Source organism: Pagrus major, chromosome 12 (assembly GCF_040436345.1).
Source record: "Pagrus major chromosome 12, Pma_NU_1.0".
NCBI lineage: Eukaryota > Metazoa > Chordata > Actinopteri > Spariformes > Sparidae > Pagrus > Pagrus major.
Genome location: NC_133226.1, coordinates 27,531,926 through 27,592,873, shown reverse-complemented (window position 1 = coordinate 27,592,873; position 60,948 = coordinate 27,531,926). Strand labels below are relative to the sequence as shown.

Here is a 60,948-nt window from a genome sequence, read left to right as displayed (position 1 = left end):
TACTTTGCAAATTACTGCTGCATCAGAGCCAAAGAAGCACATTTTTAAAGTATTCATTTTATTGGTAATCAGATAAAAAGAGCCACAGTATACAGTATATACATACACGTAAATACATGTATCATTTACTTCAACTTGTGATATTAAGTACATTAAATATCAGATACTGAAAGACTTGAGTAATGACTTTGACTTTGAGTACTTTTTACCAGTGATTGAATGTAACTAAGTACATTTACACCTACTTTTTAAATGTACAAGTACTGTACTTAAGTACAATTCTGAGGTACTTGTACTTTACTTGAGTATCTCCATGTTTGGAGGAAGATATTGTACTTTTTACTCCATTACATTTATGTGTTAACTGTAGTTACTGTACAACATGTTTTCATTTATTGATTTTATAGTGAATCAGATAAAAATACCAGTCTGATGATCAGCTGGCACAAAGTTTACAGTTTATACTTCATCTATATTTAACTTGTACTTTTGATACTTCAGTACATGTGTGTGATGTGGCGCCCCCTGCAGTTTCTGAGTGAAACAGCACTGTGATAAACACAAATCCCACCTGTAACAGTTTGTCAGAGCAGCTACGTCACTATATGAGTCCTGTATGAACACGTTACTTACAATAATGACTGAATATGATTGTTGTTGTTTATATTAACATAGTTTATCTAAGTTTTAAACAAACACTTGGGTGGGTGACCAACAGCAACAATCTCCTGAAGCTGCAGAGACACATTTGTGTAACAGCAGTTAATCAGAGGATCCGGACCGGTTCGATCACTGTGTTAAATGTGTGGGCCGGTACCGCCCCCTCCCTCTGCATGTCTTCTGTTCTCCTATTGGTTGAAGCTGCCTTTTGTCTTCTCTGCTCTTCCTGTATAAAACGCTGCTGGTTCATCTGCTCTGGGTTCAGTCACCGGCTCGGTTCCGCTCTGTGCCTGTCGGTCCATCAGTCCACCGGCAGACTCTGGTCCAACACGTGACGTCACCACAGCAAACTGTTCAACAGCACTTGAGTGATTTCTGCAGCTGCTCGGTGCCGTGACCCGGATGGCAACAGACCCGCAGAGACTCCTGTTTCATGCCAGTGACCTGAGGACCAGACTGCAGAGACGTTTCGACATTTGTTCGTACTGAATCGCCTTTTGTCCCAGTGGGCTTGCCGTACTGCGTCCTGCCGTCGCCACGTTCTCTGCGTGCTTACGTCATATATTTGAAAACGTGCAGATGTCTGTGCGCGGCTGTGCGGGACAGAAGGATCGAGGAGCAGAAAACAAAGAGAGAAACTTTTAGACTAACGACGTTAAACTCCACGGAGAGAGAAACAAACATGGCGGATTCATTTTCTGTCGTTTGCTTCGAGTCTGGAACAAAGAGACCGTGACGCTGCCTTCAGGTACCATCCGGAAATAACGGACAAACGGCTTTTATTCTCTTCTGACCTGCCTGAAACATTAATCTGTGAAGGACTATTGATTGATTCATACAGATACGTGTGTGCAAAGGTTCAGAGTAGACTGAACATTTAGGAAATGAGTTAAATGTGTCAAGACTCCAATTCAAAGCTCTGATTCACTGCACAAACACACCCTGTTCAGATCAGAGCTCAGACTAGTTTCAGTCATCAGGAAGTGAAGCTCAGACAGTCGTTGTCACTGAGAGGTGAAATGGAGCAGAAAAGAGTTCAGCTGGACCGAGAGACTTTCTCTTGTCCGATCTGTTTGGATCTACTGAAGGATCCGGTGACTACTCCCTGTGGACACAGCTACTGCAAGAACTGTATTGAAGGTCACTGGGACACAGAGGATGTGAGGAGGATCCACAGCTGCCCTCAGTGCAGGAAGAGCTTCACACCGAGGCCTCAGCTGCTGAAAAACACCATGTTAGCAGCTTTAGTGGAGGAGCTGAAGAAGACTGGACTCCAAGCTGCTCCTGCTGATCACTGCTATGCTGGAGCTGAAGATGTGGCCTGTGATGTCTGCACTGGGAGGAAACTGAAAGCCCTCAAGTCCTGTCTAAAGTGTGTGGCCTCTTACTGTGAGAAACACCTCCAGCCTCATTATGAATCACCTCCATTTAAAAAACACAAGCTGGTGGAGCCGTCAGAGAAGCTCCAGGAGAACATCTGCTCTCGTCATGATGAGGTGATGAAGATGTTCTGCCGTACTGATCAGCAGTGTATCTGTTATCTCTGCTCTGTGGAGGAACATAAAGGCCACGACACAGTGTCAGCTGCAGCAGAGAGGACTGAGAGGCAGAGAGAGCTCGAGGGGAGTCGACAAAACATCCAGCAGAGAATCCAGGACAGAGAGGAAGATGTGAAGGTGCTTCAACAGGAGGTGGAGGCCATCAATGGCTCTGCTGATAAAGCAGTGGAGCACAGTGAGAAGATCTTCACCGAGCTGATCCGTCTCATGCAGAAAAGACGCTCTGATGTGAAGCAGCAGGTCAGATCCCAGCAGGAAACTGAAGTGAGTCGAGTCAAAGAGCTTCAGGAGAAGCTGGAGCAGGAGATCACTGAGCTGAAGAGGAAAGACGCTGAGCTGGAGAAGCTCTCACACACAGAGGATCACAGCCAGTTTCTACACAACTACCCCTCACTGTCAGCACTCAGTGAGTCTACACACTCATCCAGCATCAATATCCGTCCTCTGAAGAACTTTGAGGATGTGACAGCAGCTGTGTCAGAGGTCAGAGACAAACTACAGGACGTCCTGAGACAGAAACAGACAAATGTCTCACTGACAGTGACTCAAGTGGATGTTTTACTGCCACAACCGGAGCCCAAGACCAGAGCTGACTTCTTAAGATATTCATGTGACATCACACTGGATCCAAACACAGCAAACCCATTTCTGTTATTATCTGAGGGGAACAGAAAAGCAACATTCATGGTTCTACTACAGTCTTATTCTGATCACCCAGACAGATTCACTGACTGGCAGCAGGTCCTGAGTAGAGAGAGTCTGACTGGACGTTGTTATTGGGAGGTGGAGAGGAGAGGAGGAGGAGTTGGTGCAGCAGTCGCATACAAGAACATCAGCAGAGCAGGAGGCTCATTTGAATGTGGATTTGGATTCAATGACAAATCTTGGATGTTAGATTGTTACACAAACAAATTTTATCACAACAAAATAAAAACTCCTGTCTCAGGTCCTTGGTCCTCCAGAGTTGGAGTGTACCTGGATCACAGTGCAGGTATTCTGTCCTTCTACAGCGTCTCTGAAACCATGACTCTCCTCCACAGAGTCCAGACCACATTCACTCAGCCTCTCTATGCTGGACTTTGTGTTGATAACTCTGCTGAGTTTTGTAAACTCAAATAGACAGAAGTCATTTCAGGGTCAGTGGGTTAAATTCTGTGTTTCATGTCTTCACACTTGTTGTGTTTCCATCATTGTTGCTGAGAGCTGATTGTTGTGGCGTTTCTTCACTGCACACAGATCAGCTGTCAATCAAACATGATGGGCGGTACTTTGACGTCTTCCTGTTGTTCTGTAAATGTTGGACTTTCTTCAGGCGGCGCTCCTTCCTGTGTCTGTTCAGCCACGGAGGCTCTCGCTGCTCATGATGACTTCAGTTTACATGATCATAATCAATAAGGAGATGCTTCATTATTTGCTTGTACACAGCTGAGATTCTGCTCCAACAAACTGATTGTGTGGATGAAGTGAATCTGTTCATGAAATCATTGAACAAGAGTGGTTTAACAGACTTTACTGATGGACGTGTGAACAAACTGGAGCTTTAAATCATCAATAAACAAACATGAACAAAGTCTTTTCTTCTGGTCTTCATTCAGGGTTTCATACAGAGCTGACGGAGAACATGTCAAACTAATATGAGCACAGGAGCCGTTCCTACACATTTACTACACATTTGCATTAACACTTCCACTCCACTACATTTTGGAGGAAGATATTGTACTTTTTACTATTACATTTATTTGTTAACTGTAGTTCCTGTACAAAATGTTTTAATTTATTTATTTCATAGTGAATCAGATAAAAATAACAGTCTGGTGATCAGTCGGCACATAGTTTACAGTTTATACTTCCATCCATATTTAACTTGTACTTTTGATACTTAAATACTGTTCTGCCCTCTGAAAAAAGTTGTGATTTGCCCTTGAATTCATTTTATTAAAAAAGGGAGTTCATAATTCATGTAATGTTAAAAAAATACCATTTACAGCTAAAAAGGATATAATATTACATCGCTTTGCATTATTTCAAGATGTACTCTTATTTTGAAGGCTTGTAAGAGACGCGCTATGCATTATGGGATAGAGACGAGTTGTAAACAAACGCAGCTCTGATGAACAAGATGGCGGTTTTCCTTCTTAAACTTCTTCTAGACGCCTCCGAAAGCAACGGCTGTAAGTTTTGGCTGTTTGGCACCTGAAAGCACAAGTTTAAGTGTCTTAGATGTGTTTTCTGTACAGAGTAAAAGTTAGTTTTCTGCATCTGTTTTGATAGTAGCTAACTAACTTTGCTAGCATTAATGCTAATCTAGAAGCGTTTTAGCGTATTGTTTGACTGTTAGCATGCTAATAGCGTTTCAAGCCTTTTGTTACCATATTAGCATATCAATGACGTTTACCTTTCTATTTGCATATGACATTAGCGCCTGTTGTGGCTAACATTAGCACTTATCGCTACTGTGTTTTAGTCACTCAGTAACAGTTTTCATGCTAATAAGACATTTTTTCTCTCTCTTTTGTTCTGTAACAGTTTTACTCAACTCTTTCACCTGTCAGTATGGAAACTGTAAATAAAGGAGCAAGGCGCTCGTGAAAACCGAGTTTGTCTGGCTGTTTATCTGCGTTAACGTACTGGATGTTTGTAACACGTAGTGGGAACAGTACAAGTACGTGTGTGATGTGGCGCCCCCTGCAGTTTCTGAGTGAAACACCACTGTGATAAACACAAATCCCACCTGTAACAGTTTGTCAGAGCAGCTACGTCACTATATGAGTCCTGTATGAACACGTTACTTACAATAATGATTTAATATGATTGTTGTTTATATTAATATAGTTTATCTAAGTTTGAAAACAAACACAACAACAATCTTTTTTCATAATCTGCGCAGGAAGTCATCGTCTTTTCCCCAGCAGCCATTTTGACATGAAATCTCAGGTGAACAGGTGCGGTTCTGTTTGGGTTCAGGACCTAATAAACGTTTTTTTCCTTTGGCCCCCCGAGGTCCAAAGTTCAGAACAAAAGTGACGCTCACACTGATTTCATTCAATTAGCAGAAGTTTATTGCTACACGTTTTTTATCTTCTTTTGTAAGACAACATCAGGCACTTCTGGAGTGTTACAGACAACATAGTGTGCATTGAACGCTGCTCTTTACTGTCATCACAGTGGATAATGTTACTGAAACAGGCACTCGTTGATGGTTAATGCTAGGAAGCTAGTTTGAAGCGATACCGGTCTTCCACACGGAGTAAAAATGGTCCTAAAAAGAGTAAGTAAGTAAGTAGTAAGTAAAAGGAAAGGAGTCTCACCTGGCTCTGACCCAGGGCTTGGTGTGCTTCTCGGAGCCAGCGGGCAGGAAACCCCTCTCAGGCGCCAGCTCCTCAGCCAGCGCCCGGGTGTGATAGGGCTCAAACCCTCAGCAGCCGCCGATGTAACGGATGCCGGCGCTGTAAGCTTCCCGGGCGTATTTCTGCATGTCCCATCTGGTCAGGATCCTCGGCTCCAGACCTGTCGGACACCACATGAGGGGATTAATGTGTTGGACTGAGGAATTAAATCACAAGTTCCTCCAAAAATGAGAATTCATTCATTATCTCCTCAACTCTGGTTGACGTTTCATAGTCTACAAAACATTTCTGGAAGCTCTTAAAAAAAACCCAACTAAAATAAAATGTCTCCAAACAGCTCGTCTGCTGTGATCCAAGTCTCCAGAAGCCCCGCCCCTAACCCTGAAAGAATTAGAGCTTACCCCGTCTATAGTTATATATTTATGCACAAGCTCGACCATGTGTTGATCGTGTCAATAACATCCTTTTCTAATCATTTTCCAGAGACTTGGATCACAGCAGATGTGTAGTAAATGTGTAGTAAAGGCTCCTGTTCACAGTGGCAGTGCAGTCTCATCAGCCCTGTCAATCATCTGAGGGGGGAAATCAGGTGTTAACCTCCTCTCTGAAGTGTGTCCTCTCATCTCCTGGAGGCATTTCTTCATCACAAGTCAGACAACGTAGATATGTTGGGTTTTATTGTGTTTCTCCATCATCTCAGGCTGTATTGAATCAATATGAATATATGTAATATAACATGAATTGTATCAACCACAGACCTTATTTCAGGCATTAAACTTGAAACTGGTTTAAAAAAACTATCACAGACTTTGAGATGAGGGAACCAGATGTGCAGAAACGCTCACTGGTTTCTGGGTTTTAGGACTCATTACTTCACCACTCTATTCATATCAATTCAAACGTTATCACTGACTCAGGGTCCAGACAAAAGACACGACACATCAGAGAACAAATCACAGACAAAATGAATCGTTTATTTAAAGTATTTTGTTCATTTTTGTTCATCCCCTGTTGTAACAAGTACCTCAACGTCAAACTTAAGTAAAGATACTGAGTTAAATATTACTTCAGTAAAAGTCAAAGTCTCCCATAAAAATAGAACTTCTGAAAGTCTGAAAGTATCTGATATTAAATGTATTTAAGTATCAAAAATATAAGTAAAATAAATTATACATCTATTTACATGACTGTAAATAATGTCAACTCCAAATGACTCAGACTCAGATATCAACATTAATCTCCATCAAATCCATTTAAAAAGCACCACTTTGGCTCTGGTTGAACATGTAATCTGCAAAGTAACTAGTAACTAAAGTTGGTAAAGGCTCCATATTTGACTCCAGAATGTAGGAGTGGAAGTATAACAGAGCAGAGAATGGAAATACTCCAGTAAAATACAAGTACTGCACCCAAACTTCAGCAAATGAACTCTCATATTAGTTTGACATGTTCTCCGTCAGCTCTGTATGAAACCCTGAATGAAGACCAGAAGAAAAGACTTTGTTCATGTTTGTTTATTGATGATTTAAAGCTTCAGTTTGTTCACACGTCCATCAGTAAAGTCTGTTAAACCACTCTTGTTCAATGATTTCATGAACAGATTGACTTCATCCACACAATCAGTTTGTTGGAGCAGAATCTCAGCTGTGTACAAGCAAATAATGAAGCATCTCCTTATTGATTATGATCATGTAAACTGAAGTCATCATGAGCAGCGAGAGCCTCCGTGGCTGAACAGACACAGGAAGGAGCGCCGCCTGAAGAAAGTCCAACATTTACAGAACAACAAGAAGACGTCAAAGTACCGCCCATCATGTTTGATTGACAGGTGATCTGTGTGCAGTGAAGAAACGCCACAACAATCAGCTCTCAGCAACAATGATGGAAACACAACAAGTGTGAAGAAATGAAACACAGAATTTAACCCACTGACCCTGAAATGACTTCTGTCTATTTGACTTTACAAAACTCTGCAGAATCTCCAGGAAACAAATAGTTAAACTGAAGTCCAGCATAGAGAGGCTGAGTGAATGTGGTCTGGACTCTGTGGAGGAGAGTGATGGTTTCAGAGACGCTGTAGAAGGACAGAATACCTGCTCTGTGATCCAGGTACACTCCAACTCTGGAGGACACAGGACCTGAGACGGGAGTCTTGACATTGTTGTAATAAAAGTAATAACTGTTTGTGTCACAATATAACATCCAAGATTTGTCATTGTGTCCAAATCCACATTCATCTGACCTCCCTGCTCTGCTGATATTCTTGTATGCGACTGCTGCACCAGCTCCTCCTCTCCTCTCCACCTCCCAGTAACAACGTCCAGTCAGACTCTCTCTACTCAGGACCTGCCACCTGTTAGTGAATCTGTCTGGGTGACTAGAAAAAGACTGTTGTTGACTCACTCTTTTTGCTTTTCTGTTCCCATCAGATAATAACAGACGTCTGTTTGCTGTGTTTGGATCCAGTGTGATGTCACATGAATATCTTAAGAAGTCAGCTCTGGTCATGTTCTCTGGTTGTGACAGTAAAACATCCACTTGAGTCACTGTCAGTGAGATGTTTGTCCATGTCTCTCTCAGGACGTCCTTTAGTTTGTCTCTGACCTCTGACACAGCTGCTGTCACATCCTCAAAGTACTTCAGAGGACGGATATTGATGCTGGATGAGTGTGTAGACTCACTGAGTGCTGACAGTGAGGGGTAGTTGTGTAGAAACTGGTTGTGATCCTCTGTGTGTGAGAGCTTCTTCAGCTCAGCGTCTTTCCTCTTCAGCTCAGTGATCTCCTGCTCCAGCTTCTCCTGAAGCTCTTTGACTCGACTCACTTCAGTTTCCTGCTGGGATCTGACCTGCTGCTTCACATCACAGCGTCTTTTCTCCATGAGACGGATCAGCTGGGTGAAGATCTTCTCACTGTGCTTCACTGTTTTATCAGCAGAGCCATTGATGGCCTCCACCTCCTGTTGAAGCACCTTCACATCTTCCTCTCTGTCCTGGATTCTCTGCTGGATGTTTTGTCGACTCACCTCGAGCTCTCTCTGCCTCTCAGTCCTCTCTGCTGCAGCTGACACTGTGTCGTGGCCTTTATGTTCGTCCACAGAGCAGAGATAACAGATACACTGCTGATCAGTACGGCAGAACATCTTCATCACCTCATCATGACGGGAGCAGATGTTCTCCTGGAGCTTCTTGGACGGCTCCACCAGCTTGTGTTTTTTAAATGTAGGTGATTCAAAATGAAGCTGGAGGTGTTTCTCACAGTAAGAGGCCACACACTGCAGACAGGACTTGAGGGCTTTCAGTTTCCTCCCAGTGCAGACATCACAGGCCACATCTTCAGGTCCAGCATAGCAGTGATCAGCAGGAGCAGCTTGGAGTCCAGTCTTCTTCAGCTCCTCAACTAAAGCTGCTAACATGGTGTTTTTCAGCAGCTGAGGCCTCGGTATGAAGCTCTTCCTGCACTGAGGGCAGCTGTGGATCCTCCTCACATCCTCTGTGTCCCAGTGATCTTTAATACAGTTCTTGCAGTAGCTGTGTCCACAGGGAGTAGTCACTGGATCCTTCAGTAGATCCAAACAGATCGGACAAGAGAAAGTCTCTCGGTCCAGCTGAACTGCTTTGTGCGCCATTTCACCTCTCAGTGACAACGACTGTCTGAGCTTCACTTCCTGATGACTGAAGGTAGAATGATGGAACAAAACAAGCAGAGAGAAGAGGATGTGGTTATCAACTGTGTTTCCTCTCTTACAACGAAGCCTCAGTTAAAACCTGCTCCACATTTGAAAACATCAAAGTTTTTAGTTGTAAAATGTTTCTCGGCTCCTCAGGCTTTGCTGATATTTCTCTAACTCTTCCTCTGATTCTGGTCACTTTTCTTTTCCTGGTTAAAAACAGCTGACTGACAGCAGCGAGTTATCAAACTAAACCCTCATAAAGATTCAAGCTGCTGTATAATAGTTGTCTCACACAGTTAATGATCTACTCTGAAGCATTCATGACAAAACAGTTGAGCTTCAGAATCTCATCCTGAGTCAAAGCAGCATTTCAAGCTTCAGACGTGTTGAAACAAAACTCATCAGACAAGTTATTAGTGAACTGTGAATCTAGAAGGACGAGAATGAACCAGATCAGCTGCTTCTGCTGATCATCTGTGGATCCATATGAATCAATGAATCTGTAGGATTGACACACTTGATTATTAGTCTCAGTTTTTCCCAAGTGTAAACTTCTGTTTTGAAGCCTGGAGTTTGTCATCTTGTTTTGTTGGAACCAGAAGTGACCATTTTTGGACGAGTGTACTGAAAGGCTTTTACTCAAGTATGACTTTGAGTACTTTTTACCAGTGGTTGAATGAAACTAAGTACATTTTCACCTTCATTTTCAGTTTTCAAGTACTGTACTTAATCACAATTCTGACGTACTTGTACTTTACTTGAGTATCTCCATGTTCTGCTCCTTCATACTTCCACTCCACTACATGCTGGAGGAAGATATTGTACTTTTTACTCCATTACATTTATGTGTTAACTGTGGTTACTGTACAACATGTTTTCATGTATTTATTTTATAGTGAATCAGATAAAAATAACAGTCTGATGATCAGTCGGCACATAGTTTACAGTTCATACTTCCATCTATATTTAACTTGTACTTTTGATACTTAAGTACTGTTCTGCCCTCTGAAAAAAGTTGTGGTTTGCCCTTTAATTCATTTCATTAAAAAAGGGAGTTCATAATTCATGTTATGTTAAAAAAATACTATTTACAGCTAAAAAGGTGATAATATTACATTGCTTTGCATTATTGGTTGTGAATGCAGGAGGCATTCACAACATCTGTTCTTCTGTTTTATTATTATATCTTCCGGGTCAGAAAGTTTGGCCCTCAACTCCTTCAACATTTTTCAATGTATTCACTCCATTCAAACACCAAATATTCATCTCAATTGGGAATCGACCGCGTCTATTTTTCTCATTCATATCGTTCATTATTTCAGAGATATTCAACGTTTTTCGGCCATTTTTTCCATTCAAGATGACGGAATGTTCAAAAAATCCCACATTTCACACTTTTTCAAGCATTTTCAAAGCTCATCTAGTCATTCACACTTCCAGATAGAAACTCCATTCAAACTCTGAAATATTCCACAATTTGTCTACATTCAAGCCTGTATTCATCTTTCTCACAGCATTCATACTTTTTGCACAGTCGCAGTTCAAACATCGGTAACTTTTCAGCCACTTTCAGATTTTTGCATTGGTGTGTATGTGGTGGAATGTTGACAGCCAGAGTGCAGGAGCCAACTGACAGAGTGGGGAGCAGCTCAAAAAAATTCACAAAACCTCGTCTTCAACTCGCGCTTGCTTCCACAATTGTCACTCCAGCAGGAAAATAATGACATCAGCTTGTAGGAAAACTCGTGCTGGTCGCTAGAGTGGTTCTCTGGAGGCAATCGGACAAAAACTTTTGGCTCGGTGGGCGTTTAACTGACAGGAACACCGACCAACTGCCGCATTAACTCCCATGAAACTGAGAGGAAAAAGTTTTGGAGGCAGGCGAACACATCCACTTTTCTGAACTGCTCCAGAAGACACATTTTTGACCACACACACACAAAAATTTCACTAAATGTTTACAAGACTCTCATAGTTTCGACCATATCATTATTTGAGTGATAGCAGTTACTGTTTTGGAGGGAGAAGCACGGTAATGTGAGGTGAACCTCAGCTAAAATCACTATTAAATCAACTCTCACAGTCCGTTACCGTGACCACCCTGGTTACCATCACTGTGGCAACTGAGATCAATTGGGCCAACACAGAGAGACAGATTTATCAATGAGTCAGTTTAATACACACAGTGATATACAGACTATATTTCCAAACATTTTAACTATATTTAACTATTATCTTTTCATTCATTCAAGCCAGAATCTCCATCTAAATATTTAAATGTTCCCAATCACTGATACATTGACATTTATTTCACTTTTCAGTCCCATTCAGAGTATTTCATTCATTCTCACTGTAACATCTCTTCATACTCCTGTTTGGCTCACAGCTTATATTCTATTTTTAATCCTTCATTCTCACCCAACTATTAGGAAGCTTCGCTGTCTTCAGACGAGACTTAATAAATTCAAGTCACCAATTCAGTTTGGCCTCAGCTTTTCAACAAACCCTAAATTATTTCACAGTTTTTAGATATTCTGGACATTATTCAATGGTGGTTGCGTCACCAGGTGTTCATGCATTAAAGTCTGTTTTGGTTCAAATCTATCAAACGTGTACATTTATTTGTGTGTGTACAATGTGTCAAATCTAAATTGAATTATCAACAGTATAAAATAAACATTAACCCATTGGTGAATAACAACTATATTTACCATACCATCACCAGCGTCACGTATTTCAACTGAAAGTTGAAATTTGGAGGTTTTATAGTCTCTTGAAGTTTAACACATCTGGCGTTGGATGTTCAAATGAGTAAAAACCGAGTATAAACCCGAGACTCACACTTGAATGTCGTGTCTGCGCCACTTGATGTCGCCATTTTCTCTTTCTTTCCCGCTTCTGTTTCGGGACTGAGCGGCGCGCAAAGGATCTTGGGATATGGGAGACCGCGAAGGACAGTAGCGGTGCGTCCTCCAGAAAGAGGGAAATGAAGGCTGCATTTGAAGGAGCCTTTGAATTTGGACAGCCTTTGCGCAGCGTTGTGACATAATTGGCCTTCAAATGCGCCCTTCGAAGGCTGCAGACACAGACTTTTCTACATTTGTTTGTACTGAATCGCCTTTTGTCCCAGTGGGCTTGCCGTACTGCGTCCTGCCGTCGCCACGTTCTCTGCGTGCTTGCGTCATATATTTGAAAACGTGCAGATGTTTGTGTTTGTGCGCGGCTGTGCGGGACAGAAGGATCGAGGAGCAGAAAACAAAGAGAGAAACTTTTAGACTAACGACGTCAAACTCCACGGAGAGAGAAACAAACATGGCGGATTCATTTTCTGTCGTTTGCTTCGAGTCTGGAACAAAGAGACTGTGACGCTGCCTTCAGGTACCATCCGGAAATAACGGACAAACGGCTTTTATTCTCTTCTGACCTGCCTGAAACATTAATCTGTGAAGGACTATTGATTGATTCATACAGATACGTGTGTGTGCAAAGGTTCAGAGTAGAGGGAACATTTAGGAAATGAGTTAAATGTGTCAAGACTCCAATTCAAAGCTCTGATTCACTGCACAAACACACCCTGTTCAGATCAGAGCTCAGACTAGTTTCAGTCATCAGGAAGTGAAGCTCAGACGGTCGTTGTCACTGAGAGGTGAAATGGCGCAGAAAGGAGTTCAGCTGGACCGAGAGACTTTCTCTTGTCCGATCTGTTTGGATCTACTGAAGGATCCGGTGACTACTCCCTGTGGACACAGCTACTGCAAGAACTGTATTGAAAATCACTGGGACACAGAGGATGTGAGGAGGATCCACAGCTGCCCTCAGTGCAGGAAGAGCTTCACACCGAGGCCTCAGCTGCTGAAAAACACCATGTTAGCAGCTTTAGTGGAGGAGCTGAAGAAGACTGGACTCCAAGCTGCTCCTGCTGATCACTGCTATGCTGGACCTGAAGATGTGGCCTGTGATGTCTGCACTGGGAGGAAACTGAGAGCCCTCAAGTCCTGTCTGCAGTGTGTGGCCTCTTACTGTGAGAAACACCTCCAGCCTCATTATGAATCACCTCCATTTAAAAAACACAAGCTGATGGAGCCGTCAGAGAAGCTCCAGGAGAACATCTGCTCCCGTCATGATGAGGTGATGAAGATGTTCTGCCGTACTGATCAGCAGTGTATCTGTTATCTCTGCTCTGTGGAGGAACATAAAGGCCACGAAACAGTGTCAGCTGCAGCAGAGAGGACTGAGAGGCAGAGAGAGCTCGAGGGGAGTCGACAAAACATCCAGCAGAGAATCCAGGACAGAGAGGAAGATGTGAAGGTGCTTCAACAGGAGGTGGAGGCCATCAATGGCTCTGCTGATGAAGCAGCGGAGCACAGTGAGAAGATCTTCACCGAGCTGATCCGTCTCATGAAGAAAAGACGCTGTGATGTGAAGCAGCAGGTCAGATCCCAGCAGGAAACTGAAGTGAGTCGAGTCAAAGAGCTTCAGGAGAAGCTGGAGCAGGAGATCACTGAGCTGAAGAGGAAAGACGCTGAGCTGAAGAAGCTCTCACACACAGAGGATCACAGCCAGTTTCTACACAACTACCCCTCACTGTCAGCACTCAGTGGGTCTACACACTCAACCAGCATCAATATCCGTCCTCTGAAGTACTTTGAGGATGTGACAGCAGCTGTGTCAGAGGTCAGAGACAAACTACAGGACGTCCTGAGAGAGACATGGACAAACATCTCACTGACAGAGACTCAAGTGGATGTTTTACTGCCACAACCGGAGCCCAAGACCAGAGCTGACTTCTTAAGATATTCATGTGACATCACACTGGATCCAAACACAGCACACACACGTCTGTTATTATCTGAGAGGAACAGAAAAGCAACATTCATGAATCAACAACAGTCTTATTCTGATCACCCAGACAGATTCACTAACTGGTGTCAGGTCCTGAGTAGAGAGAGTCTGACTGGACGTTGTTACTGGGAGGTGGAGAGGAGAGAAGCAGTTGGTGTAGCAGTCGCATACAAGAACATCAGCAGAGCAGGGAGCTCATATGAATGTGCATTTGGATACAATGACAAATCTTGGATGTTAGATTGTGACACAGACAGTTATAACTTTTTTCACAACTATATCATAACTCCCGTCTCAGGTCCTGTGTCCTCCAGAGTTGGAGTGTACCTGGATCACAGTGCAGGTATTCTGTCCTTCTACAGCGTCTCTGAAACCATCACTCTCCTCCACAGAGTCCAGACCACATTCACTCAGCCTCTCTATGCTGGACTTTGTGTTGATAACTCTGCTGAGTTTTGTAAACTCAAATAGACAGAAGTCATTTCAGGGTCAGTGGGTTAAATTCTGTGTTTCATGTCTTCACACTTGTTGTGTTTCCATCATTGTTGCTGAGAGCTGATTGTTGTGGCGTTTCTTCACTGCACACAGATCAGCTGTCAATCAAACATGATGGGCGGTACTTTGACGTCTTCCTGTTGTTCTGTAAATGTTGGACTTTGTTCAGGCGGCGCTCCTTCCTGTGTCTGTTCAGCCACGGAGGCTCTCGCTGCTCATGATGACTTCAGTTTACATGATCATAATCAATAAGGAGATGCTTCATTATTTGCTTGTACACAGCTGAGATTCTGCTCCAACAAACTGATTGTGTGGATGAAGTGAATCTGTTCATGAAATCATTGAACAAGAGTGGTTTAACAGACTTTACTGATGGACGTGTGAACAAACTGGAGCTTTAAATCATCAATAAACAAACATGAACAAAGTCTTTTCTTCTGGTCTTCATTCAGGGTTTCATACAGAGCTGACGGAGCCGTTCCTACACATTTATTACACATTTGCATTGACACTTCCACTCCACTACATTTTGGAGGAAGATATTGCACTTTTTACTCCATTACATTTGTGTTAACTGTAGTTACTGTACAACATGTCTTAATTCATTTATTTTATTGTGACTCAGATAAAAATAACAGTCTGATGATCAGCTGGCACATGTACATGTGTGTGATGTGGCGCCCCCTGCAGTTTCTGAGTGAAACACCACTGTGATAAACATTCCCACCTGTAACAGTTTGTCAGAGCAGCTACGTCACTATATGAGTCCTGTATGAACACGTTACTTACAATAATGATTTAATATGATTGTTGTTTATATTAATATAGTTTATCTAAGTTTGAAAACAAACACAACAACAATCTTTTTTCATAATCTGCGCAGGAAGTCATCGTCTTTTCCCCAGCAGCCATTTTGACATGAAATCTCAGGTGAACAGGTGCGGTTCTGTTTGGGTTCAGGACCTAACAAACGTTTTTTTCCTTTGGCCCCCCGAGGTCCAAAGTTCAGAACAAAAGTGACGCTCACACCGATTTCATTCAATTAGCAGAAGTTTATTGCTACACGTTTTTTTTCCTTTTGTAAGACAACATCAGGCACTTCTGGAGTGTTACAGACAACATCTGTGTGCATTGAACGCTGCTCTTTACTGTCATCACAGTGGATAATGTTACTGAAACAGGCACTCGTTGATGGTTAATGCTAGGAAGCTAGTTTGAAGCGATACCGGTCTTCCACACGGAGTAAAAATGGTCCTAAAAAGACAGAAAAACTTCAGCATTTCGATCTTTTTGGTGTGTAAACTTCAGTGTAACATCCGTCAGGAGGAGCTCAGTGGCTGTGGGCGGCCTTGTCAAACAGAGCCTTCAGCTGCTCCTGGGAGGTGGCCTCCTTCTGCTGCATCAGGTCAGCGTGGCCTTTGGTGACGCCCCAGCTGTCAGGCGTCGACATCGAGGGGCAGAGGGGACGTCCGGACGCAGGCTTCAGCGTCTCCCAGTAGTCACGACGGGCCCTACGCAGAGGAAGACGTCAGGTTATCGGAGGGACTTTGTGAGTAAGTAAGTAGTAAGTAAAAGGAAAGGAGTCTCACCTGGCTCTGACCCAGGGCTTGGTGTGCAAGGCCAGGCTGCTGCCCCAGTTGCCGTGCTTCTCGGAGCCAGCGGGCAGGAAACCCCTCTCAGGCGCCAGCTCCTCAGCCAGCGCCCGGGTGTGATAGGGCTCAAACCCACAGCAGCCGCCGATGTAACGGATGCCGGCGCTGTAAGCTTCCCGGGCGTATTTCTGCATGTCCCATCTGGACAGGATCCTCGGCTCCAGACCTGTCGGACACCACATGAGGGGATTAATGTGTTGGACTGAGGAATTAAAGGACAAGTTCCTCCAGAAATGAGAATTCAGTCATTATCTCCTCACCTCCGGTTGATGTTTCATAGTCCACAAAACATTTCTGTAAGCATTCCCCTAAAAAAAACAACTAAAATAAAATGTCTGCTGTGGAGACATCTGATGTTTTAAATCAAGTCTCCAGCTGCTTCAGCTGTTTAGCTGAATGCTGCAACTCTGTTTTACTGTGAAGCTCCAGAAATGTTTTGTGGACTATGAGACTTCACCTGACTTCATATCATCAGGAGGAGATGATGATGATGACTGGATTGTTCATGTTTGGGTGAACTGCTCCTTTAAATGTTGAGGCGTGCATCTACGTACTGAAGGGGAACTCGGGCAGGTCGATGAAGCCCTGGCGGCCGCAGTCAGGAGTGTGGTACGCCAGCGGCTGGATCATGAAGTGAGCCTTCAGCCCGGCCTTCTTCACGCCCTCCATCATCATCTTCACAGTCTTCAGACACGTCTCCGGGTCGAAGTGGCAGTTAATGCCCACAATCTGCGCTCCTGAGCAGAGAAACGTGGACTCAAGTTAGCACCAAAGATGTTTTGGCAGTTTGTTTTTAGATAAAATTGTGTATTTTCATGTTAAACTTGCAGCCTGATAAACGTTATGAGCGTTTAATAAGTTGTATTATTAGTTGACTCCTCGTCTTTAATCATCACGCTGACCTCCAGTTCACATTTACTCTTCACATCTAGTTTATGGTCTGTTGAGTTCATGTGACTTCTCTGTAACAACATTATTTTCCTGCAGTGTGAAGATACGCTGTGTTTCTCGTCGTGCTTCCACTGGGTGGCACCAGAGTCACATGTTTGACCTCCAGCAGTGGAGATCTCAGCCTCTCACCTCTCAGGTGTTTATTAGAGTTCAGGTTTCTGTTCTGGACGTTTACACCAATTAGTAAACATTTAACTAGTTATCCTCATTTGCATATTCAAACAGAAAATATCAGGAAACTTGTAATAAAAGAAAATAATTGTGCTAATGCAAGTCATCAACAACGGGGACATTTCATGGTGACATCTGTTCGTTATTCATCATTTTCTGTCTAAAATGTCTGTTTTTCTCCACGTCTGCAGCTCTTACAGACACCAACTCTCCAGTTTTACTCCTCACAGAGGGTTTTGTTCATTTATCTTTTACAGCCTTTTTTAATGGCTGCCGACAGTATTTTCTGATTTATGTTGATATCCTTTGACTCTAATTTGTCAACAACACGAAACAAGAAGCTGAACCTGACTTTATCCAACGTTCACATTTCTGTTGTGAAAATTAGTCAATTTTTTGTAGCAAACTAGCTTCTAATACCACTTTGTACCTTCAGCAGACAGCTTTACCATAATGTTAGTTTGTTTTTATTGTTGTAAACTCATTTCTGGTCATATCTTACAGACTGCTGCTTTAACGCCACAGTCAGACGTGTCCCCCCTCAGGCTGAGAGCTCTGAACGGTGTTTTAACTGGTGTCATGAAACAATGAGAGTCCTGAGGAGGTTGTTTGACTGTTGTCAGATTTCCGGCTCTGGATGTTTAAACACAGTGGAGTGAGATGTTGATGTACCAGCGTTGACGAGTCTGACGGCACAGTCTCCGGGGCTCACTCCGTTCAGGTCTCCATCAGGTCCGATACACAGAGAAGAGGCCACAGGCTTCCCGGTGGTCTTCAGGACTTGGACTGCCCACTCAGCCTCTTCCACGTGCTCAAAGTACTGCAAGACAACACGACGTAAACGTCAAGTCACCTGAAACATTCTGAAAAGATGGAGTGGGATTTATTGAGAACAAAGAAAGATATTGATAATCCTGATATGATCATTTTTAAAGCTGCTGCTGTCATTTTAATTACCCAAAACTGGTTTCCAGCAACAGCTCAATATTCTGCTCACAGCTCGTTTCTGTCGCCCCCCCAAGTGGCCAAAACAAGCAGTTGTATCAGGTTTAAAGTAACTGCAGCCACAGAGAGCTGCAGGGATTTAAGTATGACCACTGGCCACTACGCACCTCTGCGATCAAGAAGTCCACATTTTTCTTGACGAAGACTTCGATCTGTTTCATGAAGATGGCCTTGACTTCGTCCTCACTCTTGCAGCTCAGGTAGGAGGGCGTCTGAGAGACTCCGCCCGCCACCAGAGCATCTCCCTCATTGGCCACCTCCCTGGCCAGGTCACACGCTGCTTCGTTGATCTGCTGCCCCTGTAGGTCAAAGGTGGAGGAGAATCAGAGGCATCTGATCACAGCTGAGCTCAATGAGGACACCTTTCAGAGGAGGAGGTCCAACCATTGAACTAGTCACCACAACATCACCAGACTCCCTTAACAAATCACCTAATTCTAGGAGTTGTTGAGTTAGGAGAAACTATAAACTTTGTGAAACGCTGCCTCTGACAATTTCTTCATTATTTGGGCCTTCTTGTATATTCAGCATCAAATGCAACATATGTAGTTGTTTCTTTCCTTTCTCTTTTCCATTTACACTCAATGTATGAAAGACAACATTTTATCAAAGATGTCAAGTTTGACAAGTGCTGTAAGAAGTATCCAATATTGGCTACTTCTTTGCCACTCTGAGAACGTCACCAGACTCCCTTTAAAAATCCCGCAATTTAGCGAGTTGTGGAGTTAGGAGAAACTTTATAAACGCTGTGACACGCTGCCTCCCACTGATTTTGGAGTATTTGGTCCTTCTTGTAAATTCGGCACGTGTCAAACATTCAGCTCTTCCTTGTCTTGTGTGTGTGTGTGTGTGTGTGAGTGCACTTCAGGTCACGTCCCTGTCTGCACGCTGCTGCTGCAGGTTGGTGTGATGCCAGCTCTGTGCCATCCTCTTCATGACTCAGGATGAAGCTTGACAGCAGCTGCAGACACACACACACACACACACACACACACACACACACGCACACACACACACACACTGAAACACACCGCTATACTCACAGTGAAGCGCTGTTTGTTGCCTCTGTTCTCCAGTTTATCATCGCTGGCGTAGAAAGTGAAGGTCTGCATGACGTTGGCGCCTGCCCGCAGGAACTCCCGGTGCAGCTGCCGCACTGAAACAACAGGACTGCACGTTAGAACCGGATCTACAGGCTGAGACACAGACAGACACTGGATACAGGAAGGCAGACAGCAGCAGTACCCGCTTCAGGGTGCTCGGCCGCGGCCTCAGGTGTCCACGGTCCTGCTTGGACGTAGCCTCTCTTCTCCAGGGCGAAGACAAAGCCTCCGTCCCCGATAACGACCTCTCCCGCATCCAGACGCTCCAGAATCCCCTGCGGGGAGATTAACGCGCGTGAAAACCACGAGTCAAAAACACAGATATGCATGAAAGTTTGTGACATTTTTGCAGTCGTTGGGTTGAAAAGAAGGAAGAAAAGTTAATTTTGCATGAGAAAGTGCGCAGACAGCTGAGACCTGATGCTGATGCTGCTGAACGCGTGAACCAACATCATACATGTGCGTGTGGAGTCGTGCTCACCTTCTTTGCTCCAGCTGGTGCCATGATTATTGCAGCAGTAACACCGGCCCTCTGCTCTGCTCTCTGAGTGTGGAAAGGATCTGTGCACGCATCAGGCGGGATTTATAATGTGCGGAGGGCGCGGTGCTCCTGATGTCACTGCGGGACCGCCTGCTCCCGCACAGCTCATCTTTCTCTGTTCAACAGGCGACAATAGGAAGCTGCTCAGGTACAGAACAACACTGAGCCCCGATCAAATATTTAGTTATCTGATCTCATATATGACTCTTTAAATTATGACTTTTATTGACTAATAATTTAAATAATTTTACTTTATTTATCTGGTAAAAATAACTTTTTTTTTAATCTTTTATCTCAGAATTTGAAATTATGACTTTTATAACTAACTGATGACTGTTCTGTCAGTGTGAGATAATGACTTCATTACATAACTTTGACTTTTATCTCATAATTATGACTTTTATTTACTTAATTTAACTAAATACTTGACTTTTATGTCATAATTAGGACCCTTTTGTTTCTTTATCTCATTAAAACGACTTTTATCTCATGATTTTGACTTAATTTATCTAAATCTATCTTTAGTTTACATCAGTAGTAAAAAAAAATTAGACACCTCATCTCGTAATTACGAGATGAGGTGTCTAATTTTTCTTTATCCAGTGAATGCAATGTGTATGAGATAATGACTCAATATGATAATTTTGAGTTTCATCTTATAATTATAAATCTTTTTTACTTTATCTGCTAATTTGTGATTTTATTTAACAACTTTACCTTTTTTGCCTTTATTTATCTCTTTTTTATGACTTGTTTTAATAATTTAGACTTTTATCTCACGCCGTCGCTGTTTTGTCTCATAACTACGACTGCTATTTTTGCACCAAGCTTAGTTTTCATCTAATTTTTTTTCTTTAATTGTCGGAAGTTGTTTTAAAATATCTTTTAAAACTAACTGATGAACCAATAAAAAACAAAACTTGACAGGTCAAACAGTTGACTTTGAAAATGACCTCAAAATGGAGAGTGATGAGGATATTTACTGTTTTTCAGAGGCACTCCTCGTATTATCGTGTTTAAAAGTGGCGAGACGTCTTCGAACATGTAAGAAATATTGTAAGAAGACTGATCCGGTTTTGTAATCTTCTCTCGTGTCACTCCAGAGCAGAACTACAGCCTCAGGGAAAAGGTTAAACCAGTTATACAACATCAAAATACTAACTACAGGTAATATATCTCATGTCGAGCTGTTTGGCAGCAGGTGAGATGCAGTACAGCTCGACCAGCTCGCAGTCTGAATGCACGATGAAACACGGTGACATGTAGGCAATATGAATGTTTACTGGTGATACTGGACATGTTGAATCTCACCAGACACTGAAATCATCCCAAACAAAGACAGACAGCCGACATCTGTGTTTGTTGGAGATTGTTTGATTAGTGTGCCACGAGCTTTAAAGGTAGAAAAACTGGTTTCATACCAGATGCTTCACAAACAGCACTAAAAAGACTTTATGTTCACTCGGGGAAACAGATCAGACAAGTCGAAACAGGTCAGGCAGCTTAAAGCTCTGAAGAGGAAGCGTGATTGACAATCTGGCAAGAAATGACTAGAAATGGGCTGGTGTGTATTGTAGCTGAGGGGAGCGATGGGAAAGCAGTGTATGCAGGGCAGGAGGGAGTGGCAGGACCTGAAAAGACTGGAGAGTTATTGTTGTGAACGATCGCAAGTGAAATTGAAATGCAGCCAGACCATAATGAATTCACCATTTTAGCTCTTTTAGATTTGTCTGCAGCTTTTGACACAGTTGATCAAGCTATTTAATTAATGACGGTGATTTATGTGTCACACAGGGTCGGGCAACGAAATGAAAGTTTGAAAACATGTTTTGAATTTGTGTTGGACTGTATGTGAACAGCAACAACAAGATGGTGATGACAACAAAGCATCTTCATATTTAAGTAATAAACATCAGGAAAACACTGTGTGTGAGCACCAAGCATCAACAATTTAAACTCAGACTCTCTCAACTCTCCTCGTCCAGCTGTTGTCCTGCACTCTGTCCTCTCAGAACATGGTCCATCATGGTCCGTCGAGTGCAGCAGCTTGATCCGGGATGTTGTGGTGGAGACAGGTATCTGTAAAGATGTGGTGGAGACATGTCTCTGTAAAGATGTGGTGGAGACAGGTCTGTGTAAAGACGTGGTGGAGACAGGTCTCTGTAAAGACGTGGTGGAGACAAGTCTGTGTAAAGATGTGGTGGAGACAGGTCTCTGTAAAGATGTGGTGGAGACAGGTCTCTGTAAAGATGTGATGGAGACAGGTCTGTGTAAAGATGTGGTGGAGACAGGTCTGTGTAAAGACGTGGTGGAGACAGGTCTCTGTAAAGATGTGGTGGAGACAGGTCTGTGTAAAGACGTGATGGAGACAGGTCTCTGTAAAGATGTGGTGGAGACAGGTCTCTGGACAGACGTGGTGGAGACAGGTCTGTGTAAAGACGTGGTGGAGACAGGTCTGTGTAAAGACGTGGTGGAAACAGGTTAATATTTATTTTACTTTCTCAATAAATTACTTTTCAGCTCATTGGTCCGTTTGTTTCACCATCTGATATGCAGCCTAATAGGTCACCAACAACCACATCTTGTTACAATAACAGCTCCAAACACGTATCCTCCACACTCGCAGCAGTCTGGAGCTCTTAGTCTAGATAACCATGGTGATGACTTCTGTAATCCAGCCAAGATCAACACAACGCACAGAGTCCTGGCAACCGATGGTATGTCAGGCTGAGGGGAGAAGGTTGTCCTTAAAGAACCGAGGAGAGTCTGAACACAAAACTAGTCTGGAGAGAAACACTGTGGGGCTGCACGAATCAGACCATGCTTACATAATGTTCATAGTAAAGTGTTCAAAGTTGCCTCGGAGGATCTGACCTGAACTCTCGTACACTCCAGAAACTGGTGTCTCGATACCTCAGGAGGAGTTGTGTTCTGTGAAATGTTGTGGTTTGTAAAATGTTTTTGTATTATGTTATTTTATGTTACATTATCATGTTTCCTGATATTTTGTTGTGTTCTAGGAAATGTTGTGATCTATTAAATCATTTTCTGTTTTAGGAAATGTTGTGTTTTGTAAAATGACGTGTTCAATGAAACATTTTTGTGTTTTCTGAAATGTTAAGTGAAATGTCATATTTTCAAAAATGTTTGGTTTTCCAAAAAGTTGCATGTTACAACATTTTGTTCTCTGTTGTGTTTTGTGAAATGTTGTTGCGTTAAGTTTAATGTCATGTCACCTGATATTTTTTGTTCTAAAATGTTGTTATTATATTTTCTTGTGTTGTAGGAAAAATTGTGTTTTGTGTGACGCTGTTACATTTTGTGAAATGTCTTTGTGTTTTCAGAAATGTCGTTGCGTTAGTGAAATGTCATGTTTTCTAATATTGTTTTTAATTGTGTGCAGCGAAATTTGTTTTTTTTGTGTGTTTTATAAAATGTAATTTGGGAAATGCCATGTTAAATTAAATATTACTGCATTTTGAGAAATGTTGTGTCATGTAAAATGTTTTCTCAAAGGTTTTTGTTTTCTTAAATGTTTTTGCATTTTGACCCTCGGAGCCACCGTAGCTTCAGGGCCTCCTTAAAGCAAACAGAGCAGCATGCTGTAGCCTCACCAGAGATAGTGGCAGCCTGCTGTAGACACTCCACGTGTTGTTGTGTAACTTCATATAGTTTAGTCAAGTGGATTTAATAATTCCAGATTAGTTTCATTCTCTGTCAGCTCACTCAGATCAAACAATCAGCTGTTCGTACTCACATCAGAACAGACTTGATCTTTAATGGATCAGTATATTTTTTTAATCAGATGATCTGTGAAAATTTCTCGACATGAATCAGGTTTGACTTTGTTTCTCTGTATTTCAGTGTTTATATAAAGCAGCTGGATATAAACGTCCAGTTCAGACCTGCTGCAGCTGATTCAGGCGAGTTCGAGGTTGTGTCGCAATAAAAAGCTCAAGGACCAAACAGAGATAAATGTGTCTGTATGGATCGCTCAGACCGGATCGAACAGGTCCGTTCTTCTGACACTGTACACAGATTACATGATCAGGACACAAATAACTGGTGCAATGTAAAGGGTTGCATCAGTGTTGATATTTATGTGCACAGTTATGATCTTTTTTATGTTAAAAACCCTGTAAGCAACAGAAATGAACAGGTGTTTTTTAATTTCTGACAAAGTCAATGTCAGAAACGTTAATGAGCAGAGAAAGATCGTCACTGACTAATAAACAAACTAAATAAACAAACTCTCTTTGCTTTCATGACTGAATAAACAAACTGACCTTAAAGGACAACACACTTTATACTGTTTTACTTTGTTTATATGTGGCGGACCCTGCCACCTCTCCAGCTTCAACCAGAACAGCTTGTTTGTTCACTTATGGAACAAATAAATATTTCTGAGTTTGTGTTATAACCACTTTAATATTATAGTTTGAATTTATTCTCTAAAACTACATATTGCTCCTTTAAGTACAGCGCTTGAGTAAAAGTACTTAGTTACATATTATCACTGCTGATATGCGCCGGTACGAAAACTTGAATTTTTTAGCGATTATAATGCAAAAAAAGATGCTCGAGGTGATTTATAATTATTGAATTCCCAGTGAAGTTCAATGTTAAACTTCATGCTGTTTTGCTTTGTTTACATGTGGCGGACCCTGCCACCTCTCTGGCTTCAAACAGAGTTCTGGGACCTTATTTTCCTTTTGAGAACAACTTGTTTACTCACTGATGGAAACGTTTGTGTTGTTACCTCATTAATATTGTAAATATAATAATTCCCCTAACTCCATATCGCCCCTTTAACTGAATACACTGGATCTCTGTCAGATGCTGCAGCAGCAGGTTGACCTACATTTGGAGTCGTGGCGCACAAAGTGTTAACTGTCTCAGGGTTCATCCGGGTAAAGTTTCGGTCCTCGACCTGTGGGCGTGTAAAACTGCGATATTTGTGACTACACACGTTGGTGCAGGGGTCAGTGACAGGGGGGCAGCGTGTGCTCTGAGTCGCATGTGTAGGTAGTTTATAGTTTTTTTTTAATATTAGTCATGTCGCGGATATTGAACCTCATCAACGTCCAGCTGCGGAGAGACTCATCCGCCTGTCGGGCGATCGCTCGGCTTCCTTTAAGGACCATCTGCTGCACCTCAAGGAAACATGCAGAGGAGAGGTGAGACCTGCTCAGGATCCATGAAACACGCTTTTAGTGGCGGAGTGTCTCATTAAGAAGGCTAGAAAACAGCCGTCATTAACACTTCAGTGCGTCTTATGCGCGTAAAGCTGCGCAGCTGGTTGATCCATGCAGCCAGACTTCATGCAGAGCAGCTGTGATTACAGTCAGTTCAGTTCTGGTGGTCCTGCATCCTGTGACACATGATCAGCATGGTGACAGTAATGCAGCTGCTCTGGCTGCAGGTGTGACAGCTGTTATAAACACTGCTGATGCTGCAGCTGTGATCATTCACCTGTCCTTCCTCCCCTCAGTGATGCAGCCACCGTTCTGGGAAAAAGGTGGAAGGACACCGCAGACACTGTCATCATCGGTGGTGGATGTGTGGGGGTCAGCGTGGCCTATCACCTGGCCAAAGCTGGCATGAAGGACGTGGTGCTGCTGGAGAAGTCCGAGCTGACGGCTGGATCCACCTGGCACGCTGTACGTCTCACAAAGTCGACTTTTAATGTCTGAAGGGTCCTGAAGTTCATGAAGTCAGTGAATGTGAAGGTGGACGAAGGTTGTGAAGGACAAAGGAAGCTTTCAGTGGGAGACTCTGGTGATCTGGGTCACCGAACATTTTAAACACACATACAGGTTGATTCTTCTGCCACGTACGGTCCTGATCCATTGTATGACATGTCAGACAATAGTGAAAGATACACACCACAACTTTTAAGACGAGGCGTATTTATTTTTTACAGCACATTTGATACCTAAACACAACTCAGACTGCTTTAACAGATCACACAGGCGAAAACACAAGAGAGAAAAGATAAAAACAATAAAAGCTGGTGCAGAAATACAAATTAAATCAATGAGACAAACTAACAGATACATTTAAACAGTAGATGTTTCTTGGATAAGCCCAAAGTTATGTCGTCAAATCATCTGTTTTTGTCTGCAACAGTCCAAAACCTGAATATATTCAGTTTACGTCACATACGACCAGGCCTGCAGCTAACAAGATGTTTTCATTTCTGATTAATCTGATAATTAATTCCTTGATTAATAGTTTTGTTCATAAAGTATCGATCAATACCTCATCTTAAAAACTATACAGTGTCCACATTTGATGGTATCCAAAGTACCGAAGCTTTAAAAACATCATCCACAATCAGATTTTCAACCCAAACCTGCACAGACATCAACATGTGTTGGGATGTGTTGTATTTTTATACTACTATTGTATCAAAGCTTGAAATTCTGGTGTCGTGACGACCTTTCATTTCATAAAAAGTAGTAAAAAAAAGTCCAAAGTCACAACCAAGAGTCCAAAACTGAAATAAAATAATTTTGTTTCATTTAAGTCGAAGAAAAACAGCAAATCATTTCCATTTAGACGCCTGACCGAAGGAATATTTGGCGTTTTTTGTCTTTAAATTAAGCCATTTATTTATTTCAGCTCTATTTCCTTTAATTTTTCACTGAATCCAAATCATCTTTGTTTGTCTGACTGCTGTCAAACATGGACTCACAAAACGGTCTCAGTTTCGTGAGTCCACAGAACATTTCTGGAGCTTCACAGTAAAACAGAGTTGCAGCATTCTGCTAAACACCTGAAGCAGCTGCAGACTTAATTTAAAACAGAAAAACAACCAAAGAAACATCATCCGTGCTGTTTTGCTGTGAAGCTGCAGAAGTGTTGTGCTCAGACGTTCGTATGGAGAGCTTCTCTTCTTCCTCGACAGCCTCGCTGAGTGAAGGCATTTGCTGTGCGCTGTTCAGTCGCGGCGTCGTGTCGGCAGCTGTTAAAAGTTTTCAAGTCAGTTAAGGTCTCGACTCACTTTCACTCATTCACTCACAAGTGCTTCACTGTAAAGCTATTAATACTCATGTCAGAGGGGAACGAACCCTTCTTCAGTTACTCTCCTCGTACAGGGGGGGATGGAGCTGATCCCAGCATGCATGTGGCGAGAGGCAGGTTGCCAGGTCGACATTTATACCTATGGGGGGTTTAAGGTGGATGTTTTTTGGCGCTGCGAGCTAACAGAAACACAGATAATGGGAGAATAAGTCTGCAGCCGTGCTCTTCATAGTACAGGACATCAGTGAGATTAGACATGCTGCTGTGTATTTTTCTGACAAATAAACAAAACGAAAATGTGAAATACTGGACAGCAAATAACATCCGTGTGTTGATGCCGGGACGAAAGAAAAATCAGCTGTTTGTCAGGAAGAACTCAGGTTATTGAGGACTAATTTGAAGAATTAAATAAAATTCAACAGTTTGACCGCAAAACCAGAGAACTGAATGTCTATGTACATGTTTTAAATGCATCAGTTTAACAGCACGTGGAGGATAATATGCTAAAAAACGTAAAAGCCGACGCTGACACCTCAGTGCTGGTTGTGATTTTCACTGTCATGCGGGTCCTGATGTTGTTTTACGACTGAACGAGTATCAGAGAGCGAGACGAAACATAACGTGAAGAAAACTTTAAACACCTCGTCTGAGAACATTTGTGGCTGAGTCACGTCACTGCTGCAGTCAGGTTGATAAACAGGAGTGAAGATAAATCCACTTTTTAATCCTAAAAGTTCTCTGAGCTCTCTTCCCGTCGCTGAACGTCTTCGGATCAGAACAGAATCTGATGAGACTCCAGGAGGTCGGAGTGCTTGAACAGGGTGTTAAAGCTGCTTTCATCAATATCTTTATATTAACAGTGGATCAAATAATCATGTTTAATGTGAAAGTGGTCGTTCATGATGTCACATCCACAAAGAATTATCACCTGACTCATTTTAACATCTTTCAGCTCATTGTTTTGTTTTTACAGCCCGTCACTTTACTGTTCTGGTTCCGTCTCTCCGGTCTTCATAGCGTTAACAGCCAAATTTAGCGACCAGCACTGTGAAGCGTTCAGCAGCTAAAGAGACGATGTGTTTGTGTGTTTACTTATCATCCGTCCTCAACTGCTTGTTTTGTGTTTCAGGCTGGTTTGACAACATATTACCATCCAGGCATCAACCTCAAGAAAGTCCACTATGACAGCATTAAGTTATACGAGACCCTGGAGGCTGAAACTGGACAGGTGAGGCGCCTCGCTCATTTTTCAGAACTTGTAGGTGTTTCTGTGGTGATATCACTCATATCGTCTCTCTCTCTGTAGGCGGTGGGCTTTCATTCGCCCGGCAGCGTTCGTATTGCTGCAACAGCGGCTCGGGTGGATGAGATGAAGTACCAGATGACCCGGACACACTGGAATGTGACGGAGCAGTACATGATCGGACCAGAGAAAGTTCTAGAGCTTTTCCCTCTGCTTGATGTCAACAAGGTCCGGATGAATCATGGAAACGTTACACAAAGTTTTTAGTCTTAAAATGTGTTTTTTAAATTTTCATGGTCCCCAGAAGATTATGTCCTTTTATTAGATTATGTCATTTTGTCTGGCACCACCACAAAGTTGAAATGAATTGTTTTTGCTCAACAATTGTCCAAATCTACAGAATCAATGATTCAGTCCTGGTCCTCAGAGGAAGAACTTTTCCATTTCAGCCATTCCCCTCTGACCATCACCACTGGGCCTAAACGTCAGCTTCTGTGTTTTCAGGTGCTGGCAGGTCTGTACACACCAGGAGACGGACACATTGACCCGTACTCTCTGACTATGGCTCTGGCTGCTGGTGCTCGTATGTACGGTGCTCAAATCTACAACCCAGCCCCGGTGAGCAGCCTCAACCCGACCGCCGATGGCAAGTGGGACGTCCAGACTCCTCACGGGACCATCCGGGCCAATCGCATCGTCAACGCTACAGGTTCGTACTGGAACATTTCAAATGAAGGGTGTCGTGATTTAGCACCTCAAAAACAACATAGCTTACTGTTGCCGTCGGAGATGTTGTGTTTATTTTCTTTGTCAGAGATCCTTTATTGACTTGTTTGTGAAGAGGGTTCACTCTTGACAGATCTGAGAAACTAAACTTTGTAACGTTGTTTGTCATTGAATCGCTGAAGGCTGGTATTTTTTTTTTTTTTGGTTGAATTCTGGAATCTTTATTTTTGGTGAATATTATTTGAACTTAAAGTCAAACTGTTGCTGTTAAATGATCTGCTGATCTTTACAAATCCAGATGCGATCGTCTAACGAATGACAGAAAATCAAATTGAAAAGTGACCTAAAAAAAATCAAAGCCAGATTGAACTGTGACTCTCAATGTTGATGTTTCTGCTTTGATCTTTGGTGAAGTGTAAGACAAGAAGAGGGTTTAAAAAAACAGGCTGACACGCCAGTTTTAAGACAAAAGGGGCGTCAGGATTTAAGCTCTCAATCCAAAATTTGAATTTGATCATGGAGATCAAAAGCAGGATTGTCACCTCCCAGTATCTTTTTCTCTCCACCCTCACACACTGGAAAGACAACACAGCTAGCTCACTGTTGGCGTCGGAGATGTGTTTTTTTTTTTTTGTCAGAGATCCTTTATCGACTTGTTTGTGAAGAGGGTTCACTCTGGACAGATTTGAGAAAATGAACTGAATTTCTATCTTTTGAAACAGAAATGAGGCTTGGCTTGAAATTTGAATTGTACTTGGATGAACTTTCAGGTGGTGTGTTTCAGTCAAATCACAAAAAGTGTCTTGCTAAAATATAACTCAGGTGCAGTGTTTCTCATCATTTCTGCTGATTCAGACACAGTGCAGACACATCCTGTGGTCACAGCTCTATAAATCCTGTTATCTCTGGACGCTCTCTAACAGGAGACCTTTGCCCACATGGACCACCGCTTGCAGAGTTCAGAGAAACTTTTGGTTCAAACTGGGTCATACCAGTTCTGGGGGGATTTTGTTGGCAAAGACTCTTTCCATCGCTGCCGCTGCTGCTTGTTTATCTGGCAACATTCAGGAATTCGCTTCAGTCTCTCGTCTGCCTGTCGGGAAGATTGTGTAACATATTAATGTATGTAGGTCATGCAGGTTTTTACCTCAGTCACCTTTTCTCTGCAGTGAGAGTCAGGTTTAGAAGAAGTAACATGCAAATGGGAAATGAAATAGAGCTCAATCCTAATAAATATTGGGAAATTCATGTTTCGTGATGCTGATATGGATGTTTAACATGTTCTTGCACACTCACAAGCATTATATCGTGAATGGCATCGTAAAGACCCTGAAGACTGAACGTTCTTCAGCTGATCCACATCTCCACGCTCCATATATTCACCCTGAATTTGCACATTCTGTACTCCGGTTGAAGCCAGTTGTGTCGTGGGTCCCGTTGGCCGTTTGCCTTCGCTGTGTCCGACAGCCAATCCAAACAGGCCAGCAGTTCAGATTCCACCCAATCTTGAAGCTGCAGCCCATGAACACCTCCTGAAACACAGTTTTCTGGCTGTGTTTTGTATCCAGGGATTGACGTATCAGATTGATATATATCACATGTGTGTTTGTTGGCATGAATGATTCTCCCACAGTAAGCTTGTGTCTTTCGATCAGATGTTGTGTAATGTGTAGATGCAGGCTTTTGCTGGTACACCCACATTCTTACACAGACTCGCGGTCACTGCATTTCCCTTTTTGTACGAGGACTTCGTTTTGTGATTTAAAAATGCTGCTTCTCTGCGGTCTGCAGAAATAACTCAGCAGCTAGTTTAAAGTCTCATCCCTGAAAATCCCACATAGCAAGGAGCAGAACAACTCCCAGGATGCAACAGCAAGCTCAGTCTTTTTTTGAGGCATTGTGCTCGCATTATTGCTTAAAACCCACTGCCCGCAAGTGGTCATTTCTGTTGAGCTTGCATAACAGCATCCATCTTCAGATAAACTCTCTGCTCCCTCTCGACTTTTTTTCCTTTGCATACTTTCCCTCTGCTGCCGCCCCCTCAGAGCCTCGTCCACAACCGTAACCACTTCTTTTGTCCGGCCAACGTCTCATTTTCACAACTTCTCTTCACTGTTGACTTCATACTGTTCTCCCCCTTCTCCACAATAACTCTCCGAACCATTCAGAGCCCAAACTAAGGTCAAAGGTCATGTTCCCTGGAATGTCACCCCGTGGGATCAGTTTCAATATATCAGCCTTGAGACGAGAAGGAGGAAGGCGAAGTTTGACCATTGTGTGAAGAGAAAACTCTTCAAACCTGCGAATTTCATCAGTAACAATACTTTTTAGCTAATAATTTAATAATATCAATTTGGTTTTAGCTGATTATTTAAACTATTTCTGCTTCTCTGGACGCTTGCTAACTCATTTTTGCACCCTTAGTTGGAAGACATGATGTTAGAGCCGACTATGTGGATTTAAAAAAAAAAAAATTAAATAACCATTTTGATTTTATCACATGAATTCAGCCTCTTCACAACCTTTCCATATACTGAACCACCTTGGCAATTAACTTGAGGAGTAACCATCACAGCTTCAGCCTGTGACCATCTGAACAGACCTTGACCTGATTATAAGTTTAGATTCATGAATACAGTCGAACAGCGCGGATGGTTATTAAAGGCACAACAGGACTTCAGAGGAAGGTTGTTATTTTATTTCTGTGAGCTTGTTGACGCCCCATTCATCACTTATCCTGGGTCACCCAGTGAATCGGCCCTGTGTGCAGGCGTCTGGTAAACATGTTCCTCTGCAGCCCAGCTCCTGCCTGAACTGCCTCGGACCTTATCTGAATGTTTGTGTATGCACCCCCACCCGATCCTTCACCAGGAGATAAAGTTCACATATGGAGAACATAGATATTTGAATGTAAATAGACTGTAGACTTGCATGCAATTAAACGCATTTACAACATTTTAAAATAATGGATTTCAAGTGGGGATTTATTTAAATGCAAGTTGAATTTGTAGAAGAGTGTTTATAAGAGTCACTCCTGCAACACGTAGCTGCAGATAGCAGCAGAGATGATCTGGTCTCGGTGCTCCAACCGGCTGTCCTCACACTGCAGGTCGCAGCAGCTGAGCTGGCACAAGGTCCACACTGATCTTTGTTAAGCGACCCACTTCCACTGATCGAAACACAGCATGTTTGTTGTCCCGCTGTCACTGTTAACAAACACCAGGCTTTCACAGTAGAGTACTGTAACCACGCTCTTGCATTGCATGATGGGTAATTATTTGGAATATTACAGTAAACTGCTGTGAATTTCTGAAGCGACCGTGAAAATGGCACTTTACAAGGAAATAGGGTACAGCCCATACAGTGAGTGAGCATTGAAAATATTGTAGTTTTACAACAAAGTACACGTGCTAACATGCTTAAAGGTTAACAGGCTAACACGCTGCGACAAGTTAACATGCCTACATGCCAGCTCATGTGAAGCGGGTGCACGAGTTTGACCTTTCATCGAGGTTGTAAGTAAATCTATTCAAATCAGGTTGGTGATTCACGTCTCCAGATGCTTCAGTTGCAACGCTGTTTTGCTGTGAAGCTCCAGTATTGTTTGCATGAGGGGAGGAGATGATGACTGGATTTACATATTTAGGTGAACTGCTCTTTGAAAAGGTGATTTCCTGCAGCGCCCAAGTTGCCAAAAGTCAGTTAAAGAAGGAGCATTATGGAGCTTTGTAGAAGAAATCCAAACTCTGAATTTTAATATTTACAATATTAATGAGGTAATAACACAACATGTTTTTCCACAAGTGTATAAACAAGCTGTTCTCAGAGGAAAATAAGGTCCCAGCACACTGTTTGAAGCTCGAAAGGTGGCAGGGTCCGCCACATATAAACAAAGTAAAACAGTATAAAGTGTGTTGTTAAAAAGAGTTTGTTAATTTAAAAGAGTTTGTTAATTTAGTTTGTTTATTAGTCAGTGAAGATCTTTCTCTTCTCGTTAACATTTCTTCAACAAAACTACAGACTGCTCCTTTAACACAGGAGATCCCCGAGGTCATAACGACATGTTCTCCTCATCAAATAGTTTTATACACATTTTGTGTGTTTGTCTTTTTGTCCGGGCGACAAACCTTTATTTCAGGCAGTTAACTGAAAACACATTCAACAAACTCACAGACTTTGAGACGAGGGAACTGGACTGATGTCTGTCTTTTAGGACCACAAACTACATCGCTCTGTTGAGTTTTCGGTCTCTGTTGTCCAAAGACAATGAAAGTAAATAAAAACTTGGACCCTATAACAAAGTCTGATGCTGGTCTAATAGGTAGCAGCTGAGGGGCGAAGCTTTTCACTCACAAACAGCTTCATTCATCCAACTTTGTGTGTTCCCTGGGAGACATAAACTATTTAATATAGCTCAATAAAACATGGAGAACATGCTGTATTAGCTGTGCAGGACAGCCTTAAGGAACAGTCATGATTGTATAAGCATCACGCAAATTCAACAGTTTAACTCGTTTGGTAAATTTAATAACAGACGTTATTAGATAAAGATAAAGTCGTCATTCTCTGGTGAACACACAACTGATGGCTTCAACTAAATGTGTTTATCTGTTGGTTTTCAGGTTTCTGGGCCCGTGAGGTGGGCAAGATGATCGGGTTCGATCACCCCACCATCCCAGTGCATCACCAGTACGTCGTGACAGCTACGGTACCGGAGGTGAAGGCTCTGAAGAAGGAGCTGGCCGTCATCAGGGACCTGGAGGGATCTTACTACCTGCGTCAGGAGAGAGACGGCCTGCTGTTCGGCCCGTATGAAAAGATGGAGAAGATGAAGCTCCAGGACTCCTGGGTCAGAGAGGGAGTGCCTCCAGGTCGGTCCGCCATGGTTAAAGATTTGTCCATCCACTGAACACTTGTTTTAACTTGTATGTCTTTGTCGGGGCAGTTTCACATGATGTTTCTTGCTGCCTGCAGGTTTCGGTAAGGAGCTGTTTGAGTCGGATCTTGACAGGATAATGGAGCATGTGGAGATGGCCATGGAGATGATCCCCGTGCTGAAGAAGGCTGACATCATCAACATCGTGTCTGGACCAATCACATACACCCCTGACCTCCTGCCCATGGTCGGACCACACCAAGGAGTTCGCAACTACTGGGCTGCCATCGGCTTCGGGTACGTGTGTGGGTGGAGATCGGTTAGCTGAGTCCCGGGTATACCAGTGTGAGATATATCCAGATCATTACAGTACAGGACGCTCGATAAAATCCGTAGACAAAGAAACAGAGTTATAGTGGGTTCGTGATTTATAGTGTTCAAATCTTGGACTGTGTTCAGATATGGAGTCATCCATGCTGGTGGTATCGGTAAGTTCCTGAGTGACTGGATCAGGAACGGAGAACCTCCTTACGACCTGATTGAATGCGACCCCAACCGCTACGGCACATGGGCAGATGTGCCCTTCATGTGCGCCAAAGCTCGAGAATCGTATGGCTTCAACAATGTGGGTAAGAACAACGCGAGTTCGTAACCGCTCGTTCATTGGACGAAAACGTTTTCTTTCATTCTGTCGCTAAACTCTTTTTGGGTCTCTGCAGTTGGTTACCCCAAGGAGGAGCGTTTCGCCGGTCGACCAACCAGACGGACGAGCGGCGTTTACGAGCTGCTGAAGGACAAAGCATCTATGGGCTTTCACGCCGGCTGGGAACAACCTCACTGGTACTACAAACCCGGAGATGACGTCGGATACAAGTAAGGCTTCTAGTTAGCAGATTCATTATAAATCTTGTTGTTTGATTGGAAAGCTGACAACTGAAACCACCTTAGACCTGAGCAGTAGCAGTCTTTTTAGAGAAGTAAACATTTGAACAAAGCGTTCCCTCGCTGTTGTTTCATAACAGCTTATAATTTAATTGCTAACTGCTGTCGTAACCCTTTAATCAGTCACACCACATCCACCATCCTGTTCTACAATCACTGTGGAGAAAGAGGGATGATATAGTGACGGCTCTTGAGAGTTCATTGAGTTCATACCCTTGTTAAAAAAAGGAGCTCTGGTGGAAATATCTGAGGACACATTGTTCCTGGGTAAGAGAACAGCACATGTTCTGATACGGAGCTGCTGACGAGCTCACCACACATCCTTTAACAGTTCTTCTGACTCTGAGCAGCAGCACAAGAGATCCAGTTAGACATGTAGAGAGCGCACTGAGAGGACAGGACAGCTGCTAACATTCAACACATGCAGATAAAATAACTGCATCGACACAACTTCTCCATGTGCAGGATCTCTGAATGTGCACCATGACAGTATTTAGAAACCACACTGTTGTAGATTTCTTGAGATAATCCGGCGAGTGTTGAATCCAGCTGGCTCTCATCGGCTGCATACTTGGCTCATATCTGTGACAGCCTTTTTTTTCTCTTTCTACAAAAAAAAAAAAAAGCTGCAGTCATGAACTCGCTGTGCAACTTTCTTTTCCAAACTTCATGTCATATTTTTAGGCAACACCGTTGGCACGACTCTAGAGGTGACACTATCTTAGACTTCGATATCTCATCAACTGTTGGATGCATTGAGATGAAATACTGGACAGATGTTGGCACCATGAGGTTCACATTTGTAGTTTTTAGCTAACCGTCCCAAATTATTGGATGGATTGCCAAGAAATCTGGTGGCAGAAATGTTAAATAATATTCATAGGGTGAGAAGAGAGGTGTTCAATTGTTTGCAATCTGCAACCTCACCACTAGATGTCACTAAATCCTACACACTGGACCTTTTAAGTCTAACAAGAAACAGGTTATAGTTCTGTCCTTCTGATGAACAATGGTCTTTTATTTTACTTTGACTTTACGAAGCCAATAAAAAGTTAATGAAAATCATTCATTTTTGTGCTCAGGCCCAGTTTCCGTCGCACCAACTGGTTCGGACCGGTAGGCAGAGAGTGCAAACTGGTGATGGAGAAGGTGGGAGTGATCGACCTGACGCCGTTTGGAAAGTTCATCGTGAAGGGGAAGGACTCACAGAAGCTGCTGGACCGCCTGTTTGCTAACACCATGCCAAAGGTACAACACATGTGCACCTCACTCACGTCAGCATTCAGCTGTAAACATGGAGGGAAATCCAGCGTGGACTCACGAATCCACCACACATCATCTAACAGCTCGTCGTCCTCTGCGTGCTTTCAGGTGGGCCTCACTAATATCAGCCACATGTTGACCCCCGCTGGGAGAGTCTTTGCTGAGGTCACCATCACCCAGCTCACCCCTGGAGAGTTCCTGCTCATCACCGGCTCGGGCTCAGAGGGTCATGACCTCAGGTGAGACGCATCAAACTGAATACACCTGCTCAGGACTCCTTCTGCAGAAAGCACAGACTGCATGACGGTAACAGAGCCGCAGCTCTCCAGGCTCCAGCTGTGCAGAATGAAACTCCTGTTTTATCCCACAGAAACCTAAAACCTCTCAGCAGCCGCTAACACAACGCCCCTCCATCTGCTCCAATCAGGAGGCAGGACATTAAAAATGTATGTCTTCATTCCCTCACTGTAATCAGCCTGAGGGAGGCGAGGACAATTTCATACTATGTAGCGCCATCTAGTGCTGACGGGACCACATGTGAAGCGTTATGTGACATATTTAGTGTGATGTCTCGACTTGAAGATGATATTTAACCAAATGTAAGACTTTTTCTTATTCAAGAATTGCAGGTAAGTGTGAAGGTATTCAGTATAAATGTGCAGAGGTTGGTTTTATGGAGGAATGTGGTCGTTAGAGTGAGTTGATTAATCTACAATCTGCCAACATGTTTAGCAGAAAGTGAATAGTCAGTGTTAAATATGGATAAATTAAATGTAATAGCGTGTTTTTTTTTGGCAAATACGACCTCCCAGATTCAATTCAAAGACACTTTAATGACCTTTAAGTGATAATATTTATAAGCTCAGGAGGTAGAGCGGGTCGTCCAGGTGCATGTCCAAGTATCCCAGAGTCAGGTGAAGTCTCGTAGTCCACAGAACATTTCTGGAGCTTCACAGTAAAACAGAGTTGCAGCATTCTGCTGAACAACTGAAGCAGCTGGAGATGATTTAAAACGGAGAAACAACCAAAGAAACATCAGATGTCTCCAAACAGCTCGTAGAAGCTACAATACGTTCAGGACCAGTATTATTATTATAATCCAGCACTATTTACCTCCATAATCACCAGCCTACAGTCTCCCCTGCCTTTGTTGGCACATTGCTGTATATCTTGTTGAATTACAGCTACCAAAGATGCTTTAATCATACAATATTATAATCTCCTTTTCTGCCTGCTGAACGTTTTCTCTGCTGATTTAAACTCAGGTGGATTGAGGCAGAGGCTGCAGACGGCGGATACGACGTCGACATCAGCAACGTCACAGAGGATTTAGGCGTGCTCGGCATCGCAGGACCGAACTCCCGCAATGTTCTCCAGAAACTGACGGACGAGGATATGAGTGACGCCGGATTCAAATTTCTCCACTGCAAGTCCATCAAGTTGGCCGGCATTCCTGTGCGGGCCATCAGGATCTCCTACACAGGTACCGACACTTGGTGAAGTTCTTGTGAAGACCTCCTTTGTTAGCCTCATTAAATATTCTACCAGAGGAGCGCCGGACGCAGGAGATGAAGCAAATAAGTTAAATAACTTTAAAAAAATAATAAAAAATCCCTTGAACGACAGTCGATTTACTGTCACGAGCATCATATTTAATTTTTTTCCATCTGAAAACACCATTTTTTTATAAAGGTTTTTAAGATTTGAGAGACTATTTTCAGGAGAAAATTTTTCGGTTCCACGCATGAAAGAAATAATTAATCTTAAGATACTGTACAGTGACAGTGTACATGCACGTGTGTTAAGGTGAACTCGGCTGGGAGCTGTACATCGACCAGAAGAACATGGCGGCTGTGTACCAGGCCATGATGGAGGCAGGAAAAGACCAAGGCATCGACAATTTTGGCACCTACGCCATGAACTCCCTCAGACTGGAGAAGGGCTTCAGAGGCTGGGGAGCTGAGGTACACACATATAAATATGAATAAATATGCATTATTATTTTGCTTGGCTTATTTTCAGCTAATTAAAGCTGCTGAGTGGTATCGATCTTCTCATTTAACTCTCGGCAAGAAAGAAAACAAAATGGTGAACTCTTCCTTTTAGTAGCGCGGGTTGTCATGTCGGTGCTGATGAGATCAACTTGTCTCTTCCAGATGAACTGTGACACCAATCCTCTGGAGGCTGGACTGGATTATTTCATCAAACTGAACAAGGCAAGTTTCCAGGATGTATCTCACTCTTTAACTCTGGATAAGTTCTGAATAAACATGGTTTGTGTCTGTGTTTGTCCAGCCTGCTGACTTTATTGGCAAAGCCGCCCTTCAGGAGATTAAAGCCAAGGGCCTGAGGAGGAAGCTGTCCTACATCACTCTGGATACGGATGATATCGACCCCGAAGGCAACGAGACCGTGTGGTGCAACGGCAAGGTCAGCAACAGTGGATAGCCTTACTGAAGATGTCTGGTGATGTGATCAGTTAGTGTCACAATGGCACTCTGTATATTGTATATTATACGTCGTACTTCGTAATATTATTGCGGTAACTTCCATCTGATTTTTGGGCGCTTAACTCTTCCCGCAGCATTACCTACACACACACCAAAAATACATCAAAACGTGTGAAATGATCGGGACAAGCGCGCTACGTCTTTTGGTAATGATTCGCCAAACCGTTTTTGCAAAAATCACAAAAAAGGCGAAAAAGATTCCCATAGGAAATAATGGTAAATCACTGTGAAATGAGCTCAGATCCACTGCTCTTCGGGGCCTTGTTGCCTTGCCATACCTTAACATAGAAAAGTGATTCAAAGTTGAAATGAGTCACCAGAGTTGGGACTTTATTGGCCTAAATTGTCATGTTATGTTTCAGGAAATTTTCAGGAAAGTTTGTGCTGGTCGCAGGCGTGTAACTATGGAAGCAAACAGACTCACACTCTTGGCTGTATAAGCTTTTAATCAACAAGAGCACCAGCTCTCTCATGAGCTCCAATAGTAATTTTGAGCCCACATTTCAGGAGGAACGCCGACAGCAACAGTTTTCTAACTTGCTGTCATTCACTCACTTTTCACTCTACAAAAATAAAATATACATCGATGCATTCAGCAAATTCTCCTGTTTCTCATGACAAAAAAGTTCAGACATTAGCAGTTTCTTAGTGCTGGCATTATTAGTATGGGAATACGCACCAAGCATCAGGAACAGGCTTAACTTCTTGAGGACTGTTCTAGTTTTGTGGTTATGCTCACTCGGCCGGTGTCCCTGGTGTTTCTCATCAGGTGGTCGGCAACACGACGTCCGGAGCCTACAGCTACAGCTCCCAGCAGAGCCTGGCGTTTGCCTACCTGCCGGTGGACCTGTGCTCCGTGGGCCAGAAGGTGGAGGTCGAACTGCTGGGGAGGAAGTACCCCGCCATGGTCATCCAGGAGCCCTTAGTCCTCACCGAGCCCACGCGGACCCGTCTGCAGAAGAAGGCGAAGAGCAAAGCATAAACACGGACTGTCCTCGATCAGTTTCTCACCAGCTAATGAAGAACAATGTCACTGTGATGGAGGAAATATGAACTGTTTGTGTCAGAAACGAAGTGGCCAGTTTAGGGAAGAACAGTCACATCACTTCACAACTTCCTCTTCCTGTCTCGTCTCTTGAGGAGGAAGCATGTGTGAGAGCTTAGTGCATCTTATGAATGTGTTTTTGATCAACAGGGAAGTAATAAATGTTGATGTTCATGCACCATAATGTCTTACAGTGTTTGAAGAAGAAGTAATTTAATTTTTATAATTCTGTGTATGGAGGTTAATGTTTACAGGTCGACAGTGGAACCTTTTTTGTAGAAGAAAGCTGAAAAAAAGGGTCAATGTGAAATTAATCAATGATGCAGCCGGACTTTTCATGAGAACTTTGTGACTGTGAGATGAGACACAACATATAAACACCGATAACCAAAAGAAACACAATACTCACAAACTTGTACAAAGATTGTTTTATAAATCTGTTGTTTTTACTACGATGTAATTAAATTCTGTACATTAATATCCTGATAATTAAAGCAATGAGCTCACTGTCTTGTATTTGGTGTCAGTTCTCCTCCTCCACTCCTCCTCAGAGCCACAGTCTTTATTGACACACATCACATGAGGACATACACAATCCATCATGGCCACAAGGTATGGAAGCCCAAAGTGGTCAAACACAATTAACTAAATTAGCACATGAATAAATCTATGTAGAATAACACAATAATTTGTTTAACAGTTTTCTAGGAATTCACTTTTTCCACTACATTTTAATTTCATAATATCCTTTTTTTCTAAAGTCAGTTTTTAATTCATGAAGGCATTTTTTCAACAGGCTGAATTGAGGACACAAGTTAGTTTTAGTTTAGTAATTCAGTCCTTAAAGCAGGTGACTGATGCAAAGTGCCTGATAATTACTTATGTGCTGCACTGGATGCAGTGTTAATTAAAAAATAGATGAATATTTAAACTGATACAAATAATCAATAAAATACTCGCTGATGAATTTTCTGCCAATCAATTAACTGACTAATAGTTTCAGATCTAATTGAAGATTGAACAGATTTGTGTACTGTAAAACGCGTATGACTGTCCAATAGTTACACCACTGGGCTTCCATACATTCACGTGATTCGTCGTTTCCGTCCTGTCATCTGATTGGCTGCTGCGGCCGAGGCAGTGTTTTCAATTTGCAGAACCCGGAAGTGAGAGCCGGACGCGGCTGTGAGCGGGTCGTAACTTTTATAATTCAGGGAAGTCTCTTTTATTTCATGACTACAGAGACGTGAAGTCAGGACCGTCAGCCAGCTGGAGGCCGGTCCGCCATGTTGGTCCCTCTGAAGCCGCTGCGGACTTCCTGTTGACCGTCAGGTTCGGCTCCGCTCATCATGGGTCACAGTCGGACGCTGAGTTCGCTCATCACCGCGCTGCTCCTCGTCGGTGTTCCGGTTCTGTTGGCGGCTCAGCAGCCTCACGTCGTCTTCATCCTGGCCGATGACTTCGGCTGGTACGATGTCGGCTACCACCGCTCCGAGATCAGCACCCCGAACCTGGACAAGCTGTCCGCCGGAGGGGTCCGGCTGGAGAACTACTACGTGCAGCCGCTGTGCAGCCCGTCCCGGAACCAGCTGATGACCGGCAGGTACCAGGTACTCGCACATTACTGTCACCAGATACTTCTACTTCATCTGAGTATTTCCCTTTTCTGATTCTTGATCCTTCTACTGCAGTTTAATTCAGTACGGAAGCCTGTTGCTGCCACTTCAGGGACACAAAACCGGACCGGTGTCACGTTATAATGTGAAAAGTTTATTGTTATAAAAAGATATTTTCATGTTATTACATCCTACAAACACATCATAACACTTTCCTTCATTAACATTATTTATCTTATTATGTTTGATGCTTTAAACATGATAATGTAGCGTGAAAATATCTTGTTATAATGTTATTTTATTTTTAATTATGTAGCTTATTAAACTATTTACTTTATAACATTAAACTCCACTTCTCTTTTTCTGGTGTGGCAGCAAAACTCTTCTGTACTTTTTACCCTCCCACATTTATTTTTACTGTTTTTGGTCCTTTGCAGATTCAGATTAATAAATAAATGATGATGCATTATTATTATCTATTTATATATAAATATAAGACTTTATTGAGGAAAAAGTCAATGCATCAATAATTATGATATAATTAGTGGAAGAGGTACTCAGATGTTAAACAATACAGATACTACAGTGTAGAAATACTCACAAACAACTACAGCTTCAACAAAAAGTCTTCTTTCAAAGGTCAGAGTCAGTCTGCTCTTTGTACCTCGTTTCACAGTTAACACCTCATAATAAAGTGATGTAAAATAATAAAAATGTATAAATGCTGTCACATCATCTTATAGCTGCTGCAGTAATACGGAGCTGTTCCCTACATGTCTCTGCTGTGACATGTGACCTGTTTAATCTATTGAAAATGTTATTATGAGAACAGATCACTGAAACATGTGAAAATACAACAAACAACAACAAAATGTTTGTAAAATGAAAAGAAAATGAGTCAAACGTTCAGAATCGACATAATGACGATATGATTGTACGGCTGCTGTCTTGGCCTGGTCTTTGTTGTAGAAGAGATCTTGATCTCAGTGGGACTTCCTGGTAAAATAAAGGTGAAATAATAATAATTAAATAAAGATATTTGGAAGGTTATTACAGGTTAATTAGCCTGATGTAGCAGCAGGTGTTGCCTGATGCAGCAGCAGGTGTTGCCTGATGTAGCAGCAGGTGTTGCCTGATGCAGCAGCAGGTGTTGCCTGATGCAGCAGCAGGTGTTGCCTGATGTAGCAGCAGGTGTTGCCTGATGTAGCAGCAGGTGTTGTCTGATGTAGCAGCAGGTGTAGCCTGATGTAGCAGCAGGTGTTGCCTGATGTAGCAGCAGGTGTTGCCTGATGCAGCAGCAGGTGTTGCCTGATGTAGCAGCAGGTGTAGCCTGATGCAGCAGCAGGTGTAGCCTGATGCAGCAGCAGGTGTAGCCTGATGCAGCAGCAGGTGTAGCCTGATGTAGCAGCATGCACGCAGCGCTTTAACTCACAGACATGGAGGAAGAACTCCAGCTCGGGATATTTCTGGCTTGAAGTGGGAGAAAATGGTGTTTGAATGAGGCTTCATGTCGTCTTCGCAGTAACCAGGTGTTAACTAAAGAGGGCAACACCACACATCTGCCGCTCACCTCCATCACCCAGCGAACGAGTAACGATAATATCGTCTTTTGAGATATTTTGGCGGGTCAGTATCGTGATATAAAAGTCTGGATATCGCCCGAGTCCATGTGAAGCTAATCACCTCCTGACTGAGCCTCCACTGCTTCATGATGAGGAGTAAACTCCAGAGCAGGACTTTGGGTTTGTTCACTTTTCCATGTTTAGAAAAACTTTCCAGGGAAAAAATAAAACTAACTTGGACTCTGGTGGAAAGTAGAACAAGAGGACAGAGTCTTCTCTTTTCAGGAAGTTTATTTCAGCCCGTTTGTTTGCATCACCGTCACCACAGACGCTGCTGCTTCCTCTTTCCTCTTCCTTCAGGTTTCTTTGTGTCAGTTTCAACACAGTTGATTTCCTAACGATGTGTCTTTGTTTTGTGCTCGTCAGATCCACACAGGCATGCAGCACCAGATCATCTGGCCCTGTCAGCCGTACTGCGTCCCTCTGGAGGAGAAGCTGCTGCCCCAGCTGATGAAGGAGGCGGGGTACGCCACGCACATGGTGGGCAAGTGGCACCTGGGCATGTACAAGAAGGACTGCCTGCCCACACGCCGCGGCTTCGACTCCTACTTTGGTAAAATTCATTAAAGGAACAGTTCACCCAAACATTTAATTCAGTCATTATCTCCTCTCTTTGAGCTCAGCAGCTACAGCCAAGGTTTCATATTAAAACAGGGTGTAAATAACGTCTTTGGGGCTTCTGGACACAAAACATAAATATCCGGATGTATTCCTGTCTGCTTTGTGCTCCAGGTTACCTGACAGGCAGTGAGGATTATTACACTCACTTCCGCTGTGTTCCCATCACGGCCCTGAATCGGACTCGCTGTGCGTTGGACCTGCGGGACGGAGAGGAGGTTGCCACCGGATACAAAGGAGTGTATTCGACCGAGCTGCTCAGCCAGAGGGCCGTCAGCATCATTGAAAAACACACATCTACCGAGGTGACACACACATGCACACACACACATAGTGTCACAATGTGAAACAATAAATCCTGATAGGATTCATCTACTACACACTGTATCTACTACATGCAGTTTTTAAAAAAAATATTACACAATTTTGGCTGTTAGTATTCAACAAATCAGGAAATTTTGCCATTTTGCACCCGCACATGCTTCCCTGGGACAGACACAATGTTTTTACACAAACATACAAACTTCATGTAGAACATTTGCTGAATTTACAAGAAGGCCCAAATAATGAAGAATTTGTCGTAGCTGTTTCACAACATTTATAAAGTTTCTCCTAACTCAACAAGTCACAAAATTGCACGTTTTTTAAAGGGAGTCTGGTGACTTTTTCCACAGGTGACAAAGAAGTAGCCTACATTGGTTACTGTTTACTGTTGACATGTTTGGAGCCGCTCCAACTGTGAGACGCTGCTCTGACATCCATCCTTCAGTATATATTTGGATTGTTGTGTTTGTGCTGTGAGCTGCCACCTCCCCTGTTAACAACAGGAAGTCTCTCTTTATCTTTCAGCCGCTCTTCCTCTACACAGCGCTGCAGTCGGTCCACTCACCGCTGCAGGTTCCAGCACGTTACGAGGCCCCCTACAGTTTCATCAAAGACCCCCATCGCAGGGCGTACGCCGGCATGGTGTCGGCCATGGACGAGGCGGTGGGCAACATCACTCTGGCTCTGCAGCAGAGAGGACTGTGGGACAACACCGTCCTCGTGTTCTCTACAGGTAAGAGACATGTCGCCAAGATAAACACCCTGATGGATGTGGAAACATTGGTTTTGCTTTAAAAAAATGTAATGACATGTTTTGTAGTGTGAGAATCCTTCTGACCACAGGGTGGCAGTAGAGGAAAGGTCATAATTAATAACTGATTGATATCAGTCCTCTAATGATTGAAACTGTTAAATATAGATAATTTAAATAACACTTTGTAACGAAATCAATCAAGTAATGTGCTTCTACGCTTTAACTCTTCAAAGTTATATCCTTCATTTGTTTTTGATGTTTTGTTATTTTCATTTTCCAAATATTCATGGACCCACTTCATATTCACTGCAAACAAAAAGCACATAATGTTGACAGTGACACACTTACAAGATTAAAATAAAACAACAGCAAAAACAAACAAAACATTTACAAATCACCTAAAACAGACAAGCTCAACCTCATCGTCTTGATATATTGATAGCTTACTTGATAGTATATATTTACTATAAATGAAAATAAATCCAACAGAAATCTTTTTGCTGGTCGACACCCAAAATAAAAGTAAGTATAACACAAGATGGGACCTTTAAACCTTTTACATGTTGCAGTCAGAGGTTTGCTAAAGCACTTGATTAGAGTTTACTTCTTCGTTTTCATCGTGAGACAGCGAGCTCTACACGTAGACGGGATAATCAGGTGGACGCCTGTGGGAATGTTAATATATTTCCCACAGCTGTTATTTTTTCTCTCTCATAGTGTGCCAGTGTAGAAACCAAATCACAGAGTGCAAAGCAAAGAGCAATTACATTTTATGTCCTCACATCAAAGCCAGTTTTCCTGAGCCGAGAGGCGTTCAGGTGATTCAGGTGGTTTATTGAATTAAAGCATCAGAGAGTCAGAAAACGCGTTTTATAACACGACAGGGTCGAGAGGGAACACGGAGCAGATATTAGTCTGTGTTTAGTGTTTCTGAGGATTTTCAGTCGTTCTCCACAGACTCCACTGAACATATCTCATGTAATACTCTGGATGTCCACTTGAGGGCATCGTTCTGTTGTATTTGTTCTGGTCTGTGTCAGGCCAGAGCAGCAGGATGTGGAGATTTACAGAGAGGAATCACACTGAAGGAAAACATCTCTTCACACACATCACTGGAAAATAGTTTAACCTTGAAAAAATATCCGTAAAGACTTCAGACGAAAGCTTTCAGCATCATGTAAACATGCGTCGGCTCTCAGGTTTCCACATGTGGAACTGTTAATGAATTGCACATGAAGTAGGTAACTCCTTTGAGGGTTATTTTTAGGGCTTTTAAAGGGTAATTATGGGACCGGAACAATGCTGTGAAAGTAAAGTGAGAGGTTTTTGGGCTGCGGTAGGTGCTTCATTGTTCTTCCACACATCTGCTTCAAAAGGATTCAGAAACACAGACGACAGTTCTGTCTGTTCGTCTGTAGAAAAGATGCCCACTGAAGAGCCAGAGAGACGCTTATGCAACGTCTTATTTTGCACATCTTTTCAACGTTCAGCATCGATGTCCAAGTGTATGGTGGAGAATGAGGGCCACACTGAGGGAAAAAAATCAGAGACTTCAAGAATAAAGTCAAAAAATATTATATTATAAAGAAAAATCGTAATTTTACAAAGAAAAGACAACTTAATTTGTCAAAGTCTCAATTTTATGGCCCTAATACTTGTCGTACTGTCGTAGTCGTGACATCCTGACAGGGTTCAAACTTTCTATGTTGTCTCTTTCGACTTATTTTCTTCTTCAGTTGCAGACGTCTAATGTAAACTAAAGAACCCAAAATTTAGTCCATGCAGCAAAAACAACAGGGTGGAATCAAACCTTCAACCTCAACCTCATGATCCACGCAGTCTACCAGGTGAGCTGTTTATCACCTTTACTGAGGAGCCTGTTTGGTCATCCAGCCGTCATCAGGGAGGTGATTGTTCCTGGTCGGATGAGCAAAACACGGTCTCTAATAAAGCTGATAAATATTTCTCGACCAGGTGATTATTATTATTATTATTTATCAGCACTTGTCCAGCGTTCAGTAGTGAATAGTTTCACTCTGGCTCTTCAGTTAAAGTTGTCAAAGACACTAACTAGACGTCTTCTGTGTGTGTTGAGCTCGGTGTGAAAGCAGACAAAGACTCTGCTGATCTGAAACTGAGGGAATCTACTTCCTGCTTCACTTTATGTAACACCTGACTCCATAAACATCACGTATCAGGACAAATCAGTGGCTTTATTAGTCATATCTCCGCCTATGAATTGAACATTTTCTCATGTTGAAGCTGTTATCACTGACCCACGTGTGTCAGGCGTAAATCAATGAGCCTGAACCTTGAAATTCCTTCATGATGAAACGTTACTGTAAGAAACTGAGGAGAGAGCCGTCCCGTGGAGAGCCAGAGCAGCTTGAGAAAGCATTAACGGGGCAGACGGTCTTTTCCAGAACAGTGCGGGAATCGGGACAGACTACTTCCTGGACTTGCATGACTCTCTGCTGCTGAAAGGGGAGCCCTGCCGCGATGTGATTGGTCAAAGTGTGTTTATACTGGACAGACGTGCCGGGATGATGACAGTCAGCTGAACTGCCTGTGTGTGCACTTGTGTAATGGTTGGATATTATACAGCAGCAGTTTGTGTCAGTGGTTCTCAGCCTTTTTCCTTAAGAGACACCGTTTCTATCATCGAGTGAACTGACTCATATTTTATGGATATTTCATTTTATATTCGATGCGAAACATTAACAGCACAGAAATACATCCTTCTTTTCTGACAAATTCAGGGTTTTCTTCTCTCTGACACTTGGCCGTTGTTTCTTTAGCTCTGTTTTTACAGCGAACTTTCTTTTTCTTTGTCTTTATCCTCTGAGATTTATTTAAAGTGTATATCTTAAATAGAAAAGGTATCATGACTCTGATTTTACATCGAACGTCGATCGAAATGAGCTTTCGATTTTGGTCATCGACATCTAAATCAGATCTGTGATTGTCCCTGTTTATTCTTCTCCCTCCACCGCACACTTAGAAGACTATACAGCTAGCTTAGCGTTAGCCTGCAGTGTCACTTCCAGACTCTTCTCCTGAGTTAAATGTCTCAACAACTGTTTGATGGATTGCCGTGAAATAAGGCTGCATGATATGTGATCATTTTAACAGATATGATTGAGTGATAATGATCTTTTCTGCATCACAGTTTTCATTTTAAAATCCTGATGATGTGAAGTTTGTTGAAGCCTGTACCAATATTTTCTACAAGACCTGTAGGTCAGGACGTCTCTGCAGCTCTACAGGACTTCATTATGATGCTGTTTGTCACATTTTACCTTTACCATGTGGATATTGCACCTGTGCAGCCCCACAGTTTACTGATTTAAAATGTCCCGTCTGTCCTCGTCTTGTCTGGTTGTTGGACAGATAACGGCGGTCAGACGCTGTACGGTGCCAGCAACTGGCCTCTGCGAGGGAGGAAGTGGTCTCTGTGGGAAGGAGGGATCCGCGGCGTAGGATTCGTCGCCAGCCCGCTGCTGAAGCAACCGGGAACCGTCAGCCGCGAGCTCGTCCACATCTCTGATTGGCTGCCAACTCTGGTCAGCCTGGCGGGAGGGAGCACCAACGGGACGAAGCCGCTGGATGGATTCAACGTGTGGGACTCGATCAGGTGAGCGTCTCTTTGTGCCTCTTTCCCATCCTTCGCTCCAACTCTCCCTGACCCGGCGTCTCCTCTCGTCGGAGCCCCCGCTCCTTCAATAAGCCCTTTGTTACTGTGGCAATAGGAGCTCAAAGAGAAGGAAATTCCATCAGTCATTCTCACACAAATCTGTAGTCCTCCCATCCCTGTCTTTTTTCTCTGCCCTTATCCTCTCTCCATCCCACAGCTCTGCCTCTGAGACCGATCAAAGCCGGCTGTGGATCACTAATTAGTTTAGCCACAAATCCTTTTATGTGGCAACATACCTGAGACGTTTAAATTCCTTTATACTTAATATATTCAGTTATGTGTAGTTGAAGTTTTTGTTTTGGAGAACTTTGCAAAGAAACTGTTATTGACTGAAAGGACCAGTTCACCCAAAAACCTCCTCCCTCCATGCTGATGAAAGTCAGGCGAAGTCTCGTAGTCCACAAAACATTTCTGGAGCTTCACAGTAAAACAGAGTTGCAGCATTTTGCTAAACAACTGAAGCAGCTGGAGACTTGTTTTAACACGGAAAAAAGAAGAATGCTGCAACTCTGTTTTACTGTGAAGCTCCAGAAATGTTTTGTGGACGACGAAACGTCACCTGACTTTCCATCAGCGTGGAGGGAGGAGATGATGACTGGAGGTTTATTTTTGGACGAACTGTTCCTTTAATAAGAAAGCGTGTCGGACCGCAGCTGAACTCTCCATGTCAGCTTGTGAACAGCTCGTCACTGGAGCTGTCGCAGTCCTGTGTGACTGACACATTATATTTGTAAACTAAATGTGGACACAGCGAGGAAGGTGAAATTGAGGGCTGCAGCAGAAAATCAAGGCTCAGCCCGGACCACAAACTACCACTCACAGCCTGCACTTGACTCGATTGGCTGACGCACGTCAGCTGACCGCCGGCTGCTGGCGTTGCCGTGTGAGCAGCACAACAACGCAGGGCAACGACTGCTGTTTGTTTACAGCTTCATCTCGTTTCTAATTGGCCGTCCTGTTTGAGAAAACGGCAAAAATGAAACGGGGACTGAAGCTGAGAGCAGCAGAGAGCGAGAGTTATTTTAGTTGTGTTATCAGACACTGTGGTCAGTGAGAGCAGTGTGTTTTCTCTGTGGTGGAGTGCGGTCACAGCATATGACTGCCTGGTGAACAGCGGCCAGCTGCTTTAGATTTACAGATCCCAGTGGATTTTACAGTGCATGAGTCAGACAGCGTGCTGTGTGTGTGTGTGTGTGTGTGTGTGTGTGTGTTGTGTTGTGTATCCATATGTTGAAGAGTTACACTCCTTTTTATCTTACAGCAAAGGCTTCGCCTCACCCAGACTGGAGCTGCTGCACAACATTGACCCTCTGTACAACGACATCGCTCCATGTAAGTTCACGAGTCCGTCTGAACTGTCAGCAGGACACAAAGTATTAAGACCTGACACCTGAAGAGGAGCTCACAGTGTGTACGTGTACAGTAAATCTGAGAGAGAGTTCTGATCCTGTGAAATACAAACATCATCTGACACAAGGTGCAGAGCAGAAAAATCCTGCCAAGTGACCAGAGGTGTTAAAAGTCTCCTCCAGGAGAAGTTCAGACACTTGTGTAAAAACAGACTCTGGTAAAAGTAGAAGTACTGATACCTGAAACAGATACCTGAAGTACAGTAATGAAGTATTTGTACTTTGTTACATGTCACGCTGTCACAAGTCTCTCGTCAATGCTCTCTTAACCTGCCAATGTTAGCAGCAGATGTTTGTGAACACGCTGACCATTGAGCTAGTAACCACAACATCACCAGACTCCCTTAACAAATACTGTGATTTTAGGAGTTGTTTCATGAGGAGAAACTAAACAAACGTAGTGAAACTCTGTCTCTGACAGATTCTGAATCATTGTCTCCTTCTTGTAAATTCAGCATTAAATGAAAACAGTAAGTTGTGTGTTTCCTTGTAAAAAGTGTCAGTTTGTGGCAGCATGGCTGCACCAGCCTGTCTGCTTCTGTGTCTAAAGTGCTAAAGTCTGACCTGCCAACATTTAGCAGCTGTTTGAACACACTGTTTACACTGATTTCACCATTTACACTCAATTTATGAAAGAAGAAACATTTTATTGATGCTAAACATGTCACATTTTACAGATACACTGAACAGTAACCAGTATAGGCTACTTCTTTGATGCTTGTGGGGAACGTCACCAGACTCCCTTTTAAAAATCACCTAATTTAGTGAGTTGTGGAGAAACTTTATAAACTTTGTGAAAAGTTACATTCTCACCAGTTAACTCAGCCTGCACGTCTCCGTACAGACACATGAAAACATGTTGAAACCATTTGAACCACTCTTCATGTGCCGGTGACGACAATTTGATAAATCATGTTGAGGTGATGGAAACCTCATGTTACCTCTCCTCCTCTGTGTGTGTGTGTGTGTGTGTGTGTGTGTGTGTGTGTGTGTGTGTGTGTGTGTGTGTGTGTGTGTGTGTGTGTGTTTCTACGTTTCTAATGTTGTAATTCTGCTGTTTTCTCTTTTTTTCCCTCGACAAGTATCAAGGGCTCATTGTTTGAACCAGACATCTTGAATCTAATTAACTGAGGCCTGAGAATAGCACGTTACATAACATTTGACTAAACTCACATTAACGTATTAGACATCGACGTTACGTTTGTTATGAGTGTTTGAAATTTGTTTGAGCGGATTAAAAGGTCACGAGGAGGTCGTCGCTTTATGAAATGTGTACACATGATGTTTTAATTTTGTGATCCTGTGAAAAGTAATTTTTCATGAAGATGATCGTAAGTCATTCGTTATCTGAATCGCTTAAGAAAACATTCGATTAATGAGCTTTATTTCTACTCATATTTCATGTTTTAGTGATTATTGTACCTCATAAAATGCTATTTGTTATTCTGTTTACATCTGAGGAATGCTGATAACGCAGGGTGGAAATCATAATCAGTCGCTGCTGAATCAGTCAACAGGGGTGAAATCGGAGACGGCTGACATGTGTGTGTGTGTGTGTGTGTGTGTGTGTGTGTTTACAGTTTAAACTCTGTGATTGTCGGGAGGTTTCCAGGAAGTGGGTCATGTGACGGCCCCAACACAGTGGAGTGGCCTCTTGTTTAACCACTTCATATTAGGTGGTCCTGGTCCTGGTCCTGGTCCTGGGGCTGGTCCTGCTCCTGGGGCTGGTCCTGGTCCTGGTCCTGGTCCTGGTCCTGGTCCTGGTCCTGGTCCTGGTCTGAGGACAATATTTCTGACTAATTCAGAAATGGTACAGGAGGAGTTCATTTCTTGTGCTGAAATGTTTCACAGATGTCCTGTAATGGGTCGTCATAGAATAGATACACACTGTTTGATCCACCACAGGGTTACATTATTCATCCAGTTCAGGGCTTTTCTCCTCTTCTAGCATGTATTCAGTATACAAGGTAACGGTTTCATTTGTCCGTCTGTCGCTATAACTCCCAGGAGAGTCAGAGAGTGAGGAAGGAAGTCGGAGAACGAGACGAAACATAACGTGAAGAAGACTTTGAAACATCACCTCGTCTGAGAACATTTGCGTCACATCAAATAGATTTTCATCAGCGACGGTGGTTGTTTAATGTTGTGTTCACCACCAGCTTTACTGCAGCATCATTAGTGAAACAGTCGGATTACTTTACTCAACCTCTGAGTGAAGTCAGCACTCAGCAGAGACTCTGGTTCTGGTTCTGGTTCTGGTTCTCTCTCTCCTCTCTGTAACGTTACGTTCATGAAGTAAAGTCCATTTCCCCTCCAGCTCCAGTCAGCAGTCAACATTACAGAACAGAAACACCCGACGATGGAGGTCACCTCCGGATCACTGCTGCAGTCAGGTTGATAAACAGGAGTGAAGATAAATCCACTTTTTAATCCCACAAGTTAAAAAGTAATCTCTGAGCTCTCCTCCCGTCGGTGAACGTCTCCGGATCAGATCTGCTTCTGTGTTACACTGTGTTACGAGTGCGAGTAGAAACGAGGTTGACTTGGTGGTGAGACCACAACATTAAAGTAGTGGGCTTTAAAAAACACAAAACACTGCGTTAAGACGCTAAAATGCTCTGTGGAGCTGGGGTGATAGTTCTCTGTGGGTTTGTTATTTGACTTTACAACAAAATAATGACAATGAAATGAAATGAATAGTAAACAAAGTCATTAAGAACTGCTGGGAACACGTCCATATCGCCTCTGTTTAAATTCATCTTTACGCTGATTTACAGCATTTTTCGAGACGCGACTGTTTATACAACTGAAGCCAGTTGAGCTCAAGTTGTCCTCTGACTTCACTGCTGGTCGTTACCATCTAAATCATTTGGATGATAACAGTGAAGAACAACACTGCAGCTTTACTAGCTTTTGTGTTTTTATGTTTGAATCTTTCTCGTCAGCCGCTGCAGCGACAGCCAGCTCCTCCTGAGACATTCCAGCCTGAGATCCCTCTTTCATTTGGTCTTTCTATGAGCCAGCCTCTCTTTCAGACCCTGCTCTCCTTCGGTCTCTCTTCATGCTCCTTTCACTTTCTCTGTTTAACTCATGAAAAGGCCTCGTACCCTTTCTACATACTTTCTCCTTTCAAGTTTCAGAATCCCTCCTCTGTGCTCTGTGTGAGAAGAGGGATCCCGACTAAATGGGTCACAGAGGGGTCCCTGAACTCCTCGCTTGTCGACAGAGAGACCCTGGACTCGGCCCAGGCCTTAAATCACCCCCAAATTTCCCCTCCGTGCTCCTCTGCCCTCTCTGGGTCTCTCCTCTTCCCCTCCCTCCTTCCTCCTGAGCCCATTTGTAGATTCTCCTGCTGTGGATCCAGATGAGCGAGGCCGGCTTTCAAGAAACGGATGGTGTGTGTGTGCGTCGGGGTTTGAGGCCCCTTTCCTGAAAGGAGCAAGAGAAGAAGAAGAGCCAGAGCCTCCCAAAATAAATCCAACCCTGATGTCCACAGAGCCCAAATCATTCATCATCCCACCTGCTTACATAACAGCACTGACACCTGATGACTGTTACTGTTGTTCTGCGAGGATCTGAGCTCTGCCAGTCTGTTGTTTACACAAAGCTGTGATCACATTGAGCAACCCGGCTCAGTGCATGTGAGAACAATTAAGATACCCACATGTCATTTGCGCAATGATCAGTGAAGAACTCAGTGTCACAGCTTTTATCGTGCGGTTGCAGAAACGCTGAGATCGGAAATGTTTTAATTCTGCAGTCATGTCGATGTGGTCGGGTCGACTCTATAAAACCAGCTCCGATGGGAACGTGGGATCTGAGTGGGTGGGGATCTGTCCATATGCTAAGAATGTGAGGAAATACTTGTTTTTGACGGCGTCAGGACGCCAAAATTACTCCCAAATCTGACTAATCGGGACCACATTGTCGGGGTCAACCATGGCATGAACCTGAGAATACTCTCAAGGCCGGATCTGCACTTTCTTAGAAAGTGTGCGCTCACTTCTGGGAGATATTTTCCATAAGAACAGAAAATACTTCGTGGTGCCGCAGAAGATTCTGAACATCCTCAGAACAAAGGATCAGTTATTTACTTTGAGCTTATGAAACTTATAAAATGATGCCAGTTGAGAGCTGTGACCCTTATTCCTCATTTACCCACTGTTTTTAAATCTGATCAACTGTAAAGACGACCGACAAACCAACCAACCGACAAACCAACCAACCAGCAAACCAACCGACAAACCAACCAACCAACAAACCAACCAACCAGTAAACCAACCAGTAAACCAACCAACCAACAGAAATTAAAACAGAAATATCAAATTCATGCTTTCTTTTATTTTTAATATTATTTTCGGTGCGTTTAATAGGATATTAATGTAGTTATTAATGATTATTAGTGATTATTGCTCTATTTGTTTATACTTTTTGGATTTCAGCGGTTTCGGGCCTCCGTACTGCACTTGTAGCTAATCATTCATTGTGTTTGGCAGAAATAGAAGACTTGGTGCTGAGTTGAGCACATTACCACCTTATTGGTCCAGAGCTCCTTTAATTTGAGGAAATTCATAAGTACAACAATGTCTGTTCTTAAAGGGAAGGACTGTTTTGAGCCTCTCACTTGCTGCTGTGTCGCTGTTGATTTTACTGCTCAAACAGGCGTCTTTCTTATTGGTATATTTATTTTCACACCTTCGCTTGACACTGGCTGTGATTCCCAGGTATGCACTGGAGCTTGGTGCCAGTCTGTCATCCACAGAGGGCTTTTGTTTCCAGTGGTAGTTTAATACCATCTTAATCAGCAGTTTCTAGTTTTAAAAAGAAATAAAATGGATGACCTCCATGATCAGCGCCGTCCTCTGCTCTCCGCAGGTCCTGGCACCAGGCGTCAGTTAACTTTGGCTCAGGCGGTCAGCTCTGGCTTCAATGTGTCCATTCACGCCGCCATCCGATCCTCCAACTGGAAGCTGCTGACTGGATACCCAGGTCAGTATCTCCTCTCACCAGTAATGACATGTTTAGTCTGAGTGGGAAGCGGAAAATCAGGCACAGACACACATTCACTTCTTATCTCTGCTAATCGCAAGTATTCAGAGCCTTTCACTTAAACTGGCACGAGAAGAGTTTTTTACTTTAAGGTCTCATTACGAAGGTCTGTAGAATAATGAGACCATCAGTGTTTCGATCCGTTCCCTATAAAGCTCACTTTCACTGCCACTGGGCATGAAATCTGTGAAAGTGAAGGCTGCCTCTTGATACCGGCACGGCTGGCACCTTTTCTTTCTGCCTTCATGTCTCCATTATAAACCGAATGAATGATTAAACTCTCATTTTGTCCTGTGTTGTTAGTCGACGTTACCCTGAGAAAAACAGAAAGCTGAGACGTTTTGAGGTAATACACAGCGGCAGGTTTCAGTCGAACAATATTGAATCATAAAAGATCTTTTTCCTGGAGATGTGGCTCCGAAATTATCACCTGCCAAGCACCAAATGTGGGTAGATTTTCAGTTTGGGGAGTAAATCTCTGAAGACTCAGAGATCCAACACACTGATGGATAAATGTTTGTACCACAACAGATATAAGATTTAAAACTACGCGGTGTCATTTATGGGTGCAGTGCTTCTGTCCTCTGCACAGGGACGTCATGTAAACTCTGAAATCAATAGCATATCATAGTAGCTTTAAAAGAAATGCTACCTAAAAATTGTAATTGAATACAGTACTTGTACTTGAGTAAATGTACTGAGTTTACTTTAATGTCCTCCATCTTGTTTCCTGCAGGTTGTGACGTTTGGTTCCCGCGGCCGGGCCACAACAGCTCAGAGTCGAGGTCCTCAGAGGAGGATCCGCTGAAGCCTGTGATGCTGTTCAACATAGAAAAAGATCCGGAGGAGAGGAACGAAGTGTCCGCTCAGTTCCCCACGGTGGTGGAGTATCTCCTCACTCGGCTCCAGCACCACCAGAAAAGCGCTCTGCCGATAAACTTCCCCGCCGATGACCCCAGATGTGACCCGGGCCCCACTGGAGCCTGGGGACCCTGGGCTTAGATGACAGTGATGAAGCTTTGTTTACTGAATTTACTGTGAATCACAACAGCTGGAATCTGATTTGTCGAGACGAATGAAGTTATAGAAATTTATATCAACGTAAAGATTTCAGGACACAATTATTTCACACATGCAGATTTAAAAAAAACAAAACAAAAACAAATGTTTTTGTGAATAACTTGATCTTTTTCCTTCTGAGTCGCAGAGATTCTCAGACATTAATTGATTGATGGATGCTGCCGTCCTCATTGATCTCTGTGTCCGAGCTCTGGTTTCTTTAAAGTGATTACGTGAAGTTGCACATGTTGCTGATCGTTCCTGCTGATTCAGGTATTTGCACCTCATTTATCCACGGTTGAGAAGCTGCAGGCTGCTTTTATGTGTCGAACACAAAGTCACAGAGACGAGAGGCTCTGAGAGAAATGTTTCACCAACCAAACTCTGGTGTCTTTGTGAAGATTTTTCAGGACCGTACAGGAGAAAGAAAAAGAGTGGATTTTTATTAAATAATTCATATTTTTATATTGACAATGGATAAAATGACTATATATATTGTAAAAGGAGTTATTTTTACGTGACAAACCCACAGAGAATTATCAACAGATGCACTTTTTTAGCATCTTTCAGCTCTTTGTTTTGGTTACAGATCTCAGCTCTCATCTTTTCCACCAGCAGCAGGAACCTGTTACAGCATACAGACACAGTTAGAGACTAGCTGGTGAACACAGTGGAGCTACCTTTTTTTAATAGTGACGAGCAGCTGAAGACATGTTCTTTATTTCAGACAGTAGATGTCTGCTTTCCGTCTGAAATGATCAAACATTTGCCTGGATTGAAACCAACATTTCAACTTAAATACAACTTAGCAGGAGAGACTACAGGTGAAAGAGGTGAAAAACTTAACAAATAGATATCACCATGAAACTTCCCCAGTTGATTACTTACATTAAAGGTGCAATATGTAAGGATCTTACTTGAAAACATAAAAAAATTGGCAATTATCAACAGAATGTGAAGCTTTGACGTTATTTCTAAAGACATCTCTGTATTGTGTTGCAGAGACAACTGAAGCTAGCATGCTAATCAGCGAGCACTAATTACGTACATTTCCAGAACAGAAATCAGAACATTGGATGAAGCCGTCTTTCATGTTGTTGACATATTAGAGTCAAAGGTTTTTACAGAGGATATTTTGGATATCTCTTTTTATCTCTCTATAAATCAGAAAATACAAACAGCCATAAAAAACACATTTTGTCCATGTTTTAAGGAATAAAATGTTCTATAATCATTTTAAAGATTGACTGTAAAATCCAGACATTAGTGTTTAAATATGCAAATGTGGCTCAGTAATTAAATATGCACTGATTTGTATGAATGTCCAGAACGGAAATCTGAACTAAAATAAACACCTAAGTTTGTATTTTGGACGTTTTCTTTCCACTCGTCTGAAAGAAGACATGTTATAGAACAAAATCCAAAAATTGACCAGAGCATTAAAACATGTTTTCACCTGTAGAGTCTCCTCTTAAATCTGCTGCACCATCTGTGGACTTTGTTACCAGCTGCTGGATCACAAAAAAATCATTTTCCCTCTTAGATGTCTGTCGGTAACTACATGTGACCGAATCACGGTGCAGCGTCCAAAGTGCTGAGGTCACAGTTGTGAGCTGGAGGAGGCCGAAATCAGGAGAGCAAATATTTGACTTCCATTGATCAGGAGGCCAGAAACAAACACACGGCTCCAAATAAATGCTAATGTGGCTCTGTATCTGCTGGATGTTTACACAGGAAACTGTTTGCTAACATGTTAGCCTTATCTGTATCAGGTGATAATGTGTCAGTGTTTACAGCTTGTCGTATTCCCCCTGAATGACCAAAGAATGAATTCAACTGTGCTCTACCTTTTTTTTAAATGAATATCGTGCACACAGTGACTGCACTGTCTGGAAAACAAATGATACAGAATAAAGAGGCCAAAATGTTGTGAAAGTGTCATTCTGGGTCTAATATTCAGATCATTTAAATGCTTTTTTAAGGTCACTCGTTTCTCTTCTCGTTCTCTTAAAGTTAGTGAGTAGGTGCTAAATGTGTTAGCAGTGTATTTCTGTTTCGAGGTTGAAAATGTGAAGAATTTGTCGTGCACTTCAGCGATCCTTTCTGTTGTGGCTTCAGCAACAACGCCCACATGCCAGACAGTCGTGAACGTACAGTTCTCACGGAGCTGATTTAGACAGAGTTATGGTGATACATTTTCGCTGCTGCTGTGGAGAATGATTTCATCCCACATATTTGATCGGTCAGAGTCACCACATGACAGAAGTCCAACATGCTAAAGGGTAAAAAAATCTGATACTTCCAAAGGGATCATTTGCATTTTCGGATTCTTAGCGAGAGAAACTAATTTCCTCGAAACATACTCCCTGTTTGACCTTTGGCCCCGCGGTGATTGACCTCCCATTGGCAGCAGCGTGCAGACTGCCACAGGAAATGCTCCCTGCAGAGAGTGGGCGGCCCCGTCCTAATGTGGGCTGTGACCTCTAACCTGCCATGTGAATTGATTGGCAGCTGAGCGAGGCAAACAACAATGATGGTTACTGTGGAGAGTCATGTGACACTGCAGGTCGCTCATGTCGCCGACTCCGGTTTCCTTAAAAATGTGCCATTAAGGAACAATTGTTAGACATCGCACCACGAGGTCAAAGCTGTCAATATTCGTGTTGTTGTTTGGTCATTTTTAAAAGAATGAAATTAAATAAAAAACTTTCACTAAACTGGATTTCACACAACTAGTAAAGGAATAGTTGTTTTTTTTGTAAAAAATGCCTTTTCGCTTTCTTTGAGACTTGGATGAGAAGATTTAATCGCTCTTGTGTCTGTATGCTAAAAATGAAGCTACAGCCAGGAGGCAGTTAGCTTAGCTTAGCATGAAGACTGGAAACTGATGGGAACAGCTAGCCTGGCTCTGTTCAAAGGTTATGCTCACGATTTAACATATTTTCTGGCAAGACGTCTGTGGAAACTGTTTGGAGAAGAGCAGATGAAAAACATTTCCTCTTAAAACTTCAAACATGATTTCATTTAAATGAGGTAAAATAATCCAATATTTAACTAAAAAGAGAAAAGAAAGTCCCGAAAATGAATATAGATTTGTGTATCAACACCTGACGTGCCAGATGGTTTGTTACACAGAACGATCTGGCAAATCTTTGGTGGAAGCTGTTTGGAATAGGGCAGGGACTTTCAAAAACAACACATAACCTATTTAAACTTCTCACATGGTTTCATTGAAACAACTGTTTGAAACCCAAAGAGATAAAATGATCCAATATTTTACAAAAAAAGATTAAAGGGAAGTCCAGAAAAAGAATATAGATCCTGACTCACCAGATCGTTTGTTACACAGAATGATCCGGCAGATCCTCAATGGAAAATGTTTGGGAAAAGGGCAGACAGTTTCAAAAACAAGACAAAGAGTAAAAGGAAGCCCGGACTAATTATACATTTGTGTATCAGAGGCTGAAATCTTCATTGGAAAGTGTTTGGAAAAAAGGCAGCCTCAAAAGCAAAACAATTCCTCTCTAAAGATCTCATATGGTTTTGTTTAAATAGCTGCTTGAGCCCCGAAGAGGTAAATAATCCAATATTTAACAAAAAAAAGAAAAGAGTACCAGGACGTCCAGAAAATGAATATAGATCCTGACTCACCAGATCGTTTGTTACACAGGACGATCTGGCAAATCGTCCATGGAAACTGTTTCAGAGACACTTTCAAACACAAGACATTTTCCCTCTAAACTTGATCCAACAAGTAAGCTTGTATATTTCTCTGTTTTGAACAATGTTGGAGACATTTGGGATGTTAAAACTCAACTCAAGGTCCACTTCCTGTTTCTTTAAAAGATATGCAGAATTATTGCACATTATAGCTTTAAAATAAACAGGAAGTGGGCCTTGAGTTGTTGTTTTTATTGTCAAACTACTGTTGATGCTTAATTAATGAGTGTGTTCTGAGATTTTGGGTCGTTTCACTGAATTATTTATTTAGCTACAGTCCAGCCCATATGGCCCGCTCGAGGCAACTGAGTGATGCCACTAACATGTTTAAATTTTAAAAACCTGATCTGTTGTTTTGTGTTTTTTGTTTTATTGTACACTGTATTTTTTTTTTCATAATAAGTGGTTTCTTACTTGACGACTGTAAGTGTGTATGTGCTCATCTGCCAACGTGGCTGTTAGATGGAACTTAAACTGGGATTTGGGTGACGGGCGACTACCAGAATACCACATGATTATTTTATGTTTCTGAGAAAGCATGTCGGATATTTCTGAGGCTATAAATTTGTCCCTCGCTTGCTCTGTTAGTTTACTCTACAATCAAAACTCTACACTTCGGTATGATGGGATAGCTCATTTAATTAGATGTTGCCAGCTCTTGCTAGTCATCTAAAACCGACGCTTCATAGTTTCTCAGCTGGGCTGCAGACCACTTTTGCACTTCTCATCACCCGCCTGTGGTGAGCTGCCCCTCCTGACAAGTTATTCCATCTTCCCCCCTCTCGTGACGATGAGCAGCCAACCTCGGCGGTGTCACAACTCGTCTCCTCCTCATACTTTTCAGAGTGGTTTTGGTGTGTCTTTCACACTTAATCCTGCACTCTGGCTCGGCCCTGTGAAGTGACAAACACGCTCCGGCTCTGATTTGCCTCTGCTGAATCAACAGTGTGATCTGTGGCTGTGACGTCGCCTCGACCCCTTTACGTTTTGTTTTTTCAGCTGCGACGGAGCTATGTGAGGGCCTCCAGTGTGATGCCCCTGGAAGATATGACAGTGTAAAGATATGATAGCCGGCCTGCGGCTCAGATGTTTGGATGGTGAGCACATGTGGGACACAAAAAGACGTCTGCCACCCTTGAAGCCCCTCTGGTATGTCCACAAGGAGACACTGAAGGACTCGCAGTGAAGATAGACTGGAATTCCAAACAAGATGGTGTGTGTCTGTGCTGCCTGCCTGTGAAAACAGATTAAAATCATACTGACCGGTGCAGCCAGGAATGTGTTGAACCTTGAGCCTCAGAGGGGGGAAATCCAACAGCTCATCACACCTAACAACAAAAAAATCCCCAACGTTCCCTCACAGTGTCGACTGAAACTGATACAAGCCTTCAGTTGTTGTGTTAATAATAAAATAAAGTTTCTCCTGTTTCTCTCAGATAGTTGGAGGTGCATCT

The 60,948-nt window shown here is 42.8% G+C and overlaps 6 protein-coding genes across 6 annotated transcripts; 4 read left to right on the top strand and 2 right to left on the bottom strand.

Moving 5' to 3' along the window:
* Positions 1 to 1,278: 1,278 nt before the first annotated feature.
* On the top strand, positions 1,279 to 3,786 carry LOC141005901 (tripartite motif-containing protein 16-like). The gene has a single exon (XM_073477964.1). It carries the CDS (start codon positions 1,680 to 1,682, stop codon positions 3,336 to 3,338), a length of 1,659 nt encoding a protein of 552 aa, XP_073334065.1. The 5' UTR covers positions 1,279 to 1,679; the 3' UTR covers positions 3,339 to 3,786.
* Positions 3,787 to 7,062: 3,276 nt separating this feature from the next.
* LOC141005986 (tripartite motif-containing protein 16-like) lies at positions 7,063 to 9,193 on the bottom strand. Its single transcript, XM_073478059.1, has one exon. The coding sequence runs from the start codon at positions 9,191 to 9,193 to the stop codon at positions 7,517 to 7,519; it is 1,677 nt and encodes a 558-aa protein (XP_073334160.1). The 3' UTR covers positions 7,063 to 7,516.
* A 3,343-nt stretch (positions 9,194 to 12,536) lies between these two features.
* Positions 12,537 to 14,999, top strand: LOC141005925 (tripartite motif-containing protein 16-like). Its single transcript, XM_073477989.1, has one exon. The coding sequence runs from the start codon at positions 12,890 to 12,892 to the stop codon at positions 14,549 to 14,551; it is 1,662 nt and encodes a 553-aa protein (XP_073334090.1). The 5' UTR covers positions 12,537 to 12,889; the 3' UTR covers positions 14,552 to 14,999.
* A 608-nt stretch (positions 15,000 to 15,607) lies between these two features.
* On the bottom strand, positions 15,608 to 20,046 carry LOC141006231 (betaine--homocysteine S-methyltransferase 1-like). Its single transcript, XM_073478381.1, has 8 exons — positions 19,939 to 20,046; positions 19,600 to 19,732; positions 19,398 to 19,510; positions 18,462 to 18,653; positions 18,022 to 18,169; positions 16,782 to 16,964; positions 16,165 to 16,393; positions 15,608 to 16,086 (listed from the first exon to the last, which is right to left on the bottom strand). The coding sequence occupies exons 1-8, from the start codon at positions 19,960 to 19,962 to the stop codon at positions 15,906 to 15,908; spliced, it is 1,203 nt and encodes a 400-aa protein (XP_073334482.1). The 5' UTR covers positions 19,963 to 20,046; the 3' UTR covers positions 15,608 to 15,905.
* A 4,893-nt stretch (positions 20,047 to 24,939) lies between these two features.
* dmgdh (dimethylglycine dehydrogenase) lies at positions 24,940 to 40,136 on the top strand. The gene is made up of 16 exons (XM_073478273.1): positions 24,940 to 25,175; positions 25,490 to 25,658; positions 28,154 to 28,252; positions 28,331 to 28,495; positions 28,772 to 28,976; positions 33,616 to 33,864; positions 33,968 to 34,166; positions 34,329 to 34,498; positions 34,589 to 34,742; positions 35,894 to 36,059; positions 36,183 to 36,313; positions 37,340 to 37,557; positions 37,881 to 38,038; positions 38,231 to 38,290; positions 38,370 to 38,504; positions 39,354 to 40,136. Exons 1-16 carry the CDS (start codon positions 25,054 to 25,056, stop codon positions 39,564 to 39,566), a joined length of 2,613 nt encoding a protein of 870 aa, XP_073334374.1. The 5' UTR covers positions 24,940 to 25,053; the 3' UTR covers positions 39,567 to 40,136.
* Positions 40,137 to 40,792: 656 nt separating this feature from the next.
* Positions 40,793 to 57,715, top strand: arsb (arylsulfatase B). The gene is made up of 8 exons (XM_073478573.1): positions 40,793 to 41,239; positions 43,234 to 43,420; positions 43,600 to 43,790; positions 44,335 to 44,542; positions 47,954 to 48,197; positions 49,519 to 49,589; positions 54,542 to 54,655; positions 55,452 to 57,715. The coding sequence occupies exons 1-8, from the start codon at positions 40,979 to 40,981 to the stop codon at positions 55,715 to 55,717; spliced, it is 1,542 nt and encodes a 513-aa protein (XP_073334674.1). The 5' UTR covers positions 40,793 to 40,978; the 3' UTR covers positions 55,718 to 57,715.
* The last annotated feature ends 3,233 nt before the right edge of the window (positions 57,716 to 60,948 follow it).

Coding starts and splice junctions, on each gene's coding strand:
- LOC141005925 (XM_073477989.1), top strand. CDS start 12,890: ATGGCGCAGAAAGGAGTTCAGCTGGACCGAGAGACTTTCTCTTGTCCG.
- LOC141006231 (XM_073478381.1), bottom strand. CDS start 19,962: ATGGCACCAGCTGGAGCAAAGAAG. Junction 18,654..19,397: donor GCAACAAACAGCGCTTCACT/GTGAGTATAGCG, acceptor TTTGACCTACAG/GGGCAGCAGATCAACGAAGC. Junction 16,087..16,164: donor AAGCCCTGGGTCAGAGCCAG/GTGAGACTCCTT, acceptor TCCTCTGCGTAG/GGCCCGTCGTGACTACTGGG.
- dmgdh (XM_073478273.1), top strand. CDS start 25,054: ATGTCGCGGATATTGAACCTCATCAACGTCCAGCTGCGGAGAGACTCA. Junction 25,659..28,153: donor CTGGATCCACCTGGCACGCT/GTACGTCTCACA, acceptor TTTGTGTTTCAG/GCTGGTTTGACAACATATTA. Junction 36,314..37,339: donor TCAGAGGGTCATGACCTCAG/GTGAGACGCATC, acceptor ATTTAAACTCAG/GTGGATTGAGGCAGAGGCTG.
- LOC141005986 (XM_073478059.1), bottom strand. CDS start 9,193: ATGGCGCACAAAGCAGTTCAGCTGGACCGAGAGACTTTCTCTTGTCCG.
- LOC141005901 (XM_073477964.1), top strand. CDS start 1,680: ATGGAGCAGAAAAGAGTTCAGCTGGACCGAGAGACTTTCTCTTGTCCG.
- arsb (XM_073478573.1), top strand. CDS start 40,979: ATGGGTCACAGTCGGACGCTGAGTTCGCTCATCACCGCGCTGCTCCTC. Junction 43,791..44,334: donor AAAAACACACATCTACCGAG/GTGACACACACA, acceptor TTTATCTTTCAG/CCGCTCTTCCTCTACACAGC. Junction 54,656..55,451: donor GCTGCTGACTGGATACCCAG/GTCAGTATCTCC, acceptor TGTTTCCTGCAG/GTTGTGACGTTTGGTTCCCG.